The sequence below is a fragment of the Photinus pyralis genome, unplaced genomic scaffold (assembly GCF_008802855.1).
Source record: "Photinus pyralis isolate 1611_PpyrPB1 unplaced genomic scaffold, Ppyr1.3 Ppyr1.4_LG10, whole genome shotgun sequence".
NCBI lineage: Eukaryota > Metazoa > Arthropoda > Insecta > Coleoptera > Lampyridae > Photinus > Photinus pyralis.
The window spans coordinates 14,056,988-14,116,127 of record NW_022170250.1 but is presented as its reverse complement, the minus strand read 5'-3'; the positions used below and the strand labels follow the sequence as shown (position 1 = coordinate 14,116,127).

Below are 59,140 nucleotides of genomic sequence, written 5' to 3'. Positions count from 1 at the left end.
GGAAGACGTGGGTTGAGGGTTGAAGAAAAAATTTCTTTGAGCAAAAATGCTATACTATAGGCTCTTGGAGAACTGTAGCAAATAAGCAAAAGTAATTTTCTTATAGCCTTTGTGCCATTTGATACTTATTTATTAAATGAAAGTATTTAAACAATGGTATGTTACACATTTCCGTGCCTTTGTATGTTGCTTTTCTCCATCAGCAATATGAAATAAGCTCAAAATCATAATTTCATTTGATTTTCCTTGTCGCAAAAACACAACCTGCCTTAACAATGTCGCAATTTCGCCTTTGCGGTCGCCAAATGCGAGCGCAGCTTAATCCCTGTGTGGGTTACATATGCGCACATGTTTTCAGTCAGTCTCCACAACCAACACAGTTTGGGAACCATCACTGTATGCGTAGTCGGTAATGTGTCCCAAATAGCCATGCTTGTCTCTTTTACAGGTGATACATACATTTACCTTGATTTGCTGTAGAGTGCATACATTGGTTATATTCGACAAAAAAAACATCTGTTCATAGAAAGGCCACAAAGAAACGAATTCATGTGGTGGTTCCTGTCCTGATTTCAGAAATATTTTATGTTTCCTCCGAAAGGAATCAGGAAGAGCTCCTTCCACTTCTTGATAATCTGATAGAGGTAATGAATGTCTGTCCGTCACACGTACTCCATCTAAACCATTGAACCGATTTTGGCGATATAGGACTCATTTGAAAGGCTTTGGTCCAAGGATTCCGTGCATACCCATATTTTTTGTTTTCCGCATGCGCAGTGTCAGAAATTTGATTAAACGCATGTGCGATGCTAACTTTTTTAATTATTTATGATGATATTTAAATTAAACTTTGTAGGTATGTAAACACTACGAATATAAGTAAAATTAACGACATTGTTTTGCGCATTCGCAGTGCCAACTTTCTTATTTATGAAAGAATTTAAATGAAATTTTATACATATTATAGCTATTTGTGTATTAAGAGCGCAAAATGATATATTGTCGATTGAAAGAGACAGTTGACGCGCGACGAAGGAGCGCGGCAGTCTCTTGAAAAACATGACGTTTGCGTTGTCAAATACGACTAATACGAGCGCAAATGCCTACTTTGGATATTGATTGTAGAAAAAGGCATTTGGCATAAAGACAACTATAATACCAGTTGCAAAATTTGGTTCTGCACATGCGCAATGCTAACTTCCTTACTTACTGAAGCATTTAAATGAAATTTAATACAGGCACTTGGAATACAAGCAAATCTTACACCAGTTTTAAAATTTGGTTTTGCGCATGCGCAATGGCAACTTTATTATTTACGAAATCAGTTAAATGAAATATCATTTGTTATTACTGTTCCGATATGTAATTAATCCCACTAAATGCAGTGTTAACTTTTTCTACCTAATGTCGTCGATTTAAACAAACAATTCTCTCACCAGTCAAAACAAGCTCACTGCCACAACAATAAATTTTTCGTTTTCCTAAGGCAGGAAAGAAACATGAAAGAGAATTCACCAAACTTATTTGCTATAATAACAACCCATTGTCTTCTGTTACCGTAATCGTCTGACGTTCCTATTAAAATGCAGACAAAATGGAACCCATCCTCCTAGTAATAATCTTTATTTCCCTTGGACATATAAAAATAAAAAAATGTATACCTAGGGCACGTCAGTAACAAGAACCTTAGTGTAAAGAATAGATTTTTTTTTTAATGCGAACATACGCTTTTGTATATATGCAATGTAATTTCCCAATGAATAAAGAATAATTTCCCTATGTTCGATTTAAAAAAAAACGCATTCCCACCAGCGCAAAACGCGCAACTTGCCTGGCTATGAACCGCAACGGTTCCTGTAGCCTTCATGATGAAGAGCACTCGGTAAGATTTTTTTTAAAGAAGCCATGTGAGGCCATAGTAACTTTAGGATAAATTTTTCTTAAACTTACGATAACTTGTCCTCACAGGGCACTCGCTGTCATCACAGTTCATTGTGAACCAACCTTTAATTATTTGTAGGTCATGTGCACCTTATATTCTACTAATACTAATTTGATCTATTCAATACACACATGAAGAAAATAAATAACGAAAACAATTACAATAAATGTTCGAAGTGACCTCCTTGACATTCTAAGTAATCACCTAACCGATTTCGAAATATAAAAATGTGACAGCTGTCAATGTTATCTACTACTCATTTGAACTACTCAATAGATTGATCAATGAATAAAGATTGATGTTTTTTTTAAAATCGAACATGGGGAAATTACTATGTTCCCTTTAAAAAAATTCACTGCATGTAATGAAAATGAATTTTTCTAACCGTAAAACACAGACGTTCTTCAGGAGATTTAGTTTCTTGGCCTTTATAGAATTGAGAATTTATAAATAGTTCGGATGACCCATTGAGTATAATAATCAAAAAACTTCGGAGGATCCTTGTCTAATTCACGATGGAGAAGATCGAACTCTCTTTTCCAATATATGGTTTACTCCGACGCAATCTTATTTTTGAACTCTTTTCCGTCTTCTGTAAAGAGTTTCTAAAAAGTACGCTTCTTCTGCATCCATTTAATTAATATTTAATTGCAAAACACAACAACCACTATTCCAGTTCGCTACTACTGAGCAGTGAAGCAGCCCCCAATGGACGACCCCTGTAGCACAAGTTTGCTTGTTTCGCATAAGCGCGTACTTATTAGCCACTTTGTTTTCTCTTCTAATGGACGACCAGCCTTAGTCTGAGTTTATAGTGAAGCGGCGAGCGTCGAGGTAAGCGTCGCTGTTCAGATCGAGGTTCACCTCCATGTAAACAAACGTTATAAACCTAACTGCCCTTTCACAATCATGTTAATGTTAATGGTAATGGTAACGTAATGTTAGAATATTAAACTCCAGATAATGACATTACAAGCAAAGCGTTCACAATGATGGTAATGGTAATGTTAACGTAAGATGGTAATGTTAAGGTCCAGAAATTTTCTGGATCTACTAACATCGGCGTTAACATCCTCCAATAGAATTGCAGCTACGGTAAAATGCAGCGCCAAACGCAACTTGCAAAATGCAAACTTGAATTAAAGGTTATATTTTTACGGCCCGTCAAACAACCACAGACCAAATCAAAGAATTTAAACAGACAATTTATTTTTCGTTGCGCTCTCCAGCGCCACCACAAAACACTGTCACTCTTGAGTGGGGGAACTTCCTCTACCATCAACATTAACAGTATTGTGAACAGGGTTACCATTACCATTACCTCTTAACATTACCATTAACATGATTGTGAAAGGGCAGTTATGGAGGCGTTTATAGTAAAGACGTGAAGATAGCTTTGCACGACGCGATGCAGCTAGCGGAAATGATAGAAACAAAAATGTTTGAATTTGTAAGCGGTTTACATAGCGGTCGGATAGTATCGGCCGCTTACGGTCTTTTATTATGCTTACGACGAAAAACACGTGTTCTTTTTTCACGTACTTCTGGATGCAGTTTTGTGTATATGCACACGTTCTGTGCCAAATTTCACAGAATGTAATCAAATGTTGATATTGACATGCGAAAATATTGCCGAAATTTATCGGGATGGTCCCTTAGCTTGTTGTACAAACGAGCAAACTGTCCAAGAGTCTGGCGATCTCTATTGATTGGATGCATTGACCACCTTCGAACGCGATGCGACTGATCAGGAGTAAACAAACTATTAATGATTTCAAATTTTATATAACTATTTTCCGCTGTAAATGACAATGCAACCGTTCTTCGCGACATCTTTGCAGATACTACCCCTCACCTCGAGGTGTACCACGACGCTATGCACTATAATTTTGCCGACTCGATGCTATCATCGATCATGTATCGCTATCCTTGTACCGCTATGCTATCCTCGACGCTCGCGGCGTCACTATAAACTCAGACTTAGGGTGCGTTTATGTTGAAGCCGTGATAAGTGATAAGAGCGTCGATACTAGCGAAGCATAGAAAAGTGTAAATGTACTTAGCATAGATCTGTTTATATTGGAGCAGCGCGTTAATCATTCTTGAGTCGCCAACCAACGATAATAGCGTCGATAATCTCTGCACGCATTTTCTTCGCTCTTGTCGAGTATGGATGTAGAACTTTTAATCAGTGAAATTTTTGTCAGGCCTCCATTATCGGACCAAAAAACAAAAACCACCAAAAAAGGTTCATTCTGGACAAATAGTGAAAGGAGTTGGCACTAAATTGAAAAAAATTAATAGAAGGTTTTCGCCTATTAGTTAATAACTTTAGTGCATTTTCAGTGAATTGATCAGTAATTCCCAAAAAGTAGCACAAGCAGCCAAGAGGAGGAGGAGACAAAAAGAAAGGCAGGGAGAGGACAACAATAAGAAAAGGAGAAACAGGCAGGAAGGAAACGAGACCAAAGGAGGGAGGCATCGGAAGCTAATGGAACGCCCGAGTGAGGGGCCATCACCAGGAAGCCGAGTTCCCTCTAATACAGATATTCCATTGGCGAGACTGTGGTCGTACCCTTTCGGGTCGGACAACACCCAGCGCCCCCCCCCAACCTCCCCATTCCACAAATTCCACCACACTGTTTGGCATACGTCGCGACCCAACGTAATGGCAACAAAGTGCTGGAGATGCACCCCCATTAGTTCCTACCAGGAGCACATACCCACGACAGTTGACTAAATTCTGTGAGAGGCGGTTACGCCAGGCATATGGCAAAGTATCATGGACGATGTAAAATTCGTTAATGTTTTGACTACTGAGTGATGAGTCCTGCGCTAATCGAAGCTCGAACATAAACACCGCATTAAAGCAGAGCGCGGCACTCTGCTCTTGTCGCTGCTCCTCATCGACGCTCTTATCACTTATCGCGGCTCCAACATAAACGCACCCTTAGTCATATTTACAGCTGCGTGAAATTTTGGTGCTTACTTGAAATATTAATTAAAATTTGTAAACACATTCAATTGTTAAATATTGGTAGGCATTTGAATACTCAACATCTATTTAAATATGTACCTATTCGTTATTACACAATCGTACAACAATCAAACCTGCATTAACTTTACATATGGTACTTGGATTTTAGCAGGATACTTACAGTGTGTCGTGGATTTTATTAAAACATGCAAATTCCATAAAATATGTCTTTATGGTCAATAGGAAAGATTAAGACCACCATGTTAAAGCGATCGCCACACTGAGCGCGGTGCGCCGCGTTGAATTGTTTTATGCTTGTCTTATGAAGCACGTCACACAGGACGCAGTACACGGCTTGTCCACTCGCGGGCAGGTTTGGATCGCCTCGCCAACAGTTTCTGGAGATCTGCCGCGCGCAGTCTCCAATCAGAGACGAGATATCAGAGTGGTAGACTTTGATATAGTGAAAGTGTTTAGTCTGTCTGCAAGCTGCAAGGGTGTAAGTAAGAATATTATCTCCAAAAGCAAAACATCTTCTAATTCACAGCCACAGGTAATCTATTCTGCCTGGAAATTCAGAAAGGTAATGCGATATCTGTTCTAGCAACAATTCCATACCAAAAATATTTTAACGAAGTTTTTTATATTTTACATTGAATTTATTTTGTTACTCTTGCATTTAATTGTTATAATATAGTTAAATATTTATACATGGTTAAAAAAGTTTGAGAAACGCTGTAATTTAAAAAAAAAAGTATCTACAGGTAGTAACCTTTTTATTTTCTCTTGTGCTAACCATATTTTGAATTGAATTACGTGTCACAATGTTTTCAAGTTAATTTTGTGTATTGTGAATGATGTTTTTTTCTTAATTTCTGCGTTAAGTGTACGTACTGATTGTAATTGCTAATTTTTGCATTGTGAATGAAGCTAATTTGCATAAAACTATGATATTTGAAACGTGGCATATGCTCCAGCTTTTGTTTAGCTTTAGAGTACTGTTACTGAATCATTTTTGTTCGTTATACTGTACAGGCAAGGCACAGATATACAGAAACAACAGATTGCTAACCTTATGCATTTAATGAGAACAACACATTTGTACAGTGACTATAGAGACAGTGCTGACACATTAGTGTCTAATTTTTGATTGATTTGTTGAGATTGACGGCCATGTTGCATCGAGTACCTACAGGCTGATTCAAATTCGAAGGCCACCATATGAGGATCTTGGGAACTGTAAGAGATAGGTACGTAGTTTAAATTTGGCAAAGTTTCGGAGATATTAATGAAAGTCTTTTTTATTTTTTGTGTCATTTGATAGAGCATTTTTTCTGATTTCAAAAATCACTATTCTTTAATAAGAAATGGCGCTATTAATTCGTAAACTTCCATAAGAAAATAAAGTCATAAGCTACTAAAGGCAAACATCGCACACTAAACCACGAACTCTTTGCCAATTGTTACGCCCATCAACCTGCAATTAGAAGACTGGCCAGAGGACCTCACTGATGAACAAATCCTGGAGACTCGCGAGTGGGTGTCGCTAATTAATACACAGTTTTTTCGGGTTTCACTCTTAAGCATGAGACGTACAGTTTGAGTATAAACAGTAATTATAGAAATTGCAAGGTGAAAAGCATAAGGTAAAGACGTTGCGGTTTTTTCACCGAGCCACTGCTCCATAAATTGTGCAGGGTGTTTTATAGCTTAGCAATACACGCCAGAATATCTAAACCCAAGAAACCATCGGTAAAGGTATCACAACAAGAAAATTCGTGCGGTCTTTTCCACACTACGTCATGCTAGCCGTCGTTGTAGTTACCGCACGGGCGGCTCGGGTTCGATTCCCGGTCGATGCAGATTTTTTTTAAAGTTTATTGATTGAGCATTTCTACATTTCGCCAGAGTAATGCTGATTGTTGAGGTAGGAAGTCACACACGCTCTTCTCAATAGGCGTTTTTTCAAGCGCTACCAAGCGGCGCGGCGTGTGACTGTTGCGTCGAAGGTGACATCCGCGAAACTGAAATATAATAGCAGTCACTTCCAGTGCATCAGAGATGAAAGTCTCCTCAAACTTGGTGCCATTTTATTACAAATGTATTTGTAAAAAGGTATAGCTTTTTTAATCGCGCTTTGGCCGACTGGCATCAAATGAAAAATTAACACGTTTAGAAAGAGGAGTGTACGTGAACTACCGGGCCGTGTAATTAACTTTAGAAATGGAGCTACATGATCTGGGAGCGGCGACATCTCCGAACGTGGGTTTACTAACGTGGTGATTTTCAGTTTTTTCCCTAGGGGCGAAATTAACCACCTTTTGCAAGGCGTGCGTCTTCGAGAGGTAGTCGACTTCGAGGGTCAAATAGTTTCTTTTAGCGAAATCTACTAAAATGGCAATTGCGGGTGAACGAGACGTCGGTAGTAAAGTTCCTTCGATCTCACACGAGGACTTTGATAATTTCTTAAAGAACGGCGGCCTCGGTACGTACGCTTTCCACGCAACAAATTTGTCTTGCCTTGTATGGGGGCGCTTCTGAATCGCGCGGTGTGAAGGGGTCGCGCTTCAAGCAGTGCGCGTTTGTGTAGCGGAAATCCGGTAAAGGTCGCGCAGACACGCCACTCCGTGTTAAGGCGTCCAAATATTATTTCGCTCCCAGCGGCGCCACTATGCAGCGCTTCAAAAATGCCCAGTGAGAAGGCCAGAAGAGTAGATATAAATTACCAATAATTACCTATTTAAAAAAAATAAAAAAGTAAGTTTTGGAACTTATGACGTCACCGATCTGAATTCATTTGATTACAAAGGATTTTTTATGAAGAGCTCTCTGATGATGAACGCAACAGCGCTCAACAGACTGCAGATGGATTTGAGCTAAACCTGTAGCTATGGTGTTTTTTGGTCTAATTCTAATATTACTCTCGATCATTTCTATACAGCAAGGGAAGTTAAACCAATCATTCAAAGGTTGAAAAGAACATAGGTACAAAAGAAAGAGTTATTGACAATAAGGTGTTCCTAAATCAATCACTTTCCCTCTTACATTCACATTTTGGTATGTTATAGCTGTCTTTATAATAGGTAGCCCTAAGAGGTTTGAGATCTCAAACAGATGTCACACGCGGGGGTAAGTATTTAATTTTAAATATGAATTCTATGCCTTTTAGTATCATAGTACCTCATCTCATCAAGGGGAGTAATCGTACGTCTCCTTGATTAAAATTTGAACTGCTTCCCCTTGCAATAGTGGGTGAAATGTAGCAAACTGTAATCATGTACTCAAACATTAGTTGTATGAGAATCTCCACCGCCAGATGGGTTGGCTTTGGTTTCTGCTCCTTAAACACAGCATCTATGTTTAGCTGTTCTTATACTTACCTGTTTAGTCCTTTTAGCCAACGCATCACGGGAAGTCCTTACAAGCACATATCTAGATTCAAATGCATAAGCGAGGTGTACTATGCCTAAGCTCTAAGTCTTCCCATCATATTATCAATTGTAAGCAATCTAATTACTACCCACAACTGAAAGAATGAAGACATTATTAGAAGGTAGCACAAGACTGTGTGAACCAAAACAGAAGGGCCTTTGAAATGCTATCATGTCAATGTTACTTACAAAGAATATACAAAAATTACGATTATCTTTTCAACTGTACAAACGAATTGATTACCAATTTTTTAGTCCATTCTTGAAAAGGCTTAGACAAAATTTGAACACCTGAAATGAAATGTTTAATTCTTTTACTTTTTAACAATGTGAAAGAAAGAAATGTGTTATGTCTTGGCGATTACAGACATGTACCGAAAAAAAGAACCATAATCTCAATTGGTAACAATTATTCAAAATGACTATACCAAATGCCCAATAGAACCTCATTTTCATTAGCAATCATCCAGACAACAAAATAATATTCATACAAAAATCAGGAAAAGAAAACAATAATAAGCTAACAAATAAAAAACAAATATATTTGTTATGGTACAGCAATAAACAGTTATTTTGAAAAAAATTATACATATTAACACTTTAATAATACTACAATTGGACTAGTTTGTGATGAAATACGATTCATGGATGCACGGTCTCACTTTTAAACATTAGCTACCTATAGTTAAAAAATTAAGCACAAAAATTTCGCATAGTGAAAATGCATAGAAAAATACTAAATGATTTTATGGAAAATGATGATGTATTTATGCACATCATTTGTACATTTTAATTTATCGGTTCCAAAATATCTACCTACTTCCTTATTGACAAATTACAATTTTTACACAAACAATGAGCCACCTTAGGTTTTTATTGTTTAAAAAATTGAGCATTAGAAGAATGTAGGCACGATCAGGTACATAATATAAAACTAATATGTACACTTGAAACGAAGCTAGGAGGTAATGGGTGTAATTTGTCGACCAACTGAAAGCTCATTTATTCACAACCGTTTAAATATTACTTTGCAAAGATATGTACATGAGTAGAATTGCGTTAAAAAAATAAATCAAATCTGTGTTGCTAATGATGTGCACTTAATCTCTCACAATATTCGTTAAAAGTACTTTATCAAGCACATTGTGTTTACGCACTGATTAGCACATTAAATACATCAAGTTTGGTCCCTTATGCCCCACTAATAATGACTAGTTTACTAGTTGGGTCTCCCTGAGTATGGTCGATCTGGTAATCGTGGAGGTATATTTGGAACAGGACGGCTGTAAGAAGCAAGTGATATTGTTAACCCTGTTTATATTACAAATTTCATGCATACTTAAGATCCTGCATTTTTTATTTTTAAATTAATTAAATTTTTAATATTAAACGATAGTAATTACAAACAAATGTTGTTAAACTTCAGCCCTCACACTTACAAAATATTTTAAAGCATTTAAGCAGAATTTAGCAACCCTCTATGTATGTACTTTGGCAGCAAAAGTAAATTGCCGTACATATTCTGTACACTAAGAAGATAGCACTCTCTCTGACTGAGACTATTGCTATTGCATGATAATACATGGTGACGAAATCACAATATAAACGATCATAATTTTGCAAAATCTGTTGTGTACAGTATATATGCTTTAAAAACAAAATTGCCACATTTTTTCACTTATAATTGCACAAGAGGTTTGTATTTTACCGAGTAAATTTGGGTTGTTTAGGTAATGAAAATCTGTTGCCTAGCAATTAGACGAGAAAAACTGTCAACTAATAAAAATGCGACACCGCAGGTGGAGCATTTTTAGGTTGACAGTTTTTCGAGTTCAATTGCTAAAAGGAAACAGATTTGAATTGCAACAACCCAAATTTACTCGGTTTAAATACAAACCTCGAGTGTAATTCGGCAGGACAATTTAACGAACAAGAAATTCACCAAACTAATCAATTATTGACAGACGTCAAACTAGTCATATGGGAAAGGATAATGCGATAATTGGTTCGAAAATGAATAAGTGAAAAAACCACTAGTGCATTTGTCGCTGGAAAAGTTGCAGGTAACTTTTGCCGCTGTCAAAGTGACAATTTCACTGCGGCTTATGCGATTTTTTATACATGAGTTGAATTGTCAAAATAAAAGTTACATTTTGTAGGAATTGCCTAAGTCATTGTGCGCACGTCAGTTCAATGTAGGCCTATGCAATTCGTTTTCAATATTGGTGTAGAAACTTTAGAACCTGTTACATCCCCCCCATCCTTCTGACCACAGATGCTTAGAACGATTATCAGATATCCAAACGAAACAATTTAGAGACCCTGTTCTGGAAAAAAGGTGAAGAGTGGCAGCTGGAGTGTAAAAGTCGTCTAAAAATTAATGATCGCCAAAAGTTTTCCCGTGAGCACCTTCTATGGGCACTTTCTTTTTGAAAAGTAAATCTGTTATCAGAATTTCCATAACATGCTAGTTGTAGAAGCTGCAGAGTACTATTACCTTATTTCTTATAGACGCCATATTGAATTTTTACAGAAAGATAAGAAAACAAAAAAGAAATTAATTTGAATGCATCACCATCATCGATACCGCATCATAGTCATGTTGATTTAGCAAGATACCCGTGCATGTTTTGTTGAGATCTGAATGTAAGATTTGATTTTGAAATATTTCTTGTAAATTAATGTAAGTATGACGTGTGAGACGTCATTATTTTTTGTCCTCTTAGTCTTATCTCATTTCATAAAAATCCAATATGACGTCCTAATAACTGATTTTTTTTTTAAATAAAACACCCCGTATATTTTTGGTTGTTTCGATTTTTTGTCAATGTTGCCATCTTATGAATTTTTTTCGGGATCGCCATAAGCAAGCCTCACCGTTATGAAATATCTCTAAGAACCTAGTTGTTTGAAGCTAAGACATAAATTTGAACAATAATGTTCACAAAGAAATGGTAAACTTTCCGAATATCAAAGTACCATAACTATTTTTTTTCCAAATGGAACTACCACTATTTTGCCATTTGATAGTTTTTGTGTTCAATTTATATACAAAACGTCCTATGTCTAAACCTCGTAGATTTTTTTAGGTTATTCAATATTTGTCACAAACGCACCTACCTATTTATTAATTACATATTTGTACATCGGAGTAGGCCATGATAATAAAAACAAAAGGATGACCACAAACAAATGTCACAAATTAATTATTTACTGCAAGTATACTCCCTATTTCGGGGCAAAATAAGATTGCTTCAAAAAACAAGGTAGCTAAAAGTCATCAAAGTGATGCTTGCTTATGTGGAATTATTCGGGAAAAAAATTAATAGGATGACAACATTGACAAAAAAACAAAAAGTGAATAGGTTTCAATGTACAGGTAAACAAATGACATCGAAACACTTAAATACATACAGTAGGATACCCTGTACATTCAAAAATATAGATGCGCAACCATCTATAGATTTTGTACGAAGTATGGGATAGGAAAGAACGACACACTGTTGCAGGGCCCTCTATATGATCAAACATGAAATTTTAAGACTTTAATCAACATCCCATATTTCAAAATATTTTACGCTTAAAATTTTTCGTTCCAAATTGCATTTGCCTACATTTTCATGACTGTGCCAAACTGTGTGATACCATTTGTGCCAAAATAAAACATATAAATCGCGATTAGATATACAAAAGAAGCAATTAAAAAGAAAGTTGAAGGACTTGATTTACTGTATATTATGTTTTAGTTTCATGTGTGTCTGAGCAATTATATATTTGTAAATTTATACCGAAAATGCACATAAATGTAAACGAGTTATGTACAGAGTGAGTCCAACCATTGCGCGGAGTAAATTACTGCCTTGAAGATAAGGGTGAATATTGTCCACATTTTAAAAATATTTTGAAATTGAACTTTGTGGGGTCACAAAGTAGGGCGCTGAAAAGGTACATTTTTTAAAATGTAGTAAATTTGAATGCATTTTTTAATTTTATGTGTAATTTTTTTTATTGCATGATTAATATACGAACAATTTGTAGTTTTAAAGATAATTCGAGTTATAAGAAAAATTTGGTATTTGCAAACGCCAGTCTCAACTTCATATGAAAATCTCACCTTTTTAAATGGGACACCCTGTATATGTTTCTTATTTTTTAGCTCCTCCAAAAACTTTCAACTTTTGGTGCTAATGTCCTATACTCTGAGTTTTCAAAATATGGTTTTCTTGGTTTTTATATTTTGTGTTGCCTTTATTTTTGAGTGGGCGGGGTTTCAGCCAAGGCTGCTCTACCAACCCAACCTACTATACATTTACAAATATCCATGCCCGAATTCGGATTCGAACCAGGGACCCAGCACCACAGTCCAGCTTTAACTGAACTGCGCCACACGCATAGGTATATTTGTTATTATTTGAAAATCTTCATCATATCTAAATCATATTGATTAATTCATTATAATAATAATAATAATGTTTATTTAGTAAAAAACAATTTCACATTGTAATGCATCGTCACAAACAATACATTTACGAGGTGGTCTTCACAAAATCAAAAAAATTCTTTTTTTTTTCTTTTATTTTTAAAATAATTCATTTTAAGTCTAAAAACTGGAAAATTAACTTGATAACACTTGACTACAAAACGAATTTAATTTCAGTCCTAATGTCATCCAGTCAGTGACATTAGTTTCATATTTTTGCCTGGCCACTTCGTTATTATGTAAATTATAACCTATTAACTATCAGAGAGGGGTATAGGACATTATTACCAAAAGTTGAAGTTTTTTAGAGGAGCTAAAAGATGAAAAATATACAGGATGTTCCATTTAAAAAGCGAGATTTTTAATATGAAGTTTAGTAACTTTGGACCGTCAAAGAAACCACCCCGTAAATTTATTTTTAATTGTTTCATAGTAAATTTAATATTTACTTACTTTACCCAGAATAACAGATATAGAGCCTGGAATTAAAATTTAAGTAGTAATTTTGCCAATAAGCTCACGATTTTTCTTATAAATTGAATATCTTTATAACTACAAGTTCTCCGCATATTAACAAAAAAAAAATAAAGTCGTGCAATTACACGTATGTAGAACTAAAAAATGCATTCATATGCAGGAGGTTCCATTTAAAAAATGTACTTTTTTAGCGCCCTACTTTGTGAACGCACCTTGTATAATTGCAAATATTTTTCAAATGTGGAAAATATTCAACCGTATTATAATACAAAAACACTCGATCAAAAAATGTTACCTTCAAAGCATCAAGTTACTCCACGCAATTGTTCACTCACCCTGTACACATCTGCATATATTTCATAGGTTTTTATATATCGCACATGACAATATAATCGTACTTCAAATATATTTACATAAAGAGATATAGCAATTTGTAATCTAACTACTAATCCTCATACGTTATACTTAATATACCAGTTGGAATTGCAGTCCTATCACATTTAACATAAATGTTTATCAACTATGCAGGATCTTAATTACGCAAAAAGATTAAAATGTAATAGTCAGTCCAACCGTAAGCATAGTGCATAAGCTGGAAAACAGTTAAGCGTCAACAATGCCAAGGTAGGAAATGCCCACACCACTCTACAGGGTGTTTTTTTGGGAGTTTAGGTTAAAAGTTTCTGGGAAAGTAAAATAGGTAGGTTTTTGAAAATTTGTACTTAGGAGTTACTCTGAAGGCCGAATTTATGTAAAATATTTTCAAAATGGCCGCACTTCCGGAAACACCGGAAGTAGATAGTAACTTCGTTATTTTAAATGGCAACCCCTATTTTTTATTGCATTTTTGGATTCTACGTGAAATTTCAGTTCTTTTGATACCCATATGTCGATATCTACCATTTATGGTTTTTAAGTTATTTTGACTTTAAGAAAAAAAATGGCGGATGCAGATGGTACCTTGATAATTGATTACTTGAAAACGGTTATAGTCATGGCAATCCATTTTTATCAGTGCATAGAGAATGAATAGGGCTTTCTTTTAGTGTACTTAAAAAAAAATTAAGTTGCGTACAACCGCACCTATGGAGATCCAAATTTAAGAAACTTCAAAGTCCAAAAACTCAGGTTTTTTTAATGGAATGACCATGTTCTTCCTATTGCATGAGATAGAGAATCGAAATTGGAATATTTTGATACTACATGTTCCTATAGCTATCTTTAACATTTTCTGATTTATTCCTATTTCATTGAATTGATGCCATTTTTTTTGCATTTTCATTTTAGTAGTTCACCATGATTTTATAACAATCGAATTTTAAACAAATCAAGAAAAGGATTCTTTAATATCATTGATTCTAGTCTAAATAATTCATTAATAAATAAGTCATTTATTAAGGATATAGGACGGAAAATTTTTGAGAAATCTAGACAGAGTCGTTCAACTGAATTTCTTAAACAACGTATAAGTCTAAAAATTCAGAGAGGTAATGAGATATCTGTTCTAGCAACAATTCCATACAAAAAATGTTTCAACGAAGTTTTTTATATTTTACATTGAATTTATTTTGTTAATCTTGCATTTGCAATTCAATTCATTTTCTTAAATATTCTCTTGTAGAGCTTTTTATCACTTGTGCTTCAACGGTTTGTAGTGCATTTGGGGATACAACATTTCCAAAATTCATACAATTTCGTTCCAGCCTTCGAATGAATGTACGGCAAGCATGTGCCGCGATTCTGTCCATTTCACCATAAATAACAATTAAATTCAAAAATAGGTGAAACCACTGCGAGTCATTTTTCGATTTTTGAAAAACTTATGTTAACCTATAACAGTAGGTGACGGATTAGTGTCACTAGAATTGTTTAAAATTCAATTGTTATAAAATCATGGCCGACTACTAAAAAGAAAATTCGAAAAAAATAGTGTCAATTCAATAAAATGGGAATAAGTCAGAAACTGTTAAAGATAGCTATAGGAACATGTATTGTCAAAATATGCCCATTTCGATTCTTTATCTCATGCAATATTAAGAAAATGGTGATTCCATTTAAAAAAACTGAGTTTTTAGTCTTTGAAGTTTCATAAATTTGGATCTCCATAGGGGCGGTCTTACGCAACTTAACTTTTTTTGAAGTACACTAAAAGAAAGCTGTATTCATTCTATATGCACTGATAACAATAGGTTGCCATGACTACAACCGCTTTCAAGTAATCAATTATCAAGGTACCATCTGCATCCGCCATTTTTTTTATTAAAGTCAAAATAACTTAAAAACCATAAATGGCAGATATCGACATATGGGTATCCAAAGAACTGAAATTTCACGTAGAATCCAAAAACCCAATAAAAAATTGGGGTTGCTATTTAAAATAACGAAGCTACTATCTACTTCCGGTGTTTCCGGAAGTGCGGCAATTTTGAAAATATTTTACATCGATTCGGCCTTCAGCGTAACTCCTAAGTACAAATTTTCAAAAACCTACCTATTTTACTTTCCCAGAAACGTTTAACTAAACCTCCCAAAAAAACACCCTCTATACACAAACCCCAAGACAGGATCTAGGTTAAAAGGAGAGATTATGAAATCAACATTAATAATTACTTCTATATTTACACATCCAAATGAACTACAATCTTTGTAAGTGCATTGTGGTGCACTTTATACGTTACTGGTTTCAGTATAATCTTATTTTCAGAAAGTATCCTTATTTACACATACAATATTAATCAAATAATATACAGTGCTCAAATATACTTTTTGCAAAATAACTTTTTGAAATATCTACAATACAGAGAACATGACCATATATCACTTTTGTGTATTTTATACAACTTGGTCTAATTTAAAAATCACTAATATTTATAAATCTGTCTAATAGACATTTCAATTTTAACAATATTATCAGCATTTACTTCTAATTTACAATGAAACATTGTAAACGGCTACTCTGGACTTGATCAAATATATCGGATACGCAACGAATGAAAATAAGTATTTAAATAAGGACAGACATGCTTACGAAGGTTCGTTAGTAGATGAAAGAGTATTAATTTTTACACAAATACTAACTTTATAGGCTAGAGACAAACGGTGCAAACAAACTACTCTTTTTTCATCATAATCATGCACATGCTTGCATTCAATTGCACGGAGAAAGTGAGGTTGCACATAACAGATTGGAATAATTCTCTGGCAATTATACAATTTATGATAATAATGCTATAGTAATCTGAGTAATAGCAGAGACATAGTCATACAATTATTAACAATAGTTTACTAATGGAATTCTTACGTATTATGCATTTCATTTAAGTTTTTGAGAAAAGTTAAGGAACATAACCGATAGAAAATAAATCCAGATAGATTGACAAAGAAACATCTTCAACATAGTGTACTACACTTCTGCTTTTCAGATGTTTTACTGTCGAGCAGAGGCAAGGTGTTCTGATTACATTTGCTTGACCATTAAAATTTGATTAACTAGAACATGTTTGAAAGAGTGTACAGAGTTGGTAACAGTAAACTTTTTTAAAATAAAAACAATGCTTCTATTAAAGATAGTGAATACTGATTAAGCTGTCTCATGCTCAGAGTTGGTGTGTCGAGATAGCCTAGTGTAAGTAGTAAGTGTCTAATGTCAACCAATCAATAATATTTGATGGTCGCTCTTGAAACTCTTCATCATACTGGAGTGAATCTGTTCTTTACGTGTGTATTAGAGGACTCTTCAATTAGGGCTCATGATCACTTTTGCATTGTTGTCAGCTTCGCGCCCTAGGCAATTTCTTTGTGAAACTTTGATTGTAGTGGTCTGTGATGGTTGATTAGTTTAAGAGGTAGTAAGTTATAGCGATAAATGTGTATTTGACTAGCAATAAAACCATACTTATTGCGCAAAGGACTGATAAAGTCAAACAATATTCTTTAATTAGCAACAGCTCTTCTTAATTACTAAGTCCTTGACTTGGTACCTGGAAATTACACCAATTTATCTACACAAAATAATTCTAAAATTTTAAGAAGTCTCACCAGTGTTTCGAAACATCTAGGTTTAGCTTCATTGCCAGAAAATACTCCAATGTTTTTTTGTATAACAACAAACTTAAATGGGTCATGTTATATTAGCCATGTTTGCAAGTGACCTGATATTGAAATGCTCATCCCATCGCATTGTATCTTGGGCTATACATGTCTACTGACCACAAATGTGAGGTATTGTGAATATTAGAAAATAAATGGCATATAGATGTTCAAGCCCAGATGATGCCTCTTCTTATGCACATTGTATATTGAGATATAAAAGTAACTTTGATAAAAAGCAATATGAAATTTAAACTTTTTGCGAAACGTAATCAATCCTATAACTACATAACTATTATATCGCTGCCAACATGTCAATAATTGACTTCAATTTAAAACGGGTGTAATAGCTATTTATCGCGTTTGTTATGTTACCCACTTTTGAAGCTACAATTTTTTTGTAATACTACAAACATTAATAAATAACATTGAGTAAGAGAAGTCTGCAATGGTACTCTAATATAACAGATGTACAAGACACAAATTTTTGCCTATATTTTTTTCACTTTTTCTAGTAAGTGTAATATCTATGTTTGCTACACGGAAGATCTTGAACATGATTAATGTGCGTCTTACATGTTAGCACATTCAGTATTTAATAATCGCATCTACTTAAGCAGTTATTTAAATAGATTCCAAAACTGCTATGAGCACTAATCTAAGAATGCATTTTTCATTTTTTTTTTAAATTTTGTGCAAGATGTTTGGACAAGTAGCCTGTATGGATAACAAAAAAACCAAGTGTGCAACCACATTCTAAAGATGTATTTAGTGGTATCAGAAATGCACTTCGATGTTCGGTTGCATTCTATCAAAGCACAGATGTAATCACAAAGCATAAGTAGTGTTAGCACTAGTAAAACGCAAAATAATATAAATGAAGAATTACTTGTTAAACTTGAAGGCGTTGGCAAGTTCGTTGACAGCCGCATTCGTAACTGCACGTCCCACAGCTAACTGCACCTGCTGGGGCACCTGGATACCCCCTGGAGTTTGTCCACTCACTCGGCTGTACAGTACATAAGTCTTAGCCCCAAATCTTCCTAACTTATATATGTAAAGTTGAACTATAGTACGGTTAGTATACAGAAAATTGCATACAGGATTAGTAATCAAAGGTAACTGTTAAAGCTTTCTGGTGGTATAACAGCTTCAATGTGTGCAGTTCATGCAAGTATTTTCATTAGCAAACTGTACCTGCACAAAAAATTATGGTGAAAGAATATAACGTTGTGTAACAAAGTGTAATGCTTGATTTTATCACTCTACTACACAAGTTTTAAACTACCTGAACATCTTCCACTGTTGTATCTTTCCTAGGCCCGATAGAATACCAATTAAATTAAAATTTAAATGTCTATTAATATCAGCATTTATCGCAAAGTGTAGTGATGTCATCTACACTGACTCGCAATTAAAAGATAATTTATCGCAATACAATAGAAATAATCCCTGTAACATTGATTGTATACCAACAGTTTACATTCTTTAGTGAAATTGAAACTGGTGGAACAAACAGAATATTAAAGGGACGTAAAACTCAAAGAAGCATCAGAAGGCTTTCACAGTTGTTACTTTGTATAAACAAGTAAGCAACAATAAGCTATTACAAGGAAGCGATCTATGGTATTATGTGTAGTTATTTGAAAACTTGTGATTTACGAACAGACGTTTTCTAAATATTGAAATCGATCATACTAACAATCTGCGATCCTGCTTTTTACAAATATTATACAACGATTTATGGTAAACTTTGCTACTGGGCAAAGGATAACAAAAGTAGCACCTAATGTTTTTAGTTAATTAATGGTATGGTTTTAGATGTGATTAGTTGGTGTTTAACGCCTCCTGAAAACAAAACCACAACCTCAACGCTGCCTGTGGCTATCTACCAAACAAGTATACATCACAATAAAGTAAATGCTTACGTTGGAATTAACGGAGCTGGTAAAGCTTGTCCTTGAGGTCGTCCGGGTGGCATTGGAGGTGCGCCTCCCCCAGGCCGATTTGGTATCGCTGGTGCTGGACGACCTGATGCCGGTGGTGGAGGTGGTACCCTTGACCCACCTGAGCCTAAAGAGCCTATAAAAGTTAAGCATGATTACTATATCCAACACAGCAAGAAATTAATTACCTGTCGTTCCAACTTGGCCCATAGAGGGTGCTGCTCGTTTTGTTCCACCAGGGCTGGGAGGCGATAATCTAGGATTATCCAAACCGCTTGCCAACCAATCATTTTTGACAGGGGGAGGTACGGGTGTTGACACTGTGGCCATCGATACATCACCAATAATACGTAGGGCTTCTTTGCAGGCATGATACATGCGTAACATTTCTTCCCTTTTCAGTGCCTCCTCTGGTGACTCTTCCATCATTTGTGACTACAAAGAAATGACAAATGTTTAAATTCGTCAAATTTGAGTGTTTAGGTAGTAGTGATAGTATTAAAACATTTTTGCTAACAGTTTGTAATGCTCATCCCAATTTAGTGGATTTGTACTTTTTCCCGTACGTTTAAACCTACTACAATTGACACCCTTGCTTTTGAAATCTTACCAAAATCTACCTACTCAGGCTCGGTAATCCGACACCCAAATTTTTTCGCCTATGTCGTATTACTGGAATTGCCAAATTAGTGGATTTGTGTGGGATGTGACATATTTTTTATATCCTACATGTACTATGTGAGAAATAAATTTATCATCATAGATTTCTACAGTAACAGACTACTTTTTTCCCCCCATCCTGATGCGTGTTTCGCTGTTAAGGTCAGGGCAGGTCCAAATACAAAAGGAAATTTGTCAAGTAAGCTCAAACGCTCTACAATCCAATTTATAGAGTAGGTCAGCTGAGTCGCCAAATGCAGGACTAGAGAGTGTCAGACTGTCAAACGCCGGTTTACTGAGCGCTTACTGTACTTGATAGTGGAACTTCATTTAATCTGTAACTAAATACTTTTCTTGCACATATCGTTTCAACAAAAAATTCCTTACTTTTGTCTTATGATAACAATGAAGTTTTCTGCTAATGTTCCATCAGAAATGTTTATTATATTCGGGTAAGCCTATGGTGATGGTGATTCATACACTTCGAAACAATAATCAAGTAACGGCTGAATTTTGTATGTAATAAATTATAAGGGAAACAATAAGGCTTGAAGCATACTTATTCGGACAAAATCGGCTCGGACCGAACAGAAAAATCCCGATGGATTCTTCATAATCGTTTTATACGTAACTGTGCACATTGGTCCGCACGGAACCAATTGGAAACGGAAGGCAAATCTGTATTGAAAATCCATTCTGTGCCGATTCCGTCCAGATACGTGTGCTTCAAGCTGTATTGTATCTTTTATTATTCAATTTATATTTCTCTGATTAAAAATTTGAATATTATATTTGTTGCTCATAATTTAAAAACTATATTGAGTGTTAATTTTAATTATATAATAATTATCGCTTTTTATGTCTTTTTTTGTTTCAAAGCCAACTTGGATGAATATGCAATTTAAATTTGTGAATGTGCTTAGGATACAGATATCAAAATGCGATTTTCAATAGTAATATTCCAAGTGCATAAAAATAGCCGATTAAATTTTGACGTTTTCGGCAAATGTTTAGCTTAGAAACATGTTGAGTCAATTTCCCATGTAACAAAATTCCTTGTGCGTGGATTTTGGGTAGAAAATTGACGAGAAGTGTTTCTTTTTAGCAAAACAATTTGGCGAAAAATTAGAAAATTTCATCAGGCTATTTTTAACTACGCGGGATATTCGGCATCATTTCCTGAATAAATATTCACAGCGGTTTCAATATTTGCGAAAGGATTTGCACCAAAACTGGACATCATTTTCCTAGTTAATCATTAATCATACGTCCTCTAACGGCAAACCTATAAACTTGAAAATAATTTCCAGCGATATTTCTTAGTCTCTTTTGTTAACAAAATCTTTTCCCCAAGCTGTGCAATTAACGGTCCATAGATATGATCTGTAACTTTTATTAATAGGACACCCTGTACATAATGTACTGTAATTTAGTCTTCAAAGATTTTGTTAAATTTACAAATTTGCTGGTATAGGGAATTTTATATGTGTACCCCTTCATAATGAAAGAGAACAGATCTAATACTCGAGAAAATAAAGCGGGTTAAGATAAGAAACGAGAGTTCAAGCAGATATCAGTCGAAACACTACAGTGTTATGATTCTAGAAACCATCGTGACGGAGAATGGGGAACGGTATTCTTCGCCCAGATTTCAAGGCGAATCATGTGAGTTGGGTACCCCATTTTTGAGATCGGGTAAAGGTCCAAGGTGCAAAACTTTTCATTGCGCAATATTTGAAGTGGCTGGTTACGTTAAAACACAAGTTTATCAATCAAAACTGGGCACCTCTATTGTGTATTAATACAGGGTGTTATTAGATTTACATTAAACGGCAACTGGTAAATCAGTTAACCACAATTAAATGACCTCCCCTCATAAATGTGATGGACAGCCATGCAGAACATCAAGGATTTGCGCCCTCTCAGATTTGCTACACCATACAGTGCACTAAATTTTTCAAATTTCAAAATCAAGTATTAAATTATTACCTCACCAAGACAGATGAGCAAGTTCTAGAAAAAAGTCACACACAATATATCTTACCTACAATAGATCTTACCTGATCACCGCTTGCATAGAGATGAGCTAAGAGTTCTCCATTTATGAAGTCTTTGCTGTGATTTATGATAAGAAGCATTATCGTCTTAGGTACAAGGTCACGTGTTGTTTTGGTTACAATTCGCATGTAACTGTCTACAAGGTTGCGGATTGTTTCTACTTGTCTTTCCAATTGGGGATCCATTGAACTGCCTCCTCCGCCTTCACCGCTAGTCTAATTTCACACAAAAGTGATTATTGTAGCAAATATTAAAACGAAGTACTAATTACGTAGCAATCAGGCACGATTTTTACCAAATATTTTGCCGTATTTTAACTGAGAGAAGAAATTTTTTGCTAGTAATTAATAATTGGCGTTCTACCCACAAAAAATTTCATTAGTTTTAAGCATCCGTAGAGCAGTTAGCGGTCTCAGTGAAGCTGACCCAACAATTGAAACCATGAATTTTCCTAGTTTACGTAAAAATAAGCTAAACTATTCTCTAATATAATTATATTATTTTATGTTTCCCTACCCATTCCTATACTACATTCATTATAAGAAGGTAGTAGATGGCGCTGTGTTTGAAAATAAGCGCACACAGGAAAAATATAAAACGGCACCAAATTATTGTAAAGTAGAAATGTCCAGCACTGCAAACAGAAATAAATCTTTGACATTAACAGTTAATGACACTTCCAACAGTTTAGATGGCAACAGAAACTACCAGCTTGCAAAATTCGCCACTCGTTTTATGTTTCAGCGTAATACTGACTTGTGTTTTAACCAATCACACTGAAGGTCAAAGCTTCCCTATGCTTTCTACGGCTACCTTCTTAAAATGAATACAGTATAGAATATTTTTTAAACATTTGCAAGTTATATTCATAGTCAAATCGGAAAAGAAAAATAAGATTGTGATGAGGTTACAGTAGTGGTTTTGTTTAAATTTTGGTTTATTGGTTACATAATATGTATTCATCTTTCCTAATGATTTTTTATTACTTTTATATTTTTTTAAAAAATGTCAAAATTTATTAAAAAATGACTTATTAAGGTCCGTTTTCGTAAAGACACGGCCGACTTGGGAGCCAACATGTCTGTGCTAACGTAAATGAAATATATTTGATGTCTTGGCAGTAAGGCGACATGTGGAAGTCGGCAGCAAAATTTATCCCAACATGCTGAGTCTGCAACGACATTTCGTTTACGTTAGCACAGACATGTCGACTGACATGTTGTGTCTTTACGAAAACGGCCCTTTAGAGTTTAGATGGACCAACTTCACTGTAACAGGGCTCGTAATGTAAAAGTAAAAGTATACAATAATAAAACATTTTTTAAACATTTAAAAAAACAGCACTTGAAAGTGGAGTTCACAAGTGAAACTAAAGTGCTACACATGCACAACAAGAAGCCAGGTGATCATGATGATAATATAAGATTGCAGCTGTCCACAAGCACCGCCTTTCTATTACAATGAATAAACCTTGGAGTATTAGAACGTGAGAATACAGTACCAACCTCATAACCTTCTCCCTGCAGCAAAGAAGCACAACACACAAACACGCAGTTAGAACATGCATGAAGCATGTTAAAGTACCACACATATGTTTTGCCCTTATTTAAATGCCATCGTAAATTATAAATAGCAAAACTATTACTTTCCGTTTCGATTATATTGTACAAGGTGTCTGTGTTTGAATGTGAAATTACTGGCATTTAATCTGAAGCACGCAAGGGAGATACCCTGTATAATACAGATACAGTACATGAAAAAGTGATGTTTGCATCAAGCTATTAACAATTCGCCCACGTTTGAGATATTTCATTAATGCACCAGTGAGTAACAATTCAACTTACGGTAGAATGCACTGGATTGTTAGTGGTTAGTCTAAGATTTTGTCCTTTTATAAAATGCAATACAACTGTAAGTTAAACATACTTGCCCCAATTTATACAGTACTAAAACTGTTAAGTGCTCATTCGTCTCTATACACTACTTATTTGTGCAAAATTTCTATACTTTCCATGTATCACTAGATCAATTGATATATTCTTAAGGACAGAATACGAATTAAAAAAGTGAACCATTTATGAAATTAGGCAACCAACATTACTGAGTTATTAACTCAGCTATTAAATATCAGAGGTAGCAGCATGTTTTAAAATCCAAAGATAGTAAATAAATTGCCACATCGTGTCGAATAGGTGGTACTACCTAATGATACTTTAATAGTTATTAGCCAGGTTGCGGACAGCATTTTCCGTTATGTTAGACGGCCATTTTTTCTTATAACATAAGGAATATAAATTTTTGTAGAAATAATTTACGGTATGAGGGCTTTTTGTACGATATATTTATAAATAGCGGAACCAATGAAAATGAAGTTCTTATAATGTGTCACTGCGCAGTACGTTAATCACTCATAAATAACATTTTCCTGCTAACCTACAATTGTGCAGTGTTTATGTTGGCGGTAGTTCTTTTCTTTTTGTCTAAGAGCATAGTAGGAAGGAAGGCTTTATAAATAAGGATAAGTACTTTCAATGTCATCAACTTCTAAAAAAAGGAGTTCATTTTCACCAACTTTGGACATTTTAACACAATGTAAAATAAAAGTGAGGTTAAGCCTCCTTCAAACTTATAAGCAAAATTGAACACGCCCAGCACACACCGCAACTTAACTTTGCTATAAAAATGTTTTATACTTATAAACTTATATTATAAGGAAAAATGGCCGTCTAACATAACGGAAAATGCTGTCCGCAACCTGGCTATTAATGATACAAGTTCGTTTATGAACGTCATAATGAAACGTGTGTAACGTTAAATTCACGAGGCGTAGCCGAGCGATTTTAGTTACACAAGTTTCATTAATAACGTTCATATAGAACGTGTATCATTCAAAATTTAATCTAAGACGGTCCAAATAGATTTTAATCAGATTTTTGAGTTATCTAAACGTTTTCATAAATTATGATTCAAAATTATCAAGTGCCCATACTAGTGGATGTCATATGGTAATCGCGTTTGTCAATTTTGACGTCTGCTATAGAAAATAGTAGCAGTTATCATTTGCGAGCTTTTATGAAATCATAAGAACACTATACTGCATTCATTATAAGAAGATAGTAGATGGCGCTGTGTTTAAAGATAGACACACACAGGATAAATATAAAACGGCACCAAATTTGAAACATGAAAATAAATCAACAGATTTCACGTTTGGATCATTGAAATTGACATCTAATTCGTTCGACAGTTTAGTTCGTAACCGAAACTACTAATATAACAAAATTGGTCACACATTTTATTTGCCGGCGTAATACAGACTCGTGGTTTAACCAATCACAGTGAAGGTCAAAGCTTCCCGCTACCTTCTTAAAATGAATAGAGTATAGTGCTTTGTAAAACTAGTTGTGCAAATATCTATATATGATGGTTTCCATTACCTTGTGCACATTCCTTTCCTTATTTTAACGAGAAAAAAAACTTCTGGTTGACATAGATTAAATTACATTTAAAGGTACACGCAAAAAACGATTGTGCACTATTACCAGAATTTGTAATTCAAAAATTGAAGGCATGTTTTTTGTTCAAATACCAAACCCTTCTGTTCTTGTATAGGTACTAATACAATGCGATAAAAAATGAGTTGCTGTCGAGTCACCTTTGGAATTTTTGTTTACATGGGAAATCTTATTTAACTTGAACTTCAAAAGGCGACTCGACAGCAATTCATTTTTGATCGCCCGTTACAAGGTGGAAACGTTGTCTGTATAAATAATACTGCAGTCGAAATTGCAAACTCTAAATAAAATTTTTGACCTTCATTTGTTAATATACGCTATTTAAGTGATCTTATACCGTGGTGAATTTAACAGGATACATAGGCGAATTTAAAATTAGAAAAAACTGTTTGTTTTTGTTCAGTTCATTTTGTCATACCTACAATATTGTAATCATCATTTTCAGTAATACTTCATACTATGCGATCAAAAAAGGGTTGTCACCTTTGGAATTTTTGTTTACACGGAAAATCATATTTAACTAGAACTTCCAAAGGCGACTCGATTGTCAATCCTGATCGCCCGTCATATGACGAGCTGCAGAAATCTTACTCAGAGGTTATCGGGGGCGCAGAGTCCATATCTGCCCTCAAAATTGACAGAGGATGCCCAGGGGCGGCGCTTCAGGGGTGCAGTAGAGTAATAAATTAACCGTGTCGAGAAAATCGTTACGTGGGACAATTCATTTCTTTTTTACTGAAAATTCACCCTCACGTTCCATGATCACTACCCCTGAGCATACCGGGAAATTTCGAGAGTAGATCTGAACTCTGCGCAAACGAAAACACCCGAATAACAATTTCTAAGAAATTATATCTTTGAGAATGACTCCTGGTCGCAATATTGGATTTTAAGTGACAAAACTTTCAATATTGAAAGAAGAGGAGCAATTTTACAGCGACAGTACTTTAAAATTCAACAATTGCTTAAAAAAAATTAAATGTGTCATCTTATTTTAGCAATATTGTAGTAATTACTGTATTTCTAGTAAAAACTTTATATAGTCGCTCTAGAGTAATGTATGCAGAATTTATATGTTCAAAAATCCACCCTAAAAAATGATTGTATAAGCCCAGGAGTCATTCTCAAAGTTTGCTATAATTTTACATTGCAATTTGTCAGTGGCGACACCTATTGGTTCTCATGAATTATATGCCATCCTTAATATAAGGAACTAAATGAAATTATTGTTTTTAATAATTAAGCAAGTTTTTGTTCAATTAATCATTGCACTTGCAAAGTGATTTTAAGTTTTTAAATTATATTGAAACCTTAAAATCTGAAGGTTATATACAACAGAGGGTCCGCGCCAGCAATACCCATGCAGTTTTTCGTATGTTTTTAAAAGATTTTAAAATGTAGAGAGCAATCCACATAAAATGTATTCAAACTGAAAAGACTAGTATTTTATGATTTGGGGTAAGAAAATGGTTAAATTAGCAAATATGAGCTATTTTCGCATTCACTTGCAACACATATCAGCGAATTAATTTTAGTATCACAATAATATGATTTTAAAATTATTATAACCACATATGCTAATGAAAAGGTTCATTAGACTAAAAAAACGTTTCACTCCAAAACACATGGAAAGAATAGAATTTATATAGAACTTTCCTAAAATATGTGTATCATATAACTGTTGTCATTATCTGTATCTCCCAGATGAAGTTGACAACTGGAGAAAAAAAGTTATAAGTTATAACTTTACACCCTAACAAAGAAACTCACTGAGAAAATCCATAATAATAAATCCCGTTTTATTGAATATATTTCTCTGAAAAGACAAATATGTTGATACAAAAATCATGTTCCAACAATAACAATTTTTCTCTGGTCAAATCCATCTGTGGACATACTGTATGCTAGTGTGCATACTATTCTAAAGTGTAGCAAGCTTGCACAAATACTTCATGCAAAAAATGAAAAAATAAGTGTATTGCAAATTACTTCTTTGAGTAACACACTCTGTAATAAAGAAAATACCAAACCAAACACTGAAGAAGAGGATCAAAATACTTGCCCGAATTTCCTGCAAAGTAAAGAATTCATATTTATATATGTGAAATGTTAATTAGTGTGTAAAATATTGCAGGTGTTTCGGTACCTTGTATGTAAGTGTTCTTTTAAACATTAAGACAAAACAAAAATAAAAATAAACAAAAGATATTTTATTGCAAACTCGCTTTCATGCCATGTTAATCTTCACTGTACGATTTAATTGAGGCTGGAAGACATTAGTCCTTGTATAAGCCTTTGTTGTGACAGACGTGTACATATGGAATTATGTTTTCAGTTTATTACTAATATATGTATATTCTCTTTTAGGTGAAAGCATGACAAAACTGTATAAGATGATAAATTTATTGAGAGTAACTGAAGCTGACGATGCGATAAAGGATGACACACTCAGTACAATTTATCGATTTCTTACTATAAATAAAATGACTTCATGCAAATGTACAATAAGCCAATTGGTGTTGTGTTAACGTTTTGTGCTGTGAAAACATGCGGAATAATAATAAACTTTAACTTTACCTCGTCGCCATTCTGCTGCTCAGTTTGCTTTTCTGGATAAACCCCCGCCCTTAAAAATGACGCTTTCCAGGAGTCCACTTCGTCTAAGGTTTCGCAACTTAATTCTAATTGTTTATAGTCCTGTAACAAACAGCTTGTTAATACTGTATACATTGTTGGCAACAAGTTTTGTTTTTGACACAACTTATTTCCTTCACGTATGATGATTTAGGACTAGATTATGCAATTTGACTTTGTCAAATTCAACTTTAAATGTCACTAATAGATGCTTCCACTGTTAAATTTAATTTAAGGGGTTTATTACTCTTCAGTCTCCGATTTCAGTTTCCGGATTGAGCTGTATCACAGATCAATTTTCAAATGAATAGAAAGTGTGTTTTTATAAGGTCAAAATTGAAGGTTGTTAAACACTTATATCATACGAATGTTACCCAGAGAAAATGCTGAAAATTAACGAACTGTCAATAATTGTTCTGGTAGTAGTTGGTTATCTCTTTCTAGCATGAATGTAAAGCCGTTGATATCTATTTACGTATATTATGTGTAAAAATCTACACAAATATTGGATACGTTCAGCAGACACAACTGTTGAGTATGTTGAGACGTTGACTTATATGAATGATGAATGGTGACTTCTGGTGGAAGTCAACAGTTGGTAATAATTGGCACCACAAATTTGGCGTAATATCATAAGCTAACATGTGTTCTGTAAAGTCAGTGTCAATGTCAAGTCAGGTAAGCGATTGAAAAATGATGGATAAAAAACCTGACATTATTGTTTTGAAAGATTATGTTATCATAAATAATAAGTTAGTTCTTAAAGGTAAGGCATTTTTATTTATACCTACAATATCCATTTTTTGTCAACACAAAAGTAAGGTTAAGATACAAATACAAGAATTGTGGTGTCAACAGAATCGTTCAGGCATATGTTGACATTTACGGTGTGGTCAACAGTTGCTTCGGCTGAACGTATCCATTATTTTTTGTGACAACTGCCAAACACAGGCGATCTGATCAGAACAATTATTGAATGCCCATTATTATACTGGATGTCCCATGACAAATGCCGGCTATCTATATCTCAAAAAGAAAACCTCATTAAAAATTTGACAGTATACTAATGTCAATAAGAGAAATTCATCTAAAATACACTGTGTACCAAAAAGAATATACGTATTACTAAGTAGATGAATGAGTACATTGTCGATTTTCTATTCATTCCCACTAGATGACAGTTTTGATTATTACCATAACCACAACACATTCACTTTATGTTCTTTTCAAAGAATTATTACACAACTGTTGATTAACACGTGAAATAAACCTTAGGCACGAATGGAAATATCTGTCATAAAGACCCTATCATATTTAATAGCATTTTTACATTATTAAATCAATATTTAAAACAATGTATTTACTAGTATATAAATAGGGGGTTCCCACTGTAAACAATATCATGCAGATGAACACTAAGAATAAACTAAGAAATGACGGGACGACCTGTATATGAGAATATTTCAATTTGTGTGGTTGGTTTTGCTTGAATTTGTTATCTCAGAGCCTATTTTACCTTTTAAAATTGCAATATTTCCTTGTTTGAATTTTATCGTTTTTGTAATTTATTTAATTTAGATAAGGGGCTTTAAGTGAGATACATCTGGTCAAATTTACGTTTTTTAAAAATGGTTACATCTGGTCGTATGTAATAAGGAGTTCTTATTGGACGAAATTAAATTAACGCACGTGTTCTTGTCGCTGTTAAGAGATAAGGTATTGTACGTTGTGCGCGTTTCATATTGGAGTAGTGGGGACGTGTTCCTTCAAAGCGGGTGTTATCAAGTCTAATTGTGATTGGCGATGTTTTTGAAAATCGTGAAGAAGAGGATTATTTTATAGTAGAAGTGGTGTTCCCTTAAATACTGAAGACGAGGCTGCCGATGCGAGTTGCCCGATGGTAAAAGAGCATGTAAATTTCTCAGGCAATCTAATTGTTTTGTTGGCAGTTTGTCGGGTTTGAAATAAAGAAAGTGTGCAGAAGAAGTTAATCAACCTTCATAAAAAATGTAAGTTATTGTCAAATAAAGTAATTAGTAAAAGTTTGTGGAAAGTTTTATAATTGTCCATATTCAGAAAAAGTTAGTTCGAGAGTGAGTAAACAAGGTACTTGTCTGCTTAGTGAAAGTGAAAAGTTTCTACCATCCGAGCAACAACTGAAATTTTTTTTCATCTTATTTATCAAGCCAACAAGTCATTGAGTTCATTTTAATAAAGCATGAGTTCCTGAAGCTGTCAGCGAGTGTTTTTGGGTCTTTGACAAGTCAGCGTCAATATCACCAACCTTTCAAGACCAGATTATTTGAATTATTTTTTAAAAAAGTGTAAATAATTTTAAGGTTTTTTAAATTTTTAATTATCGCCGCCTGCGTGCGGGATAATTATATCTGTAAACTTCTTTTACAGCAGATTTTGTTTTAATTGTGGCATATGTTACGGAATAAATTATTGTCATTGTCAATCAATTGTGTTTATTCGAATCCTTTGTGCGACCCAGATAGTTTGCAGATTTTTCTATTCTTACCCAAGATTTAATTCAGGTGTGAATTAAAATTTGTGTAATTTTTTTCTGAGTTTCAATTTTTATTTGTTTTAAGCTAGATAGGAAGGTGTAGTGACCGTACGCCGTTGCACACAGCAATATCAACGCGTTCCAGGTAAAGAGTAACCTCTTCTAAAAAGAAACCAGCCATAGTTAAATAATAATAGTTCTCATATAGAAAAAAATTGGCAATTATGATTTCACCTGAAAACATCATTTTTGACATAAAAATTAAAACATGTCAAAAACAGCTGAGTTTAGGTATTAGGCATTACACATGAAATGTATACAATTTTACATAGAAACTAAAAGACATAATAATATATAGGGGGGTTCACTTAAAGCGTTTGCATCAAATACAGTGCCACCTCATTAATCCGGATAATTAAATACCAGAGGTGAATTTGTGAATTCTCCGGATTACTGAATAGTGGGTTAAGAGTGCGTGAATGTTTCTAAATAACTTTTTTCTACAACTGTCAAAAAAACCTGTCATTTTCTGACGAATTTCGAAACGCGAAGTACTAGATTTTTAAACGGTTAATTAATAAGTAGGGTTGCTCTTGACAACGTGCGCGAAATCGTCAACAGTGAAAAAAAGTATTTCGCGCACGTGACAAAGTTGAACTTAAACAGCAAATTTAATTAACAATCGGTTCAGTTGTAGAAAAAATATTGTATATAACGCTAGCGCGAAGTTATTTCGCGCATTTGACTGATATTTTAACTCGGCTTCGCCTCGTCAAAATACCTTCAGTCTCAATGCGCGAAATTGAACTTCGCGCTCTTGTTATATAAATAACTATTACACGTTTACTCTACATGTTCAAATAATTTTTTTTTAATCAAAAACAGCATAAATTCTCATAAATGAAACATAATAACTAAACATTAATCTACATAAATAAAATACACGTGGATGGGCATATGAAGAAAACTTTTAGACATTGTTGTGAAGTTTAAACAGTAAGCAACATAACGTGCGACGACTGCAGTTGGCCGACTGAATAAATTAACATTTATTCTGAACATTGAATGTGATAAACTAAATGTCATTCTACATCCTGAGAAGGAACTTTTCTTTACATGGGAAATCGTACTTATCTTGAACTTCCAAAGGCGACTCGACAGCAACTCGCCCGTTACTAGGCTTAATGTTTTATGTCTAATATAAAATCTGTATGAATAATTACACAATTTTATTGAGTAAATTATAAAATTATAAAGCTCCTATAAGTATAAATGTTTTTAAAATGTTTGAGGGGGGACTGCCATTATTCACAAACAGTTCTCCGCATTATACGCGCTGTCTCGTCTAGAAAAAGAGAATTACATTACATTTACAACTAAGACACTAAAGAGAATAGGAATTATAATGGGCGACAAAAATGAGTTGCTGTCAAGTCGCCTTTGGAAGTTCAAGTTAAATATGATTTTCCATGTAAACAAAAATTCCAAAGGTGACTCGACAGCAACTCATTTTTGATCACATAGTATTAAAATTGCAACTAATTTTTAAAAAAAAAAGAAAACTTACGGTGCAACTCTACAATATGCGATGTTCCTTCCTTCAGGGAAACTGTTTGCAAACAACCATATACAGTGAATTTTTTTTAAATGCGAACATAGGAGTTTGCATGCAATGTAATTTCCCTATGTTCGATTTTAAAAAAAACACATCAATCTATTGAGTAGTTCAAATGAGTAATAGATACAATTGACAGCTGTCACATTTTTAAAAATACCGCCGTCCAATTTAATTACGAAATCGGTTAGGTTATTGCTTAGAATGTCAAGGAGGACACTTCGAACATTTATTGTAATTGATTTCGGTATTTATTTTCTTCATTTATGTATTGAATAGATCAAATTAGTAAAATACCAGGTGCACATGACCTACTAATAATTGAAGGTTAGTTCACAATGAATTGTGATGTCAGCGCGTGCCATGTGAAGTCAAGTTATCGTAAGTTTAAGAAAAATGTATCCTAAAGTTGCTATGGCCTCACATGGCTTCTTTAAAAAATCTTACCGAGTGCTTTTCATCATAAAAACTATAGAGTTGCTGTTCATAGTCACACAAGTTGAGCGTTTTGGGAATGTGAACCGCGTACCTCATAGATTGATGTGTTTTTTTAAAAATCGAACATAGGGAAATTACATTGCATGCAAACTCCTATGTTCGCATTTTAAAAAAACTAACTGTATATTACTCGCCAAAGAATGGCTCCAAGTAAGTGCTTGTTATAGTGCGCAGGGGCACAACAGAGTATATCCCTGTAAAATTATAAAATTAGGATCAATTTTTCAAAATCGTAATAGTTTTTCTTACCTTTGGTACAAATTGGTGCACCTGCAAGTGCAACCACTAACATTTAGTTACATTGTGCACCATTATTTTTCAACCTGCAGCAGTAAGTTAGACTTGATAGATACTTATAATCAACATTAAAGATTGTCTTTTATAGGAGAAAATCGCGGATGCATGCATCACTTACTGATAAAAGGGATTAATAACGCACAATAATGTCATCAATTGCAGACATCACTCATTTTGCAGTTCATAACAAATCATCACTTACAAAATTACGCGTAATACGCGCAAATAAAATATATATCAACCACAAAACCGCAAATTGTCATACTGTACACGAAATCGCCCATAAGAAATACATTGCGCTTATGGAGATTTACATTGCGCCAGAACCCCCACTGTTAACTATTGAGTATAAAAATCATAATGGAAACAATAACAACCAATCATTAAAAGCCACGGTTTCCACTTCAAGTTTTGTTACTTCAGTCAATTATATCTTAATTGAAAGTTTAGAGAGTAATTTAAAAATTAGGTTAGAGCCCCTAATGATAATGAGTAAATATCGGTCTAAAAAACAAACACAGTTGTTTCTCATGAATCAATTGATACTCACTTTGTAAACGTTTCTACCGTCAGGATTGAACAGTGCGAACATATGCCTGCGTGACATAAAACCTTGTTCCATATCCCGTAACTTAAGCGAATCTAAAGGCAACATATACTTCTTATCTCTTTCTTCTTCATCTTTAAACCATGAAATGCTTTCCGATGTGAGAACAAACCAATAATCTCTAGAGCCGCCTTTCATTATACCAAGATTATGGATACACATGTAGCCCTTTCTAATAACTTGATTTCCTAATCCTCTCGCCGATCCCGTTTTGTTTGAGTTTTCTGATTGATTTTGGGCACTATAACCATTCAATAAAGGAATACAGGAATCAAAAAAGAAGTAATACTTACTTTGCAAAACCGATAAAGTCTTCATGATTCGTATTCATATAAGCTAATTCACAGTCAACAAGAAGTATCAACTGTTCTTTGCATAGCTGTTCCCTCTGTCGTATGTGTGTAGTGATGATTCTTTCAGTTTCTTCTCGTAATCGTGGATAGCGCGCCATCTGTGAGAGAAATAAGATAAAGTATAAAAAATAATGGCGAGTATATTACCTTCTCAGTACAAATTCGAACAACATTCGTTAATTCGGTTACTACCAAATCGACACACTTTAATGATGGTTCTTTAAGACGAGATATTTGCTTTTTAACAATTGCTTCAAATGCCATGTCCGGAGTAAAGAGGCCCACCTAACAATTACAACTCGATTAGTACAACTCAAGAAAGACATATTTTCTGAATTTGACTATAATTATACTTACTCTTATACCGTGAATGTTTCTAATAGCGAAAGCAATTTCCCTGCGTAGTTCCTTCTCATCAAATTCCATTTTAACAATTTCAAACGGAAACCGTTCATGAAATAACCTATTGATTTTAGCACCACCCGAAAGTTCCATAGTATTTATCTGAGCAGAACCTGAACCTTCAATTGTACGTTCGAAATCAGATTGAAGTTGTTGAATCATTCTGTAAAATAATAATTGAAGAAATAAAACTAGTTACAAAAGGCCCCCTTACAAGAATATGAGACATGCAATAATCTTATGAAGTATACTTACTGAAGCATAGCCTTTGTTTTGATAGAGGGATCATCAGGTCTAAAATGTCTAAATTGATCTACATCTTTTTCCAGGGTAAGTGATTGTTTCTGTAATTTATCACGCAGTCCAGGTAAAGTGTCTCTAATGTGATTCGTAAGTTGCTGATTAAGAATCCTTTGTAAGTAAGGTGTACCTAAGCGGTCAGCAAGGTGTCGATACGACGGATGGCTGAAATAATATCATGAAAATGGAATACAAAAAAGAAATGTGACTTGCCTGATAAAAAACTGTCGTTCTGCAGAGAGCGCGGCTTTAATATCTTTTCTACCATCAATGTCTTTTTGTGAACGATTCACAACACCTATATATCCTCTACGTAAAGGTAATAATTTATTTTCTAAAATGTCACGAGCATCGGTACCCTCGTCCATTAAATCTAACTTAGTTATCACACCAATTGTACGTATCCCTATAGAACAAAAATGTCAAAATTATTTGCAAACAGATAAATAATTACCTTGAAGGTCAACCTCCTTTGCCAATTTCAGGGCATCCGAATTCGCTAAATCAGTATTCGCGGGTGTAACGGCAAGAATTAGGCAAGAGTCTCTTTTGATGAATTGCATAATCATAGACTTAATTTGATGTTCAATATCAGCTGGTTGATCACCTATAGGCACTTTGGTAAGACCTGGCAGATCAATTAGAGTCAAATTCAAAACTGTAAAATAAAGACACAGTAGATTTACACAAAGAATTGAGTGTAAGTATACCATTAGGAGAATACACTCTTAAATTAATCGGAATATTTGAAATACCCTTATTAGAACCCGTCACACGGTCAGTTTCAGCCTCAATTTCTCGGCGTACTTCATCAAAGTCGACGAACTTCTTTCCTTTGTTGTGTAAAAATTCGGCATACTCTACAATGAAATCATGTAAATTGCGATGATAACGACAATAAATATTTAGATTAGTTTGTAGATTTCTTTTGAAAATACCAAGCAAGTAAAGTAGCTGTTTCTAATTAGTGATGCTATGCTTCTCATTGCTTTTATGGGGTGTTTTTAATAATAGAAAAAGGCGAAGTGAATTACCAATAATTACTTCCTTATGAAAAGACCAAGGGAAACACTCTGTATATAAAATTTTTAATGCAACAAAAGGCGAAGTGGTACTATACTATACTATACTAATTGGCGTGTCCAAAGATTTTTCGAGAAGATGTTCCTTTCATTATGAACACACTGTATATATTTTTAATTTTTTTAATTCATCTTAAATATATAGGCGATCTAGAAACAAAAGTTATATCGTGGCAGACACACAATGAAAAATCAAGAACGTAATCCCACATTAGTGAGTGTGCTAAAAAATAATACAGAATTTAGTGTATCTAATTGTTTATAACATATAACCGAACATATGCCGATAAATATTTAAAGAAGCACTACCTAATTTTTGTTTTTCGCGTTAAAAAATACGCAAAAGGTAAAAACTGTAGAGTAAACCTCAAGTTTCTCTGCTGTCTAAATCTCAAGTATTTGTAAAGTTAGCATTATTAGCCAAGTCATATTAATATATTACGTAGAAATAATTCCCTAAAACTTGTTGTACCCATTAACAACAAATAAAAACTCAACAATCGTAGCTGTGATACAGTGGCGGACGATTTTCATTTTTCTCGTCCTACTTCAATGTCAGTGTATAAGAATTTCATTTAAATGCTTCGATAAATAAAAAAAGTTGGCACTGCGCATGCGCAAAACCAAATTTTGAAACTGGCGTTAGATTTTCCTTTATTCCAAGTGCCTATGTATGAAATTTCATTTAAATACTTTTATAAATAAAAAAGTTTGCAATTCGGTTTATAAATGGTCGAGATGGGAAAAGGGCACTGCGAATTTTGAATCGATTCGACTCAACTTTTGGCATTGCATGTTATATGGCTAAAGCTATACTTACCCATACTGAATTTCATGCCATTCAATTCATAACCTCGTTCATAACTAACGGAGATGTCAAAGCGATCGGGTATTTCTAAACAAAGTTATCGTTCACACAGACAGATAGATGGACAGACAGACAAAAGAACAAACGGACAGACCAACAGACAGACGACAGACAGCAATACAAAATTATAAACGATTATTATTATTATTATTATTATTATTATAAAGGATCGTTAATACGGCAAAAGTGTAAAATTATGGAACATGTAAAAAACGGTTTTTTATTACAAAGAATGAAAGATTTAAGAACATATACAAATGAAAAAAAACATTTCCTACTACGCAATAATTAACGACAAGTGCCAACTAATTAGTTTCTGCATCCCAAATTTAGTTCATTAAGTATTTCCTCAAAATGTATCATTAAGTTACATAATAGTACAACTGCGTTATCCTTACTAATTACACTTAACCATTTATATTTATATGTATTTCATGTGTTTTGTACCGATAAATAAAATGTAACCAAGTTTTTTGGAATGATGCTTTCGAACGACCGCAAATGGCGAAATGAAAAATATGTATCTGCCATCTTATACAACGAATAATATTATGTACCACAGGTTGAGAACTGCTGCATGATAAACAACATAATTACAAAACACAGTACTTCTATACCTCCCAAGGGGAATTTCCTCGGGAATTTCACCGGGCAAACCTTTGTCCTCGTACTGCCGAAATTGGCAGTATTTGGTGTAGTCCCGCTGTCCTGCCAGTAATTCTGTGTACTATCAAGTACTACTAGGTACTGCAAGTGTACTGCCAGGTACTATCAGTTCCTGTTTGCATACTGCCATGAACCACAAAATGAAGGATAATCTTATTGACATTTTTTTTATGAATGCCATAAAAAAATGTTCCAGGTAGAACGCAACATAGGGAAAGGCAATGTATTTTTTTCGCAAAGGATTTACCTTTGGCTTTAGCATTCAACGTACCACTCGAATCCCTCGTCCAATCCCTTTCTATTTTAGCATTAGATTAGGCAAGCGCAATAACGTAGTTAACGCTAACTTGAAACACATATCAAAGGCCTTTTGGATCCTTCGCGAAAAAATACATTAATTATGTTTGCCTATGGTGCGGTCAACCTGAGACACACGGTATATGTTATACAATGCGTTCATCTTAAACTGGAACATACGATTTTGCATGCAATGTTAGGCGCTTTCTTTAGACTACTTTTTTTTCTTTCTTAGGATCACGTTTTACCAAAGAACATGCTAATTTAAATCCAAGTGGAAGTACTTGCACAATTATGCTCCTCTTCAGTTATAAATATTGACTAACCTAATATTTGAGCAAAAATATCCTTGCATTTATAGGTTAGGAATTCGTGATCACTAAACAAATCATAAAACTTTTATGTTCTGTTTGTTCACGATTTTTATTAGCAATCATGATCATGAGATCACACTTCGAAAGAATATGATTTGGCAATCCAAACGGATCACCGAAAGAAAGCGGCTGTTATTTCCCCATAAAAAAAAAAACGAGTCAACCTATAGGAGTAGTTCAAATGGGTAGTAGGTGCAATGTACAACTGCCACCTTCAAATCTACCGCCCTGCAGATAAATTTCAAAAATGCTGGTCTAAAGAGACGAAAATTGAAATTATAAATTTATACAAAGGTCACAACAGTGCAAGACAAGACCGCGATTTACTTGCAGTCCAGTATCCTGATAAACCAATACCTTCCATTTCAACGTACATAACCTAAAAATAATTAAAGGCTGGTTCAGTTGTGCCTCGCACAAATTTCCAATACGTGTCTGTAGTTGTGAACCGCACATATCCTATAGGTTGATGTGTATTTTATTTTATAGGGAAACATTATTGCACGCAAAATCGTATGTTCCAATGTAAGACAAACGCACTGGATATGTATTGTACAGGGTGTTACATATAAGTATGTATAAAAAATTTGGGTGGTAGAGGGGATCAAAACAAGCACAATAAACCGAAGGTCCAACATGTTTCGTTTGGAAGCCACCCCCCACAAAAGTGGTGAAATTTGCATTTCTTCTTTAATTTTTTTCTCAGCAATCGTAAGAGTTAGAAAGACTCGTGGCACGTGTCAGAATAGTTTTTTGGGTAGGTATGTATGTATAATTTTGCAAATTTATTTTCAAAATTCCTACCACAAAAGAGTGCGAAATAAAATTCTGATTTCTACGAGATTTGGTATCTGGGGATGAAAACCACAAACATGAAATTAGAAGGTAGTAGTAAAAGAGTGGGAGATTTTTTTTTTATAAAAAAAAAGAGCGATATCATAATTGTCATTTTGTACACGTGTGCAAAATATAAAAAATGGCAAAAAGGGCGGGTAACTGGCGCATTTTCCATGAATTGATCTATACTTCTCGAAAGGTTATGTAATGGACTATGTGTGCAAAGGAAAATAAGTTATGACACAAATATTCTTAGAAATAAGTCTGTGCATGCGCACACCTAATGTTTAAAATATGCGATATGTTTCCCTAATTAGAAGACCTTTGGTTAAAATTTCAAAAAAATATCTATAAATAAGAAAATTGATATTGCGCAGTATGCGCATGCGCACATTTGATTTTTACAATGTGCGATATGCTTGTCTTTACTAGAAGAATCTTTGGTTAAAATTTCAAAAAATATCTATAAATAAGGAAGTTGACATTGCGCATGCGATTGAAATTTTACATAATTATGACATGTTTGGGGGGGGGGGTGGAAAGCGTAAATAAATTTTGGGACATATCTCATCATCCCTACAATCGTAGACCCAAGAGTCCTACCCTATGTTCACATTGATTGATTAATTGAAGATATGCTAACTTCACAGCAGTGCTGGTTTAACAAGATCTAACACTGACTAATGAAATAGAACAATACAGGACCGTCTTGCCAACTTCACATACATGTATTAAATGGGTCATAGCTGAACTATTTATAATTCAAATAAATTCAATATAAACCTATGTCGAATACAAGCTCCCTAAATGGAAAAGGTTTTTTCTTTTTTATCAAAAATTTTCAGAAATAAAACAAGGTTCTCGATTGTTCATTAGGTAAGTATCTCTTTCTGCACAGTAAAACTTTGTTCCTAGACCACCTACTGATCTCAACATTGCTAGTCTCTGCATTCTTAAAACTGTTTTAGTCTGTGTATCTGTTTTTTGCCAATGTACCAAGTCACCCAATAAGACTGTTCCTCTGCCATATCTCGAGAACCGTTCGTCATATGACTTAGGGGTAAAAAAATTATTGGGTAAATCGGTCATGAAAAATCGCTGGAAAATATTCTAAAAATCACCAACAGAGGGCTTAAATTTTAAAAAGGCATTTTCTTTCAATTTCGCATAATAAACTAAAAAAAAATTTTTTCACTATTTTAAAGAGGACCAGTTTATCTATCTATCTATTCTCCGCCAGGGGGCCAGTTTTGACTCTATGATCCAAAATCCTAAGAAAATCAAATGGAATATGACTTTCTTTATGAAAAAGTAGCCAAATAACATTCAAAGAGGCCAGTGAAAACCGTTTTTCAAAATCTCGTTCCTAACCTCAAATATTGGGAAAATGAGATTAATTAAATAATTAATAAAAATGCTTAAAATGCATCTTAAATTGACTTTATACGTATTTCAAGTATATGTCGATGGCGCGAAAGAAAAGCACCCTACACTTTTAGGTAAGCCTTGGAAAATTAAACAAAGGAAACACGATGCATTATAAAATAATAACAGACGTAATTTGTAAAGTATTCTGCTGTGTTTACATTCAGAAAGTGCAGTTTTTTGAATTTGTAATCTTTTCTAAAATGCCGATCTCTAACCAAGAAGGATTTAATATGCTGGCGATATATTTTGAGTATTTTCAAAATGCGATCATCGCTGCCCACATCTTCTATTTGCGTTATCCAAATCGACCACGAACAATCGCCGCCAGGATAAACAGCAGAATAATTTACAAATTACGGCTGTTATTATTTTATAATGCATTGTGTTTCATTTGTTTAATTTTCCAAGGGCTACCTAAAAGTGTAGGGTCCTTTTCCAAACAATCTTTCGCGCCATCGACAATTTCAGCATTTTTATTAATTAATTACATAATCTCATTTTCCCAGGTTAGGACCGAGATTTTGAAAAACGGTTTTCGCTGGCCTCTTTGGGTGTTATTTGGCTACTTTTTCATAAAGAAAAAGTCATATCATTCCATTTGTTTTTTTTTAGGATTTAGGATCATAGTGTCAAAACTAGCCCCCTGGCGGAGAAGGATTCAACTATATTTTGGATGATTCTTGTTGCCCAAGGAATGCTCTTTTTAACGATACCAAATTTGTTACAATTTTGGTCAAACCTCGGGTCAAACGGTTAAGAAGTTAAAGCAAGTCGAGAAGCAGGTTAATGCAAAAACAATTGAACGCCCCACGCCATCTCTGTTTTTGAAATAACTGAGAAAATGTGGAAAAAAATTTTTTACTTTATTATGCGAAGTTTGGTCTGGTGGTCATTTTTAGAATATTTTTCCAGCGATTCTTCATAACCGATTTACCCAATAATTTTTTTTACCCGTAAGTCATATAACGAACGATTCCCGAGATATGACCGAGAAACAGTCTTATTGGGTCACCTGGTACAGAATCAGATATCCATATAGTATTTCCGAGTATTTCATTGAAAATAAATAATTTTTATGATATGTATCATTTAAGTATGTAGATTGATAAAAACATGACGTGTAAGCAATCGACACAATTTTAATAAACTCTAAAAAGGTACCAATACAATTTAATACACTGCACAAAGTAACATAAATCTGAACGTAAAACGACATGCTTCAAGCATTAACCCTTCAGTGGTGACGCACGGTCTCTCAGACCGACGAAAAGTATTTTTCAAATTTTTCTAAAAACGGCGCAGCGCATGGCACTGCTAGTTCTGCTAGCTTAATATTTTGCGTGTCTGAGTTTAGTACCAGACGAACAACTTGATGAAGCAAGCCGTTCTTTGACAATTAACCCTTTCGGTCTGTCAGACCGACGTCACCATTGGTGTACCTAAAAATTCAAGCTGCCACTGCACATTCTTTCAAACAGAAATCGAGAACAATTCGGAAATTTGGGTAATTTAGTGTCGTGAGTAATTGGCCGCTTTCCGGTGCATCGCCGCCAATGATGCTACGAAAATTCTAGTCAGCGCAGCATTGTAACGCGCATCCCCCCGTAAGCTTAGTATTGTGTATAATTCAATTTAGTTATGTTCAGTGGCGGTCCCAGGGGAGCCCGTGCCCCCCCCCCCCCCCATTGTTCATTTTTTTCATTAGATTTCTTTTATTTTTTTCCGTGTTGGGACAAAGTTCGAGTTTGGGCCCATCCCGTTACCAAATCCTGGGACCGCTACTGCTATGTTACAAGAATAAATGAAATATAAAATTTATTTATATGCCTTTGTTTATTTATTGACTGAACTTTTTCCTTTATTTTAAGCCAAGTTACATGCGTAGTAACTACGAAATCAAGCCAAAATCAAATTCACCACTGGTGTTCCAAAATTTCCCGTCACCACAGGGTTAAGTACCTAAGTCATAGTGGAAAGTTATTTCGATTACATGAAATCAAGCTTAAAGCTGGAAATACACGATCAAACATCACGACAAACATGTACGCGTACATGTTCGTTAAACATTATCACATAGACTGAATGAATCCACCTACGTGTTCGAAGCGTTTTTCGGTGCAGCACACACGCGATGATGTTTGATGAAAATGTATGCGCGTACATGTTCGTCCTCGTGTTTGTCGTGATGTTCAATGGTGTGTTCCCTACTTAAGAGTTGCCCTAACCAATCAATGTAACCGTTCAACATTTCTGTTGATGAACAAATCTCGTATGTTAAGTAGCGAGTCAAAGATTAAAATAAAATTCTCAATTTTATTTATACTAGGAATAAATATTGCATTCTCACCAGTATTTGAATTTATCAACTGCAAGATAAGTGGCCTGCGAGTAACAATACCAGAACCTCGAGGAAGGAAGTCTCTAAAAGAAAAATTGATGTTAATAAACTCTTCTTATCACAAAAAGTTGTTCGTAATCAATATTGTTGGAGGTTTCATTCTCATTTGGGTGGGTGAGACAAAACTGTGAATTAGAGAAGTTCAAACTAATTAAACCCTTTTAAAGATCATGAATCATAATTTTATTAGATTCTTGAAAGCATTTACAATGTCACAAACATTCATCAATCACCACTTGACTGGATAATCAAAATCAATAGTGGAGAACATTTTTTTCAATTAACCCTAACTGTGTTACTTGAATGTCAAAGGAATCGAAAAATTGTATAATATCTATTACCTCCCCACGAAATTTTCCAATACGGAGCTTTTCCCTGCTGATTGTCCGCCCACAACGGCTATTTGTGGTAAATCCAAAGTCATGTGCACCCCTAACTGAGTAAAGGCGTCTTGCAGCTTATTCACAATTGGAATAAGCTGCTCCATTCCTACATTTCCTGCCATTTTTGGCCGGAAAACTTTATTACTGTTCAGTTGAAACCAATATTATTTCACTACTACAAAACACTTCCCGAATGTAAACCAACGAACATGGCTGAACAATAGCTGTCAATTGCGCATGAGTCACCTAAATCTATAACGAAATCTAAAACAATGATAAACTGTATTTAGAAGAATGCTCCTTCAAATATCCGCAAACGCATTAATTGTTAATCGCCGCCTTAAACTTTCTAATTCAAAATTTAAGAGACTGTGGTTTTGTAAGCATTTACAAATTATTATTAACAAAATTTGAATTAGGTCTGTCAATATTAAGGGTCATGCGCAGAGAGCGAGTGCTTGTACGTAGTTTGGGTTGCATAATCAATCAAATCAAATTGATCCGATAAAAAAATGTATAGTGTAGTTCAAATATTGTTTCATGTAGCCTGTAATGTAATGTTTAACTTTTTCCAAGCGACCTACTGCAAGCCGGTTATATACAGTGCTACACCATTTCGCGACCTTCATCCTTAAATGTGCTCTGAGAAACTATATCATATTTATTTTCCTTGAGTCCTTCCTGAGAGGATAGGGTGATAGTTGTGTTTATGATAAGACACGTTCATATTAGCACAGATATTAGCATTAGGTAATTTTTTTTGTGCCGTGTCACACAATAATCCACGTTCCACCTAAAGCGATTTTCGGGAAAAAGTTCACTAGTTAAAAAATATAAATCTGAGATTAAAAATTAAAATACGTTGGAAAATTGGGAAACCTCCTACAGCACTGCAACCAACATTACTCAATCAAAATACTGTCAGCATAGTCTTGTAAAAATAAATGGATAAAGCCTATCAGCCATCGAGATAACAAAAATATTGAGAGAAAGAAGATTATAGGTATTTGATATATCCAGACTGCAGTTTGTAAAACGGGGTTTTTGTCGTTTGCAGTTAGTTTTCTCGGTTGTTCTCCGTTGTAATTATTGGAGGTGTTACCATTGTATCTAGGTACTACCTTTGTAATGAAACAAAGCTACTACCTATACAGGGTGGTGCCTACCGCAACGCAGCATAGGGATTTCAATGGTAATTTCTTTATTGTAAATTACTAGCTCCCCTAATTATTTTAGAGCAAAAGTCTAAATACGTTTTTTTAGAGAAAAAAATACTGCATCTGTTCATACTTTTAGTTATAATTTTCCATTTTTCAAAACCGTAAAAATCGACAAAATAAAAAATTACATTTTTATAAATCAGTGATGCTTTGGAATCTTTTAACAAACTACAAGCGCATCGCATCTAAGTTATCGTTATTTGACGTCGAACGATTTTCATATTTAATTCTGTTTCAACTAACCGACGCAATAAAAGGCATCTTAGGGTAATGTTTTTTAGAGAATGTATGCTGCATCTGCATCAGATACTATTTGTTTATCAGAGAGAATCAGAGTACCTACATAATCGAAGAAAAAAAACTGATTTGAAGAAGATTTGTTCCTAAACTCATATTCGGATTTTCCGCTACTGCAGTCAATACGTTGAATGTATTGTCGTTTTCCTGATGGTTTTGACGGACATTTTGAACGTTATTGCACTTGCAATTCGTTAACTAATTTATAAACACGTATAAATTTAATATAGGTACGTCAAAGGCAAATAATGAAACGTGATCGCTGTTTTTTAGGTAATTCCAAGGCATATTTAATTTATTGTAAAATGAACCTTTTTATTTTGTCGATTTCTACGGTTTTGAAAAACGGAAAATTATGAGTAATAGTATGAACAGATGCAGTATTTTTTTTCTCTGAAAAAAACGTAGACTTTTGCTCTAAAATAATTAGGGGAGCTAGTAATTGATTATAAAGAAATTACCATTGAAATCCCTATGCTGCGTCGCGCTAGGCACCACCCGGTATATACTGAAATACAATTTCCTCTATGGTATTACCATTGAATTTATAACTATTCATTGGTATTACCAAACAGCTTATCTTTTTAAATAACTAAAATAGAATTTTTTGTAAAAATAATAAATTGATCTTGTACGAAATAATTTGATAAATGGTTAATGGGAACATATCGAAAATGTGTATATGAATATAAAACAATCCCAAAACCATTTCAAGTAATTTGAGCGAATCATGGTACAATACTCTCACCCCGAGCGCCCTATTGCTAACCCCTCAAACGTTGAATGGCACGTGCGATGTATCATTGGAAAGCGCTTTAAAAATAATTTTCGATGGTACCGATTATAAGAATATTACAGGATAAAAGTCGTAGCTGACAAGCAGAATTGGGGGGGGGGGAATTCGAATATACCTACCTACCAAACAAAGTTGAAAACTTCTTTTACTGAGGGAACAGAGTATAGTGTTGTCTACTTAAAAATGCGCAGTAAATCGTGTGGTAAAATAGACCGTCTGAATAGTAATACAATTGCATTTCATAAGCAAATAATGCGAGCTCGCTGCCATTTTTAGTTAATGGTCCATTTCAATATAATAATATAAAGTATTCATTGCCCGTTACGGTTTATTGAAATTTTTCTTAGTTATGGCCATGGACACTGCTCTCTATGTCCAGGGCCGGCACTTCTTTATTTTGACGTGTGGTGCTCTACGCCCAGAAGAAACGATTTTGAAATTCAATGTTTTTATTAATTGGATTAGGAGGAGTAAACGGGGGATAAAAAGAGAAAATAGAATAAACAATATATTGCACATCTCATTACATTGCCATCGAAAAAGTAGAAGAACGTTGCGCAGATCGCGAAATCCACTCCTTCATCAGGGGTTTTAAATCCAACGCCGCAGTATAATCCCGATGTATACATGGAGAACGGCTACATGATTGAGTCGATCTTGCCTTAAATTCGAACGCAAATAGGTCTTCAGCCTGCGAAGTGCAGAAAAAGATCTTTCTGCCGTACAAGTCGAAGCAGGGATGGTAAGAGTGTGTAGTTTGTTGCGCGTGTAGTGCTAAGCACCACCACTTTGTTTTCCGTCTGGTGCTTGAGGCCTTGAGCCTTTGCGCACTACTGGAATTGCCGGCGCTGTCTATGTCTCAGTGAAAAAATGTACCTAATGCAGTTTAGTTTAAAGAGCGATTTTTGGATATTTTTCAAACAACATCCCATATTTCGGCACCGGTAAAAACGACCATGTGTGCTTTTTTCCGCCCCCAACATCATGGGCTGAGCCCTCAATATTACTTGGTAATTCACTCACTTGCTCAGAATCTTCCAGATCCACGAATGTGTAATTCATTAGCTGCTCCCCATCTATAGTTCGGGTAGGGGAATTATACATAATATTGGAGACCACACCTACTTTGTGTCACACAAATTTCCATATCGGCTGAAAAAACCATAGTTCCTAAGTGGCGTCTACTTTCAATTAATATAAAAAAATAAAATAAATCGAACAAAAAATAGCAGACAAACAATACTGGGTACTTGTTAAAAATTTTTTACCTTCATTAGGTGGAGGCGTGAAGGTGTGTAAACTTAGCCATTTAAAAAGCTTAGTTCCATACTTCTCATGGTATTTTGTTTATTTGTGAAGATAGAGGCGGACTTCTTCCCCAAAAGAAACCATTTCAATCGATGTTTAAAAGTCCAATAAGTTGACGGGTAATAATTCGAACCTCCTATGCCTCTTAATACATGGAAAAGTTTCTAGGGCATCTTGATTGAATCGGAAAGTCAAACTCTAGGTCAAACTATACTCAATATTATATTTTTCATGTAGGTAGTCATAAAGGCCAACTAATGATTTATTCGTAAGAATAATTCCCTTCTAAAATGGAATAAGGAATTTATGCTTCCCTACTCTTAATTCCGCAGTTGCGACAGAAACGTTTTTTAAAAGGCTATTCTGATTTTCCAATTTAGTCCCATACGCCTGATGTTTACCTAAAAAAGTAATGATGAATTTTTCTATCTATATCTGTGTACATATGCGACTTTTATAGACACAAACAAGCATTAACTATTTACCTATAGTCATACAGGAAATAATTTCCAACCTTGGGCAAATATATGATTTCTGGCAAACTTCAATAGATGATGGTGGGTTGTTGCTTTAGGTCTTACACTGCGCAACGAAATTGCAGAAGCAATATCTGTTGGCGACCACAGTGAACTACTTTGTTCTGTGGATTAAGCAGTTTCCTTATTTGTCCCATTGTGAACACATTTTCAAGCGCAGTGTCGAGACTATTGGCTGTTCCATAAAGTTTATTGTTTTCTGACAACAATTTAGCTTTTTTTATTCTAAGAGCTACGCCTTATCCTCCATGAACATTTTCTTGTAAGCCGCATAAGCAAACATACCTACTTACTAAGCACGTAATATTAATGTAAGGAAAGAGAAAAGAGCAAAAGCAATACTTACTCATCGGTTTCAATACTCGGTTCCTTCTCGTTTCCGGAATTACTTTATGTAGTACATATAAGTTGCCTATATTGTTGTATCATTTGAGTTGTACTTGTGTACCACCTTGTGCACCACGCACGCGGCGGTACGAATTTTGCAACATGTACCCGATGCGCAGAGTTGTACCTACCTATATAGTAAAACAACCCGACCGACCCGATTTAGCGACCATCTTTGTGTTAATTGATTATAAAACACATTACCCAATTTGTTGTTTGTGACAGTTTGCTCGCTTTTATTATTATTATTATTATTAGCGAGTATTTCTCTGACTAGTCGCTTCTAGTTCCTTTTTCCTCTCTGAGTTCTCGTTAAATACTTTTCTCTGTTCTTGTTTGGTCATGTGGAAGCTTTAACGTGGGCACTGCATCAAGTTTTAGTGTCCGACAAAACTTGCTTGGATTTTCATTTAAAAGACGGTATTTTAATGGAATTTCAAAACATTTAGCTTCGAAATGAATTGAGCACACTGTCGCTAAAATAAAGTGAATGTACACTTAGGTATATCTATATTATAATGGTAATGGTAATAAATAAAATTTTGTATTTTAGCGTGCTACCTACATTCTTACCAAACTTTACATTTATGTGACCATCCCTCTTACAGGCTACAATCCATTGCTTTCGCAAATCTTCATTTTTCGGGAATCCGAAATATTTAATACCTGAACCTTTCGTATTCCGTGAATAATTGTAGCATTTTGCAATCGCGCAGCCCGGCATTATCGTCGATATCGTCGCGGTAGAATAAAAGCAGGAATAAAAGATATCCGCTACCGCAATTATTCGAGTGTTCGCTAGTTCGCAATACAGGCTATCAAGTATTCAAGTACACCTATGCAAAAGCACTTCCTGTACGGCTGTACGTAAGATAAAAACTTACCTTATAATATGCACCACAATGCGGAATACACTTCGAAAACGGGGTATGCCATTTAATCTTTACGGGTTTACGTGTATTTACGGTGGTAACGGTTTACGGCGTTTACGCGCCAAATCACAAATGTAACTAGTCTGACGTCATGCGCGTGTAGGACGTGTTTTCGTATATCAAGTGATCGCCCTACTAGACCTTTTACTTTTTACTCGTAGCCAGATCTGTAGGTATATCTTGACCTTAGAAGACTATGAAAGAAAGGGGACTGATAAATTCATATATGTATTATACATATATGGATAAATTATACTATCAAGAGCAAGCTGCGCGTTGAGACAAATTTTCGTGTGCCGGCCATATTCTCGGTGCACAAAAACTGTTTTTAATTCTTATTTACATCAGCTGTTTGCATTTCTTGACCAGTGGCGTATCTCCATTGTACTTGTATAATATTATAATGAACAGAAAAGATGCATCAATAAACGTACATATTAAGTAGTCCATCTGTCGTGTCGTGTCGTACAGAAGAGTGTGCACTTTCTACTTAAACACGTTTGTATTTATATTATACTGAACACGGATTATAAAATTATAGCAAAGGCAGTTTCCGCCAGACTATCTGATGTCATTAATAAACTTATACCAGCAGACCAAAGTTACTCCATCCCCAATAGATCTATGTATGACGCAATACACTTACACAGGGAGTTGCTCCACTATGCAAACCACCAAAACAGGGAGCTAGCGATAATAAACCTAGATCAAAAAGCCGCATTTGATAATATAGATCATCAATATCTATTTTATGTACTAAAGAAGATGAACCTTGGGGAATCCTTTGTGAATATGGTGAAACTGTTATACCGAAACATATTTAGCGATTATAGAATAGGATCGGTACTTACTAGCGCTGTCAGAATTGCAAGCGGTATTCGGCAAGGGTGCCCTTTGTCAGGTCCACTTTTTTCATTAGCCATAGAACCATTCCTAAACCTAACCCGAAAACTACTACAAGGTTTCTCGATTCCTATGTCTCCCTTACAACTTAATATCAAAGTGAGTGCATACGCGGATGATGTGTCGATATTCGCAAGCTGTCAAGACGATTTTAAAAACGTGTATCGTTGCTACAAAATATACAGCCAAGAATCCAGTGCAACACTTAACGACAGCAAAAGTAAGGGGTTATGGGTTGGTGCTTGGAGGGGAAGACAAGATCAACCTCTTCCCTTTCGTTGGACATCCGACGGTATCAAAATCTTAGGAATGTTTTTGCACAATAACAACCAACAGGATGCTCCCCACGCTTTCAACGTTTTGGACAACATACTTACCGCTACCATCAATAAATGGAAAAGGATCTGCCCTACTCTTTCTCTGATGGGACGGAGTAACGTCGTAAATAAATTTATAAGCCCCAAACTATTACACATCTTGCATGGAATTACACTACCTATCGAGAAACAATTGCACCTACAACAGCGAATTATTAATTTTATGTGGACCGGAAAACATTGGACATCAACGAAAGATTTATGTTTGCCAGTGTCGCAAGGTGGGCTGGGCTTGATTCACTTGCCTTCTAAAATAAAAACACTGAGAGTATGGACCGCCAAAAAGTTAACTCGACCAGGAGAATTTCAAAATTGGAAAGGAATTATAGATTTCGCACTGAAACAATGTGACAACTTAGGTCTTACCTGGCAATGGTTTTTTACTACTCAAACTCCACGGCGGCGTCATTACTTATCACATTTCACGATCGACGTAATATACAGGGTGATTCCTATAGTACCTGCCACCGTTTGGGAGCGTGTAGGTGGTGCGTAGGGGAGTATTTTGATATAGGACACTTGGGGTCGGAAATCTAAAATAAGGGTGCCAGAGCCAAATTTACCTTCTGGAATTTCGCGCCTGTAGGTAGGCAACCCAACCGGCCGGCGGTGCACACGGAGCGATCTCAGGCGGCGATGTGTGGCTGACACTTGATCAGAATTTTGTTTAAACCCACGAAATCCCGTCTGCAACGACGCGTATCAAGTGAATAAACACTATGGCAATAGTAATAATAGTTGGCTAGATGTAGGAAGTGCATTGAGAACAACGGTGGCCACGTTGAACACTTGTAAACGTTATTGCTTTTGACTGTCGTTTTCCCTCCTTCCCTCCCATGTCGCTTCCTCGCGCTAACTCGCTCTGCATCGCTCCGCGCGAAACGTCGGTCGGTTGGGTTGCCTACATACAGGCGTGAAATTCCAGAAGATAAATTTGGTTCTGGCGCCCTTATTTTAGATTTCCGACCCAAGTGTCCTATATCAAAATACTCCCCTAGGCACCCCCTATACGCTCCCAAACGGTGGCAGGTACTATAGGAATCACCCTGTATATAATGCAGGAACTGGATATAAGACTGGAAAACGTTGAAGTGGATCAAATTCCAACAATACCTTCTAAGTTATCCCCCACCTTAAAACCACCGCTTTTTTGTGCAAATTGGTCACATTTTGGCTTTAAAGTTTTAGCCGATTTTAAGATAAACGGTATATGGATGCAGTCCGATCAACTGACCCAACGACTACTACCCGCATCGGAATTGGTAAAACAAGACCTAGTAAGACATTTTGATCGGATCAAAGATTCGGTTACGAACGTACCCTTTAACTCGGAGAGACAACGTAACATCATGACTTTTAAGACACCAAACCTGTGTTACACTAAGTTAACAAAATTTTCAAGAAGAAGGCTCCAAACACAAATTACAGCTTACCATTTCACGTCTAGTTATCGAGAGAATTTACAAAACTACTGGGTAGACTTCAGGACGAACTGGAAAGGTTTCGTCAATAAGATCACCCCCGGATTCGTAGCGGTAATATCGTGGAGATTTGCAAAGAACCGTTTGGCGGATCCCACTTTCTTGTTTCGCGCAAATTTACGAAATCGAGAGAGCTGCCAATATTGCAATGTGGATAAAGCAGGTGCCTGGCATATTATGGTGGAGTGTCCACAGATCAAGGATATTTGGTTTTTAGCTTTAGCAATGAGCAGTGAAATTGTGTCTACTCACGCCCTTCCCACCATCGAAATTTTAGCAGCCTGCGGAATACAAGGTACAACGGACACTATCAACTTAGCTAACTTTATCTTGAACTACACAAGATTTTTTATATATCGAAATTCGGTAAACCAGATGAGAAATAACAGCGTAACACCAAATCTCAGCAGCTCATACAAAAAGTCACTGAAACGCCATGTTTTACTGTCTTACTCATGGCACACGGGGAAAAAGTCACTCCAAAAATTTGAAGAACAGTGGTGTATTAACAAGGTGATATGCTATATAGACGAACATGAAACGTTAAGGTGGGGCAATAACCTGTAAAAAAAAAGGGCCTTGATTTGAGGGATGTAAATTATCAGTTATGTGTAATGAAGTGTAAATATTGTACAGATTTAATAAATATAATAATAATAATAATGTACCTACGGTTGCTGCTTTAAACTTACGCCATTGAACTAGGAGGCCATTGTTTTGGGTGCACATTTGCTTCTCTTTACGATCGTTATTAATTATCCTACGAGTTTATTAACGAGCTCCTAGCGAGTTTATAATTTTGCGGTGTATGTCCGTCCGTCCGTTAGCACGATAACTCATAAACGAGTGGACCGATTATGATGAAATTTTGGAGGTGGATTCTTTATCAAATTTGTAGATCGGAGTTCGTGAACTGTCAATGTAGACCAAAAAATAAAGTAGGCCCTTTTGACATATCTCCGTTAGTTATGAAGCGAATTGCATGAAATTCAATATGCGCATAGCTTTAGCCATATAAAACACAATTCCAAAAGTTGAGATTAATCGATCAGCATTCACAGTGCCCTTTGCGCATCTCGACCTTTTACAGACCGAATTGCAAACTTTCTTATTTATGAAGGTAAGTATTTAAATGAAATTTGATACATAGCCACTTGGAATAAAAGCAAATTTAACGCCAGTTTCAAAATTTGGTTTTGCGCATGCACAGTGCCAACTTTCTTATTTATGGAGGCATTCAAATAAAATTTGATTTGATTTTTGTGTAGGATGTGCGGTGCCAACTTTCTTATTCATGGAAGCAATTAAATGAAATTTGGTACATTCACTTTAAATAAAAGCGAAACTAACATCGTTTAAAATTTGGTTTTGCACATGCTACAGCCATACCCAGGAGCTCGTTTGCTATATTTGTTTAATTTATTATTTAATTGAGATTGGTTTCCTTTTAGAAGAGCTTCCTGGACCTTGTTAATGTTAACTACGTTTTTCTAATGGAAACTTCCTATCATTTTCCAACGAAGTTGAGTACTCTATTACGGGCACTGTCTCTGTCCGTCTGAGGCTTTAACTACTCCAGTTTTCAATATATTTAGTTGAATCTTTTTGTATTCGGTAGCTTATACCTATGTAGCTTTGGTACTTGAACAAAAAAAAAATGTTGACGATTAATGTGCGCATGCGCAATGTCCTTTCTTATATTTTTTTTCAATTTTAACCACAGATGCTTCTAGTAAAGGCAAATTCCATGTAAAGCATAATCAAATATCCGCATACGCAGACTGCTGAAAGTCAATTTTCTTAGTTTATACAATGGTTATAGCTATTTTTTGAAAAATTTGATTACAGATGCTTCTAACAAAGTAAAAAAGTATACGGTACGCTAATATCCGAAAGGTTGTCAAAACTGAGATTATAATTTCAACAAATCTGCCAGTAGATATAACTTTCTATGTACCATTCAATTACATATTCAGCTTAGGCTACCTATAGTGAATTTAATTACAGCAAAAAATAGAATAAATAAATAAAAAAAGAAAACTAATTATTTATTTTGTGAAACTATAAAAATACAATGCAATAACAAACATTAAACCATTTTATTCACATAAAATAACACATAACTAGAATTTAACAATTTATATGCAATATCACATAAATCATTTAAAAAAAGTATTATTTAGATCAGTCAGGTAGTATTAGGTACTAATAAATTAAAATCTAAATAGTGCTTTTTGGTGTTCTGGGTTACATGGTTTTCTTTGAAACTTCTACTTTTCTTTCTTCCATAAACTTCGCCATAACCGTATAAGCTTTTTCTGTTAACATCGGTACATCATCTTGCGTCATACCTGCTGTAGGTATACCAGGTAAAATTGTTATTGTAATACTACCTACGAAATCAATAAATCAATTGCCTGTACAATTTTGTTCGATGTTACCTTCATCAAATCTATGTTTTCCTAAGAAAGTGTATTGATCAACAATTACAGGCTGAAGAGGACACTGAGATGCAACAGCTAAATGAAAAGCACCTTTCTTAAATGGTAATAACTTCTCTTTCATACTTCTAGTACCTTCAGGAAACATAAGTACACGAGCCTACATACGAAAAATATGTAATTGGTAAGTTTCGCTTTGATACCAAAAAAACCTACCTTTCTGTGTCTAATGGTTTTCCCTGTCTTATTCACAATGCTTTGAGCTTTTTCGGGATTTAACCTATCTATAAATATAGTACCCCACAACCAAGATGCTAGCCCAAAAGGCCATAAATAGAACACTTCTTTCTTAGATATAACTGTGCAATTATCCATTATTGGCCATAATTGTGCTAAAACTAAGAAGAAGTTAATTTTTTACTAAATTCATTAAGTATACTCACTTATTAAATCTAGAGCACTTTGGTGATTGATTAGAACAACACATCCACTATCTTTGATGATATTTTCTTTGCCTTTAATTTCATATTTTAAGCCTAATATCCACGCAGACGTACGTAATGCCCAAGCAGGTAACCTAAAAAATAATTGTAATTTTAACAAAGGTGTATAACACTGTGACAAACATATGCTAGGTAAGTATGTAAGAGAAATAAAATTGAAGTGTTTAATATTTTTTTTTGCTTAACCCGAAAACTAAGATTAGGTTCCCTATTGCCCTATTCAAATCTCCAGATGTAAATATTGTCTGGTAATTTTCTTGCACGCCTTCAATTCAATTCAATTTTTTGTATTTTTTGGGTGCTATGTGATATCTTGTTTCTTTTTATATGTACCTTCATATCACTATCTATAGTCTATACTATTGATGGTTTGTAAATTATTTTCGCTGTTATGAAAAAATGAGACGGATGTAGAGGCCGCTTCTCAAAATTCGTTATTTGAAAACCGCCATTTTTTCAATTTTAAACAAATGATATAATCCATCACGACCATCACCTGTCACGCTAACATAAGTTCTTTGTAAATTTATGAGAACAGGAATATCAAAGTGCGCCAAGTTGGATCCTGTTACAAATGCGAAAGTACCCTCCACATCTGCACAATTTTCGTAGGTACTCTAATTAAAAATAAAGTTACTATTTCCAAAAGTACCACCATGTTGAGAATATTCACTTCATCAAAATGACGTTGATCAAATAAAAATACTACACTAAGTATTAGAAATGAAAATGTAATATCTTTAGCATAGCAAACTCTGAATACTTACAGTGCATTTCTACTGTCTCTTGGTTTCAAAAACATCAGAGGAATAGGAACAGTCGCAAAAATCAAACTAATAAATATAAATATTGTGAATTTGAGGTAGTAGCGTGCCAAGGAACTAATATTCCATATTATATACAAAAACATTGTAGTCAACACTGCCCACAGCAAAATTCCCATATCTGAAACAATACATACATCAATTAATGAGAGTGAAAAAAAACTAATAAAAATAATTAATAGAGATCAATACAATGAAATACTAATAGAAGGGAATGAATATACAGCCAAAAATTGACACCACTCTTGTTTACACATAAGACTAGATATACTTCTTGCGAAGCAGGACGGCCTCAACTTGTAGTGCTGAGAACACAATACAGGTGCTTGAACTATTGAGTAATTAAATCCTTCACTCAACGCTTGAACCATATTTCACAAAATTTCCTATTAAGCGCACCTTTACACGAAAGTGTTCTAACCAATTATCTGTTATCAAAAACACCTAAGGTCATATTCAGAATTATAGACATAGACAATTACAATGTACTAATTAGCGTATTTTTGATTAGATTATATTGGAAATAGTCGTAAACTGTCACACAAAACTATCTTTGAAGTTGTTATTACTTCTCCAACAATTATTTTATTTATATAACAATAAGTTACAAATTTAGCAATCGTGGTTCAATAATAAACGACTAGTTTTTCTAATGGCGAAGAAATAACCTGTATAAACATATACTTTTCAAAACTGTTAATAAGGTTCAGTAAAATTACGCTTGCGAATTGTAAAAACTTTACATTTTTTGCAGCGAGATCTAATCCATAACATAAGCGTGATTTTACTGAACCTCATTAACAGTTTTGAAAAGTATACATGTTTATATCGCGGTTCAATAGAGGGCTCTATTAAGTACACCTACCTACAGTGACTTTACACGAGACAGGGGCGATAATAGTGTCTAATTTTTGATTGGTTGTTGAGATTGGCGACCATGTTGATAGTCAGAAAACAAAATTTACCCCCTCTCTCAAGTTTCCTAAATATGGCGAAAAATAACATAATTCATGTTTTTGATTTTTGGCTTTAAAATCGTTATTTGGGGAGGTATTAAAAAACTAAACAGACTTTTTTTATGGAACTTTTTCTGTTCTTTGAGATGATACCAACTTTTGTTTTTCATGAGGGAGCCATTGTAAAGACTTTCTAATAGAAAAAATCTTGATTTCAAAAAGGTACCTATAACATGTTTATAAAAAAATCGAAAATAAAAATAATTAAAAAAAAAACATTTCGAGTGACATTTTAGTTAGTGTTAATAATAGCAATATGCATGAACAATCGAATTTCTTTAATAAAAACCCGAATTTAACTATAATAAATGATCATTGACTAAAATTCTGTTTAAAAATTTTCCAATTTTTACGATAAAATAGGTACCGTTTTCGTTATATCATTGCATTTGAAAAATGTTTAGAGAAAATATCGTCCTCTTGTTTCGCCTCTTAGCGGTGATTGTATCAACCTAAAAATAATATCCAGCATATCCTCTTCGCAACTGTACCTCAAAGCTTTAATATTTTCTGAGATTTGGTCAATCGATACATGCATTGGGATATACTTTCTCCTTCTCTCTCTTGAATTAAATGCGCGATGACTGTTTCATTTATACAGGGTGAGTTTCTTCTTATGCTTATGGTATGGAGATCTTGGAAACTAGCAGAGAAAATGTTGTAGCTTTATGAGCTCAATAAATTCTCGTTTTGATTTTTAGAACCAATTCATGGCGAACTAGGTAAAGTGAATTCAATATTAACTGTAGAAACAATGTAAAAAGTAGTAGATACCTAATTATGGGTATAAAAGAAGCCCATATTTTTAAACTAACGCGTGTCAAAAAAGAAGTGTAAACATGAAAAATTTGAATAAAAAGTCTCGACCGTGTAACGCGTTTCTGCCCAAAGTTATCGTGCACATGGACCGACAGGCAGACGGACAGGCAGACAGACAGTACAAAATTGTAATAATAATATAGCTTTATTGGGTGATTCAGCAGTTGACAAAGTGTCCACAATAGCGCATTTTTTTTATGGAATTTGTGAATAAAAACACAAACATCTTCTCCTATGGAAACCGTCGTTTTTTGTAGCATTATCTAAATATGATAGGTATACAAAAAAAATAAGTTATACACTTAATTACCTACAACCGAGCCTACAACTTTTCTTCTCTGAATGAGCTTTGTTCTCAACTCTATACAGTCAATGGCTCAAATGTTTTTTTCGAGTTTCCGTAGAGGGATCGGACACTTAATTTCCGTACGTAAATCTTTGTTATTAATGCCCGTTTGCACCGACAAATTTAAGCGGAGCTTAGCTTAAGCGTCCCTTAAAATCCATGGCAACCATTGTCTCAATAATCGTTGCCATGGATTTTAAGGGACGCTTAAGCTAAGCTCCGCTTAAATTTGTCGGTGCAAACGGGCATAATTAAGGTACTTTATTAATGTCAAAAACTCTGAAAGTCCGTCCGTTCGTCTGTCCTTCCGCCCAGTCGTTCGTTCAAAAACGCTCATATTTGATACTCAGAGAGACCACGACTTGTTCCGATTATATTTTGGGTTTCGAGATTAACCCTCTAGGGCAGAGGAGCACAAAGCACATTCCCGCGCTACTTATAGTGTTGCATAAGTATAAGTAGGTACCTACTTCAGCAAAAAGTATAGGAAAACGGTATCAGTACGTAACAATACAGAATGATTTCCTGTATGCCATTCATAATAGTTAAGTATACCTTGGTTGTATAAACTTATATTAATTTGTACTGACGTTTCACAATTAATGACAGTTCAGCTGTGCGACCAATCAGGCAATTACATTTCCTCATTAACTCGTTTAAGATTACTTATGTTAACAAATCGATTATACACGAGTATAGCTGGCACTCAGAGACCATAAGAATAACAATCTAAGACTTACCCGAAAATAAGTAGGTAACGTAATGAGTCGCCTGAGACGCAAGTCGCAATTCAACCAAAAAGGTCTCTCTTACTTCTTAATTCTTAATGAATTAATTATGCATACCTATGTCTCATTGTGTGATAATTATAATAAACTAGCTGAAAGTTTTTTGGGAATTAACGATAGAATACGTCTAGTCCATAATCTTCACTTCTATAACTATAAACATAATGATTCAAACTACGTACATATATCAAGGGTGAGTTTTTAGTGTATTTTCCTTAAAGTGAAAAATCGCTATTGGCTGCACTTTGTCGTCCGTCCGTCCGTCAACAACTAATTTCCTTCTCGATTTTACAGTTTTTGAGTTATAATACAATCTTTTATTTTAGCATTGGAACTGCTTATGTTTTGTATGGGTATGAATTTACCAGTTTCCTGACCTGAGTAGAAAAGAAGACAAGTGGTGTCGCGTCTAGTGTTGATTGTACCGTACTCGACTGCAATCGGTAGATTCAGGAAAAGTCGCGGATATTGTCCATACGGCAGTGGGCAATTAAATTTCTCGCACATCGCTCGTGATAGTAATACAAGGATGTACGCCGCTTATTATTCAGAAAGTTTACGTGTGAAGGGTTATTTATTACTTTATAGGTTATAGGGTTATCATTTCCAATGTCTCCGATGGGTGCAAGGATTGCGAGATCTGTGAATTTTTTTTAAATGGTAGGTAGTCATACTTGGCTTTGACATTTTTAAAAAGGACAAATTTTTCTCTTTATAACGATATACCTAATGCTTGCTAATTGTATTTTAATAAATAAACGTGCTGCAGGAATTTTTGTATTATTGAAAGGTAAATAAACAGAGTTTGCCATGGAAAACAATATCTAATGAGATACGTAATGGGGATTTACGATAATTCAACCAGTTTAACCGGGTTGGTAGATTTTGGTATGGTTACAATTATTGACACTATTGTTTCTATGGTGATTTCTACCAACCCGGTTAAAACGGTGGAATTATCGTAATCCCCAATAGTGTAACTGTGGCACATTTAACATATTTAAAGGCCATCTTCGAAAATTAACTAAACCTCTCGCCAG

At 34.7% G+C, this 59,140-nt stretch overlaps 2 protein-coding genes and 2 long non-coding RNA genes across 10 annotated transcripts; all 4 read right to left on the bottom strand.

The window, feature by feature from the left end:
* Positions 1-6,014: 6,014 nt before the first annotated feature.
* LOC116161788 (dynamin) lies at positions 6,015-43,467 on the bottom strand. Of its 7 annotated transcripts, none has more exons than XM_031475251.1 (18): positions 43,085-43,467; positions 42,693-42,766; positions 35,504-35,653; positions 35,248-35,451; positions 35,007-35,199; positions 34,749-34,958; positions 34,449-34,656; positions 34,239-34,376; positions 34,032-34,189; positions 33,682-33,979; positions 28,153-28,272; positions 27,638-27,646; positions 23,566-23,580; positions 22,063-22,275; positions 19,531-19,777; positions 19,325-19,478; positions 18,286-18,405; positions 6,015-6,156 (listed from the first exon to the last, which is right to left on the bottom strand). In XM_031475251.1, exons 1-18 carry the CDS (start codon positions 43,246-43,248, stop codon positions 6,030-6,032), a joined length of 2,802 nt encoding a protein of 933 aa, XP_031331111.1. In that variant the 5' UTR covers positions 43,249-43,467; the 3' UTR covers positions 6,015-6,029. The 7 variants fall into 7 exon arrangements, with proteins under 7 accessions (XP_031331111.1, XP_031331112.1, XP_031331113.1 ...); XM_031475254.1 differs by lacking the exon at positions 6,015-6,156 and adding an exon at positions 8,892-9,633 and having other exon boundaries at positions 43,085-43,248; XM_031475252.1 differs by lacking the exon at positions 23,566-23,580 and having other exon boundaries at positions 43,085-43,248.
* A 2,609-nt stretch (positions 43,468-46,076) lies between these two features.
* Positions 46,077-47,891, bottom strand: LOC116162204. The gene is made up of 4 exons (XR_004143511.1): positions 47,630-47,891; positions 47,233-47,575; positions 46,708-47,148; positions 46,077-46,591 (listed from the first exon to the last, which is right to left on the bottom strand). It is a non-coding gene; the product is annotated as an uncharacterized LOC116162204 (long non-coding RNA).
* An 8-nt stretch (positions 47,892-47,899) lies between these two features.
* LOC116162205 lies at positions 47,900-49,642 on the bottom strand. The gene is made up of 3 exons (XR_004143512.1): positions 48,555-49,642; positions 48,244-48,506; positions 47,900-48,146 (listed from the first exon to the last, which is right to left on the bottom strand). It is a non-coding gene; the product is annotated as an uncharacterized LOC116162205 (long non-coding RNA).
* A 3,805-nt stretch (positions 49,643-53,447) lies between these two features.
* LOC116161342 (1-acyl-sn-glycerol-3-phosphate acyltransferase alpha-like) lies at positions 53,448-55,276 on the bottom strand. The gene is made up of 5 exons (XM_031474668.1): positions 55,075-55,276; positions 54,248-54,381; positions 54,021-54,202; positions 53,805-53,964; positions 53,448-53,756 (listed from the first exon to the last, which is right to left on the bottom strand). Exons 1-5 carry the CDS (start codon positions 55,248-55,250, stop codon positions 53,611-53,613), a joined length of 798 nt encoding a protein of 265 aa, XP_031330528.1. The 5' UTR covers positions 55,251-55,276; the 3' UTR covers positions 53,448-53,610.
* Positions 55,277-59,140: the final 3,864 nt, after the last annotated feature.

Coding starts and splice junctions, on each gene's coding strand:
- LOC116161788 (XM_031475251.1), bottom strand. CDS start 43,248: ATGGCAGGAAATGTAGGAATGGAGCAGCTTATTCCAATTGTGAATAAG. Junction 35,200..35,247: donor AAAGGAGGTTGACCTTCAAG/GTAATTATTTAT, acceptor TTTGTTCTATAG/GGATACGTACAATTGGTGTG. Junction 18,406..19,324: donor CCAGCTCCGTTAATTCCAAC/GTAAGCATTTAC, acceptor TGTACTGTACAG/CCGAGTGAGTGGACAAACTC.
- LOC116161342 (XM_031474668.1), bottom strand. CDS start 55,250: ATGGGAATTTTGCTGTGGGCAGTGTTGACTACAATGTTTTTGTATATA. Junction 54,382..55,074: donor AGAGACAGTAGAAATGCACT/GTAAGTATTCAG, acceptor ATTATTTTTTAG/GTTACCTGCTTGGGCATTAC. Junction 53,965..54,020: donor AAACCATTAGACACAGAAAG/GTAGGTTTTTTT, acceptor TTTCGTATGTAG/GCTCGTGTACTTATGTTTCC.